At 33.3% G+C, this 64,464-nt stretch overlaps 1 protein-coding gene and 1 pseudogene across 1 annotated transcript; one reads left to right on the top strand and one right to left on the bottom strand.

Annotated features, from left to right (window-relative positions):
• The first annotated feature begins 15,770 nt into the window (after positions 1-15,770).
• LOC132254622 (mannosyltransferase APTG1-like) lies at positions 15,771-41,892 on the top strand (annotated as a pseudogene).
• Positions 41,893-58,467: 16,575 nt separating this feature from the next.
• On the bottom strand, positions 58,468-61,162 carry LOC100265570 (VAN3-binding protein). The gene is given in 9 exon segments (XM_059740562.1): positions 58,468-58,685; positions 58,830-58,887; positions 58,963-59,012; positions 59,419-59,586; positions 59,870-60,230; positions 60,351-60,419; positions 60,521-60,592; positions 60,662-60,868; positions 61,118-61,162. Coding segments are annotated over 9 exon segments (1,248 nt in total).
• Positions 61,163-64,464: the final 3,302 nt, after the last annotated feature.

The following is a 64,464-nucleotide window of genomic DNA, read 5'->3' as shown; positions in this document are numbered from 1 at the left end:
TCTCTATTTACTAAACCTATGTGAAAGTAAAAAAAGGCTATTGGTGAGGCAAGGTATTAAGGTTTGATATTCATTGATAGTCCGTTATCTAAAAGGTGAAGTTTTTGGGTCAAATGGATAGTTTAACACTTGCTAGAAATTAAAAACAACTCTCTTTTATGGTTCAAAGTATCAACCAATTCTAGTACTTCTTGGTTGAGTTGTATATACCTTGGCCCTTTCCCAAGCTGAGTCCAATATTTGCTAGAAATAAAAAACAACTCTCTTTTATGGTTCAAAGTATCAACCAATTCTAGTACTTCTTGGTTGAGTTGTATATACCTTGGCCCTTTCCCAAGCTGAGTCCAATATCCAATACCATTTCAAGCCATGTTTCAAAGTTGAAATGTCAATAATTGATTTGAAGGGTCCCAAGGCCCATCGATCTCGATGTGTTGACTCAATTTTGGATGATACGTAAAATAAGATAGTTAAAAAGTTCAAAAAAAATTATAAAAGCATTATGAAAATTAATAGAAAAATAAGTACCATTAAATAAGCTTAAAAATAATTAAACAAAATTGTCTTACATTTTACATTGTTTAAATATTTATAAAAGTATGCATAGAAAGTAGTTTATTATAATCTTAAGAATTCAAAATCATTTTATTTTAAATACAATTACATCATCATTAATTTCATCTTTTATTTATTTATTAAATGATTACAATGTTTTATAAATAAACATAATATAAAAATTTTATCAAACAAAACATAATATATTGTTAACTAAATAATTTAACTATGTTAATACAATAATAAATTAAATGGTTTTAATAATAATGTTAATATATAAAATAATGCATATACGCTAGCATTACCATATAAAATAATATATTACCTAAACTAGTGTAATTTATACCACACTATTAATATTTTAAATAATAAATTATTACCATATAAAATAACACGATATCAAATATGGTAATGCATTACCTTAAAAACTAATAAAAAATTGGGACATAAAATTAGGATTGTAACTTAGTTGAGTTGGTTCATACAACAACTAACCCTAGTTTAACCTTAATTAAGAAATAATTAATCTGAGTCCAACCCAATTCAACCTCTAACTTGACTCAACCTATGCCTAATCTAATTGTATTTTTCTAGACTTGAAATGATTTTGGATTAGTTGATTTGATTGAGTTAAATTCAGGTTGATTGGGTTATATAATTCTAAATCCATCCACAATTTTTTTAAAAAACTTTTTTCTATATATTTATACTAAAATTTAAATAGCAAATGAGACAAAATTTTAAGATAGTAAAAAAAATAAAAAAATAAATTTATATACCTTTCTAAAAAATGAAAAAGTATACAATATAATTATAGTTTGATATTTTTTAAATCTAAAAAAATCAATATTATTGTATAGGGTAATATACTTATATATTATACAAATATTAAATCGAGTTTGAGTTAGACTTGGATTATCTAAATCTTGTCCAATCCTAATTGAGCTCGGGTTTAAGTTGATTGAGTCAACTAAGTTTAACCTATTCCTAACTGAGTCTGTGTTTTGATTATTTTTTTGATAGATATCTCTCTTTGTCTCTCTCCCTTGAATTTTGGAAATCAATGATACTAGTCCTAATAACTCCCATGACCTTTGTTTGAAGAGACTGCAATTGCTTGGGATTGGTGAATGAAATCAAATCCTCTTTATGTTCTAGGCAATGTTGAATGGAGCTAACTCTTAAGGATGGGAAAAGAGAAAAAAATGAAGATCAAATCAAGTTCACCTATGTTTCATGGATATTTCATAATATTTGAAATACATGTCTTAGGCATAATCATAGTTGTTAACTCATAAAATGCATCATGTATTGTTTTTCTATTTTTTCATATTTGTGTATCCCATTGGATATTAGAAATTTTTACATAGTGAAAAACTAAATTAAAAAATATGCCTACTCATTTACATTATAATATTAATTATTAAGTATAAAATAGTATATAACCAATTTCATGAAAAATAGTAGGACTAAAAATTTAAAACTATTGCATACCATATAGAAATATTGAATACCAAGGTTTTAAAAAGTTCAATTTAACAAAATATGAGTTTAATGTATAGGTTCATCACATATTAAATTCACAATATATATTTAAATTTTAGATATAATTTTTTGGTTCCAAATTTTCCTAGGCATATGTACTTTTTTTACATGTTGGTGATATATGTCTTTTATGTGTCATCTTTAGAGTTTCAATTTTTATATTTTTAAAACTAACATATTAAGTAAAAGTTTTTATTCATCAATCCTTATCATTTTCAATGTCAACATTCGAATGGAAATTGTCCAATACTGATGGTAAGCATAAATTAACTTAATTTTCGATATGACCTTTGACAATATGAATACATGGTTTCATATAAGATTATTTTTGTCCTCTCTCTTTTTATGATCAATTCCTAACTTTACCCTTACATCTTAAATAATGAATATAGTAATTCTTTTCAAAGAAAACAAAATTTGAATTTGATTTTTCTTAAAAATTATGAAAATTACTTAAAGGTGTATGTATTGTTGTATCGTTATATTGCGTATCATATCATGTATCATATATATATTGTAAGATATGCTTAAGAGATGATACAAATTGCAAAATGTATCCATTTCCATAAAAAAATATGTATCATATCCATGTATCATAAGTTTTTAGTAGTTATGGGTATCATAGTTTTTAGACATTGGTACTTGTTTTGACGACCTTAGTACAATACAACTAGGATTAACAAGCACTAATTTTACCATGAAAACATAAATATCACCTACCATGATGCCAATAAATCCAATGTTAAAGGAAGCCTTTGAAAAAAAGTAAGGGAAGTTAAAATTTGAAATTTTTATCTTAAAAGAAGAAAAATAACTTTTTTTTTTTTTTTTTTTTTTTTTAAGGTAAGGAAAAAGAAGAACTTCAAAGTGTAAAATAAGTAAAATGAATTTAATTTTTTTAGTTATAACCAATAAATGATAAAATGGTGAATTTGTTATGACCTTTAAGGTGAATTTATTATGATTGTAGTCAAAGACTAAATGTGTGGAATGAGGGAAAGTAAGTGATATAATATGAGTACTTTGGGAAGGAAAAATCTTCTTGAATTTTTATATATAGTGTGAATATATATATAGATATTGATAGATAGTAATTCAAAGATTTTAAATGTGAAAGCATAGGACGAAGGGTTTTTATTCCCGTGAGGTCAGAAAGCTTTTTGAGAACTTAATTTTTGTAATTAATAAATATCATAAAATTATATAAAAAGTAAAATCTTTCCATGAAAAAAATCTTTTCTTAAAAATTTAAAATAATTGAATTACATAAGGAATTTTAAATAAATTACATAATTATTTTATAACATAAAGGAATAAAATTTCAATTCTAAAATTTTCAAGATTAAATATTAGTATATTTAATTATAGATAATTTAATATAAATATAAATACTTAATCATTTATACAATTTTACAATTTAATAAAATTAAAGGACCTATTTGGAAAGTGTTTTTGAAAACAGTTCTAGAATATAATTTTTTAGAATAGTTTTTTTTATTTTCAAAAATAAAATTGTGTTTGGGAACTGAATTCCAAAAATCAATTTTTTTTTTCTAAAAAAAAAAATATTTGGTTGAGTTAATAAAAACTAATTTTTTAAAACAAGGAACTTATTTGAAAGTTATTTATTTATTTTTTAAATTGAATGTTGTAGACCCTTCTTTTGGACTAGGGGACATTTGTTCTTTTAATTACTTTTATTTATTACATTTTATGGGATTTTATTTTTTGCTTTCTCCATCACCATTTGTTAGCCACCCGAGAGTGAGTTGGGTTTTTATTTTTATTTTTTATTTATTTAAGAATGGGGGACGACCTTTGCAGGGGAGCAAGCTACAAGAGGCATGCAGAAAATGACATTGCTATCTTTGTATGGTGGTGGTTAGGATGGAGACGTCTCAGAACGAGGAATAGTAGAGCTGGTGGAGGCTTGGACGGGAAACAAGAATAGGGGGGGGGGGGGGGGGGGTGAGTTGGATGATATAACGGGAGGTAGAATATGAGAGATCCGACGAATTCATGAAAAAAAAAAAGTAAAGCTGGAAGCCATGCAAGTCTTTGCTTGAGGGGAGCATTCCAGGTATGACTTTTGTGAACTTCTTGTACCTCATTTGCACACTATTTTAGTCTCATTTTCATTTGCTTTTCTGAGCATTGATTTATTGATTGGTGTGGACAGACATCAAAGGCCACTCGTTTGCTTTGTTGGATCTAACTCTCTACATGCATGCTCTGTTTTGGTTTTATTTTGGTATCTTTGATTTCTCTTATAAATTTCTGATGTATTGCTCCTTCCTTGAACTTGATCTATAAAATTCATGCTATTGTTTCTTGTAAATTCCACTTGATCCTAGCTCTTTGTCAATCCATGAAATAGAGCTAAGTTCATACTCTATTTTTTGTGTTTTTGCCCTGTTTCTTGTTGATGGTGGGATGATATCATCAATGGTCAAGTTGTTGGGACTAGAGGAGTGAGATTTTGAGAATTTGGGATTGCCATTTTGGTCAATGCGCTATTAATTTTGGTGGAGAAGTTGGTTGTAGGATTAGTGAAGGTTCATGGTTGTTTGTGAGTATAAACCTTCCATTTGCTAGTGCTGGGAGAATGAATATGGGTTTAAGAATATGAGTGAGGAGTCATTGCCAAAGCATGTACAACAATAGCTATGGGTCAACACCTAATCAAGCCATGGATGATGCAAAACCAAAGCGTGCTAGGTTGGATTATTTTCCGTATGTGGTTGTTAAAATTCATGGCTCATGGGTAGAATTTCAAAAATATCTTAAACAATAAGAAGGTGAGTAGTAGAGAGGAACCTTCCTTATAGTGGATAGAAGCTCTAGAAATGGGTCTATCTGCTAGGACCCATTCCCAAATTACTCTGCCACCTGCCCTTAAGCCCCGAGCCCCACTTTCAGACTGCTTGCGTGGCCATCTTCTTAGGCCTAAGAAGAGGAGCAAAAAACTTCAACTTCAACCTGCTTGGTCAGAATGGCTAATTCATTTACCACCCAATGCATTACCATGTCTTTCAATCGTATCCCATGCAAAACGTACTTCACTATCAAAACTACCCAAGAGTAGCTCATTTGTTCAGCAGCCATATCTACCATTAGAAGATTCTAGATTTAGCACTGGTTATGGAATGGGCCTCGGGTAGCTCTACTACAAATTGCATGTACTACATTGTCCTCTTTCTTGGCTCTTACACGTGGCAAATTGTTGTTTTAAAATTGGATACAATGGAGAAAAGAAACACTCTCAAACACTCTCTTGATACAATAAAACTCTCAAAGTTACAAAATAAGAACAAGAAGAAGAAGAACACAAGAAAGGCTCAAACAAGTTCTTGGAACTTTGTCCAAAGACTCTATTTCCTCCCACCACTAGAAATCTTTAGGGAACTAATGGAAATAGTCTTGGGATTGATCAAGCCTTTTCACTTTTCTGCATAAGATTTCAAAAAGAAGAAAAGTCATATATAGCACTCTTAGGGTTGAAAAATGGTTACAAGGATGAGAAAAAACCCATTGTCTTCCTCAATCTCTTCATCTTTGTAACATTAAAAAATTAAATCATATGTTTAATTCACACATTAAACATGATTTAATCTCAAATGTGTAACTCTCTTACACTTAACCTCTTAAGTTTTATAAAGTTACAAAGATGAGAAGACTCATTGTCTTCCTTAACCTTACAAGTTTTGTAACATTTCAAAACTTAATCATGTGTTTAATTCACACATTAAAAGTGTAACCCTTCTTACACTTTATTTTCAAAAGTGTAACTCTTCTTACACTTTATTTTTAACCAACAATATATATATTTATATAAATATAACAGCAAATATCATTATTGGTTTGGACAGGGAATAAGCTACACCCAAATCTTGTTCATGCAGTGGTGTAGCTTTGGCTATCAATGGAATGTCTCAATTCTGGTGATGGCAGCGAGTTGAAAGCTAAAGGTGTAGAAGCTTGTAGATCAAAGACACTTGTGTTCTATTCCGGCAACCACTGTACCTAATATTTTCACTTTGCAATCTCGGGTGGTCATTTACCTTATCTAAAATTCTGTTCATGGAGAAGAATAAGCTAGGTTAATAACATTGAAAGAGCTTATGGGGATGGAGGGAAAACTTGTCAAAAACAAGTGTGTTTTGCTTGAATTAAAACTGGATGTGTTTTGGGAATGGAGTTAAATCGTGGTGACAATCCTCATGCAGTGGGAAAGGGGTTGCAACTTGCCTCCATGTTCTCACTGAAAATAGCTCTCAATGCCCACAAGGCCATGGCCCTACAATCCTGTCACCCTAGATGGTTTCTTTCTTATCAACACCAGCAAGGATTCTACTCCCATGCTCAGAAATTGAGAGATTAGAGATTATATTAGAAAATTTGAAAGATATAAGGATGCAGTATGGGGCAATTGCTTGGATAACCCATTCTTGTCGCTCCTTATTTCAAGACTAATCGAGACCACTTCTTAATTGCCACTATACCAGCCTACGTCCATGAAAATGAAGATGCATAACGTCATTCCCATATGTGGCAACTATCAGCTTGGAGAAAATGCACATCTAACTCATTCAACAAACTCCATTTTTTTTCCGCCCAATATGAGCCCTCAAATACCACCCGACTTCAGTCTTAGTTGCACCTCAAGCCCTACTCCTACATGCCCATGCATGGCCACCCTCCAGTGCACCACCTAAAGGCCACGTGTCATCTTCTTTGATCCTTCATCCTCACATGTCAAAATTTAATTTTCACAATTCCAATTTTCAAATAATTTTTAAAACTTCAATTTTCAAGTTTAATTTTCAAAACTTTAATTCTCAAATAATTTTCAAAATTCCAATTTCTAAATAATTTTCAAAATTCCTATTTCTAAATAATTTTCAAAATTCCAATTTTCAAAACTCCAATTTCCAAATATTTTTAAAACTCTAGTTTTTTTTTTTTTTCCAAATTTAATCTTCAAAACTCCAATATTCAAATAATTTTCAAAACTTCAATTTTCCAATAATTTTCAAAACTCCAATTTTCAAATACTTTTCAAAACTCCAATTTTCAAATAATTTTCAAAACTCCATATTTTCAAATAATTTTAATTCCACTTCGGTTCAAATAATTTTAAGTAATTTCTTTTCTTCTTCATTCCTTTGGGGTTAGAGTCACAAAAATCTCGTTTTTAATAAACTTGCTACCTTTCCTTTCAGGTAAGCATTTTCACAAATTTTCTTTGATTTTAAAATAATTTTCCATTTTTCTCGATTTTTTTTAATAAATATGAATGAATTTTCATAACTCAAAAATAATGGAATTTATGATATTAATTCATGCAAAATTAGTTGGATTTTGGTGGGGACCCTACATTTGATTTTTCTCTACTGATTATCAATTGCTATGCTTAATGAATATTGTTTGATCTTTGTCTTACTCTTTGATGTGCATGTAATAATTTTATACTTGAGCTAACCTTGTTTCCATGATAATACATTATTATTCGCTGCTAAGGTACGCTTTCGCTTCTACTTTGTTTATTTGTTTTTCATGCATGATTGGCTTCCGGTGTATGATTATTCCTTGGTATTCATTGATTTCCTTGTCAATTGTCACACTTGCCTCACTTTATTTAGTAGAGACTCACTTTTAGGGACTTAGAGGGGTGCTATAGTCTTTTACCGTACCTTCCCAATAGGTAACTTGACCATCATATCCAAACTCGGTTTTTCACAGACATGTTTTTCTTTCAAGAGTCATACTCAGGGTTTTTCTTTCTTATTTTGCTTTTTTCCCTTTAAAAATAAAACAAAAATAAGTGGCACTCCAAATCTTTTCTAAAAACCATATTTTTCACCAAATAAATAAAAAGGGAGTCTCACCGTCGAGTGGGGACGCATCGTGAAAAATGTGGGGTCCACAAATGTTTTCTTCAATTAATTTGATATTGTAAATATAAAAATAATTTTTAGATTCACACTTGATTAAAATTTAAAAAATTATTCCATTTTGAAAATTATTTGCATCAATTTTAATTTTTTTAAGTAAAGGATTACTTTATAAACATGTCTAACTATATTTAATTTCAATAATATTTTTATTTGTATATATGGTGAATTCCTTAACCATTTTGAAAACCTTTTTTTTTTTTAATCATAAATGCATCATACTAATACATGTTTTCATTAAAAAAAAAAACATCCAAATTACATGTATACTAATGAAATCAATATTAATACAAATGAATACTGTAAGTATTATGACATCAACATCATGTTTTAATATAATACATTAAAGTTCTAAAGTTTATAGATGATAATTTTTGAGATGATATATACATTCACTTAGCAATAATTAACATAAAAAAAAAATTAAAGATGATAAACAATAAAGAACAAATGAAGATGATACACCCACAACAACCAATAAGTAGAAGACAATTTTGAGGATTCATTATAGGCATTGGGTATCGTAAGTTGGTAACTAGTTGTTGAGGTTCTTGTGGATCATACTCGTCAACCCATATAAAACAATACAGATGTTCACAAAAATTGTTGGAAATAATGAAATATGATGTGTATATTTCATTAATATCAATTTATTTTCATTAAATATACTTACATGATATAATGAACAATGATAAAGCCATCGACTATTGTTTTTCTATGTTCTCAACATGAGAATGTGCATACGTCCATACCCATAGTAACACATGGGTTCTTTTGTCCATCTTACTTTTAGAATTATAAATCAAACTTACAAGTGATATGCAACCATTTAAAATTACAACATATATCACATAGTAGTAATGACAACTAGTTAATACATATATATAAATTTTAACATATAATTTAGGTATTAACAAATATTTAGAATTAAAAATAGTAGAAGTGATAGATTAGCATAGATATAATTTGCCCACATCACTTGAACAATTTGATTTCTACAGACTGTAATAGTTGATGCACTCTCATATGATAAATCAATTGAGTGGCTTGTGTCACTTGTGGTCTCTTTTTCACCTTTGACTGAAAGGTCTTCTACCTCATATTCCATAAACAATTAATCATTTTGTGTCAATAGACAATTCCAATTTGAAGGGTACAACATGCAACAACAATTGATGGTTGTTTACTTGGCTTATAACAAGGCATCATCCTTAATATTAGAAATCATGTCTTCAATACACTAACACACCTTTCAATAGTATTCCAAAGGGATGAATATCTATAATAAAAAATTTCTTTATACCTGGGAGGTTAACTACGTCTATCTCGCTATTCTTGTAAATGATATCACTTATATTAATATGGTGGTAGAAATCCGGATGTACAAGGATAACCATAATCAACTAAATAATATTTTCCTCCACTTGACCAAGGAAAATGGACTTTTGGTTTAGTAAGTGCATCCAAAAGGACACGTGCATCATTCATTGTTCAGTCCCAACCAACATAAACAAATGTGAACACTATGTCAAAATCACATGCACACATAACATTTTATGTTATAACTGTTTTTCTACCCCTAAATTTAGTTTGTCTATTAATTGGGCCCCATGCTCTAATATGGGTGCCATCAATTGCACTGATGTAGTCCTACAAATATATATATATAAAACAATGACCATGAAATTTCTTACGTACATGAGGTTCAAATTTATAAATATTATTTATAAAATCTTACCTTAAATTATGAAAAATATTTAGGATTACTAGCAAAATATGAAGACACCTCATTAGCCATATTATTAGGACTATGAGAATTTTACCTAGCTGATATAATGTCCATCTAGTTTCTTTAAAAGTGTTGAGTGATAGTCTCTATGGAGTCTTGAAAACGGTCTCCTACAAACCTCATTCTCACATTATGCCCTATTATTTGTAATAACACAACAACTAACTCTTTAACTATCATTGATTGTGCATCCTTTAAGTTTTCATGTCTTTTAAGATGATCACAAAAGGATAAAAAATGTTTCTTTATCCATTGAAATAGTTCATAGCATGTTTAAGGATGACCATTTATCATATCTCTTACAAATTATGCATCACTTAACATTGATGACTTTTGAGATGTCTTGCATAGAATTATTTCCTTATACTCATATTATGTGAGCAATAAAAAATTCATCTACATCATCGTCCCTTTCAGAAGATGAAGTTGACTCATATAGTGAACCATTACTTGTGCTATTACTATCCATTAGTTACTACACAAAATAAATTAACTCACAATATAAAATCACATCAAATGAACATTAAAATATACATAATATAAGTTTCATAACCATAAATAAAATTTAGAATGATGAAAAGGTAAATAACATGAGAAAATAGTCTAAACAGAAGAGAATTAGTACATATTACAATGTTATCATAATATTAATTCATCCTAATGTACTCCTATTTAAATCCTATCAAGCCATGCCATTTTCCTCTCATTAGGCATATTCATAAAAATCTCTCTCTAAAATGGAGATGTGAACTTCTAGAAAACCTTTAAATATTTGTCATTATCTAGCATTGATAGTTTGTAAGACTGTCATTTACTTTGTTGTGCTAAAATCATTAGTATCTGTACTACTAACTTTACTACTAGTTCCACTCTTATATCTTTTAGCTCTAGTCAATAATGCTTCAATTTTAGCTTTAAATGTCTCATTTCTAGCCTTAGCAATCTCAACCCAAGCTTTCAAAGCATGACCCATTTAACTTAAACTCGACTCTTTCTTGACTATAGATCTAATAGAGAATCAATTGTATGTTTCCCAGAATGGGTGGTCACTTGTCCCACAATTTCTAGTAATTGAGGATCGTTAGGAAACTTACAATCTATATCCACATGCACTCTACCATGATCAAGATTGTGATCTATTTCATCCTCATCATTAATGTTTGGTGGATCTTGGGTGGAATAGTAGTGGAGGACATTGATTGTTGTTAATGAATTACATATCAATCCTAGCAACTTGTAGAGTGGACATCCTTTTAAGTGATTTTTTTATTTTTTTGATTTTTGATATTTTACATTTAGGTGTGCCTAATAGAGAAAAAAAAACCCTCACCCTTAGCGTATAATAATATTTGAAATAAAAAAAATGATGAATTTGGAAGTTGTTCTCACCTAAATGTAATTTTGTTAGGTTTCCTCTAAAGCATGCATCGTGTTAGTTTCAACATTCCAATGAAATCTAGTATACTTAAAAAAATTAGAAAACTCTCGGTGCATTGCACGTAGTCTATTAAACTTTTGTTTAAGCTATTTCAAATTAATTTTTTTTTCCTTGACTATTTACCTTAAGTTCCATCTTTCTTCATGTGTTGGTACTAAATGTACCACTATCCATGTTACCTTTACTAACTTCATTTACCATTATGTCAATAAATCTCTTCTTTATATCACCTTTCTATGTTCTTACATCCTCAACATTTGTTATTTCGGTTTCCATCTATACATTCCCAACTAAAATTTGGACATTTTTAATTTATTCAAATATTTTAAAAAATGGATGCCAGAATTTTGATGAAAAAGTAGGTGAATCACAATATTATGTGAAGAAATGAATCAAAATCCTAACAAAAGTGCGTCTTGGTTTTTATGATAATCAATTTTTTTATTTATATTTGATTTCTAAAAGCAAGCCAAACAAGCAAATGTAACATAATGTGCCTATGCTGTGTTTAGGTTATATATATAAAAATAACTTTTTTGTTTTATGTTTTGAGTGGTTTTCATGCTTCCACATGGAGAGATTTGCTCAAATTAAATCTCTTTGCATCTGGTTTGAATCTAAATAATATACAACAAAAACAACAGAATCGAGAATACAAAGTGAAAAAAAAAAAGGGTCTTTTGTTTTTTGGTGGACTGTTTTAACTCCTCTATTCCCAAGTCTGTTCCCGGGTGTTACTCTTCCATTTTTTTTTTCTATAACCATTCTCCATTTCATGTTGAAACTACAATCAACAGAATTGGTATCAGAGCAACCCATTTCACGAATCTACTTCTCAATCTAATCTTCGATCCACCTTGTTGTTTCCAATCTAATCTAATCCACTTCTTCTTTTCAAGCCCTTTTATCTCTTACAACATGCCTTTTGTGTATGGAATTTTAAGAAATTTCCTCTGTTTTGGAAAGGGAGGATACTAGGGTTTCTTTTAATTTGAAGACCCAAATCCAACCTAAAATATAGTTGAATTCGTGATCATTGAAGCAGCAAAATCTGACGGCAAACAAGGAAAGAGAAACGAAGAACAATTGGTGTTGTTGCTGTTCAATCAGATTGTGTAGCAAGAAACCCTTAATCTTGAAGCAGATAGACCAAGGACTTGAAAAGTAAATCAATGGCTAGCACAAGTGTTACAAGTATGAGTTCTCAACCTTCTTTTATTCCATTATTTGAAGGAGAAAGTTATGAATTTTGGTGCATAAAACTGAAAACATTATTTCTGTCTCAAGATGTTTGGGATTTGGTTGAAAATGGTTTTGATCACTAACTCTGATTGAAAAAGATCAGTTGAAAGAATTGAAAAAAATGGATGCAAAAGCTCTCTTATTTATTCAACAAGGTGTTGGTAACAACACCTTTCCAAGAATTATGAGAGCTTCAAAAGCTAAAGAAGCATGAGACATCCTTCAACAGGAATTCCAAGAAGATAAAAGAACCCGGTCAATAAAACTTCAAGCTTTAAGAAGAGAATTGAAAAATATGAAAATGAAGGAGAATGAAACTCTAAATGAGTTTTCTTCCAGATTTATGGAGTTAGTAAATCAGATGAAGTCATATGGTGAAGAAATTAGCGATAAAAGAATTGTTGAGAAACTTTTGATCAATCTACCTGAAAAATTTGACCCAATTGTGGCTGTGATTGAAGAAACAAAAGATCTCTCACTACTTAGTGTACAAGAGCTATTTGGGTCTTTAAAAACTTATGAACAAAGATTGTTGAGGCATTTTGAAAAATCAGTAGAAAGTGCATTCCAATCTAAAATAAGCCTTAACTCTAGAAATGTTGAAAGGAAACCTATAAGCAATGAAAACAGAAGTGATTCATCTAGAGGTGGTAGAATTGGATGAGGAAGAGCAAGAGGAAGGATGGAAGAGGTATAGGAAGATTCAACTATGGAAGAAAGTTCACTAACGAAGAAGGCTCATCATTCTCAAAGTGTAATATTTGTAAAAGAAGTAGCCATGTTGAAAAATATTGTTGGTTCAAAGGGAAGCCTCAATGCTTCAATTGTAAAAAATTTGGGCATGTTAAAAAAAAATTGCTGATTTAAGAACAATCAACAAGCAAGCTGTGTTGAGGAGAAAGAGGCTGATGAAAACATGTTTTATGCTTGTCAAAGTGTTGTTGAGCAAAAAAATAATGTGTGGTTCCTTGATAGTGGTTGCACAAACCACATGACTAGTAACAAAAATATTTTCCTTGACATGGATACAACCATCAACTCACAAGTCAAAATGGGTAATGGTGATTTAGTGAATGTTAGAGGGAAATGCACAGTTGGCATCCAAACTAAAGTGGGAACCAAGTACATTAGAGATGTTCTTCTTGTACCAGCCTTGGAGCAAAATTTTTTGAGAGTGGAACAACTAGTAGAGCATGGGTACAAACTTCACTTTGAAGATAATGAGTGCACTATTTATGATAAGGAGTAGAGAAGAAATTTAGTGAAGAAGATAACGATAGAGAAAAATAGAAGCTTTCCAATTGTCTTCAAATATACTAAAAATATGGCTTTGAGAATGGAAGATGTTGAAGAAGCTTGGTTGTGGCATTGAATATGTGGGCACTTGAACTTCAATAGCTTGAAGATGCTTTGTCAAAGGAAAATGGTACAAGGATTGCCTAACACCATTGAAGAAAAGAATGAAGTATGTGATGGTAGTGCTCTTGGGAAGCATCATAGACAGTCATTTCCAAAGGGAGTTACTTGGAGAGCAAAGAAGGTATTGGAGTTAATGCACACTGATATATGTGGGCCTATGTCTACACCTTCTTAAGGCAACAACAAGTACTTTGTATTGTTTGTTGATGATTTTACAAGAATGACTTGGGTGTTCTTCATGAAACAAAAATCAGAAGTGTTCTCTATCTTCAAAAAATTCAAAAGTTTTGTTGAAAGGCAAAGTGGTTGCTATATTAAGACCTTGAGAAGTGACAGAGGAATGGAATATACTTCAAGCCAATTTGGTAATTTTTGTGAAGATGAAGGGGTTGAGAAACAACTCACTGTTGCATATACTCCTCAACAAAATGGAGTAGTTGAAAGGAAGAATCAAATAGTTATGGAAATGGCTAAAGCTATGTTATATGAGAAGGGCTTGCTTAAAATTTTTTGGGCTGAAGCAATTAACACTGCTGTGTATCTTTTGAATAGATGCCCAACAAAAGCATTATTGAACAATACTCCGATTGAAGCATGGAGTGGAAGAAAGCCATCTATTAGACACTTCAAAGTGTTTGGGTGCTTATGTTATTCACAACTACCAAAGGAAAGAAGGAGTAAGCTAGATGAAGTAAGTGAAAAGTGCATCTTCATGGGTTATAGTTCACAGTCAAAGGGTTATAAGCTATATAATTTGAAAACCAACAAGCTAATCATAAGTAGAGATGTTATTTCTGATGAAAAAACTGCTTGGAATTGGGAAGAAGGTAAAATTCAGAAGAAAACAATTCTTGTTGATGAACTTAAAAAAAAAACACCTGTTGAAACTGGAAATGACAGCACTTCAACTTCATCACCTCAAGATTCCCCAAGATCAATTCCATTATCTCCCTCAACTGAGTCTCCAACTTCAAGCTCGTCATCACCATCCTCAACTCCAAGAAAAATGAAGAGTGATGTTTATGAGAGATGCAATTTGTGCATTGTTGAACCTCAAAGTTTCGAAGAGGCAATAGAAGATGAAGATTGGAGGAAAGCAATGGAAAAAGAAATTGATGTCATTGAGAAAAATGAAACATGGCAGTTGGTTGAAAAGCCAAAAGACAAAGAAATCATTGGGGTGAAATGGATTTATAGGTTGAAATACCATTCTGATGGTAGAGTTCAAAGGCTTAAAGCTAGGTTGGTTGCAAAAGGCTGTTCACAACAGCCGGGTGTTAATTTCCATGAGACCTTTGCTCTAGTTGCTCGCCTTGATACTACTAGAACTATTATTGCAGTGGCTGCTCAAAAAGGTTGGTTGTTGTACCAACTTGACATAAAATCTGCATTTTTGAATGGAAAGCTGGAAGAAGAGATCTATGTTGAACAACCTCAAGGCTTTGTTGTTGATAGGGAAGAAAACAAAGTTTACAAGTTGAAGAAAGCCTTATATGGTTTGAAACAAGCTCCTTGTGCCTGGTACACTCAAATTGACAACTACTTCATTGAAAATGGTTTCATTAGAAGCAAATGTGAGCCTACCCTCTAGGTGAAGAGCAAAGGTAATTCCCAAATCCTTATTGTTGCTCTTTATGTTGATGATTTGATTTTTACTGGAAATGATGAGAAGATGGTTGAAAAATTAGAAATGAAATGATGAAAAAAATATGAAATGAGTGATATGGGATTGTTGCATTATTTTTTGGGAATTGAAGTCTATCAAGAAGAAGATGGTGTGTTTATTTGCCAAAAGAGGTATGTTGAACATATCCTCAAAAAGTTTGGCATGGCTAGTTGTAATCCTGTATCTACTCCTTTAGTTGTGAATGAAAAGTTGAAGAAAGAAGATGGAGGGAAGATGGTTGATGAAACTCACTTTAGAAGTCTTGTTGGAAATCTATTGTATCTCACTGCAACTATATCTGACATCATGTTTGTAGCAAACTTACTTTCAAGATTAATGCACTATCCTAGTCATTTACATCTTGGAGGAGCAAAAAGAGTTTTGAGATATTTGCAAGACACAGTTAAACTTGGAATAAAATATTTAAGGAATATTGAAGTGAAGCTAATTGGCCATTGTGATAGTGATTGGGGTGGCTGTATTGATGATATGAAAAGCACATCAGACTATGCATTCTCCCTTGGTTTAGGTGTTATATCTTGGGTCTCAAAAAAACAGGGTTCAATGGCTCAATCCTTTGCTGAAGTAGAGTACATTTCAGCTTCATTGGCAACTTCTCAAGCCATATGGTTGAGAAGAATTTTAGAAGACATCAAAGAGAAGCAAAATGAAGCAACATGTCTACTTTGTGACAACAAATCTGCTATAACCATTGCAAAAAACTATGTTTTTCATAGTAGGACTAGGCATATTGCAGTGAAGTATCATTTTATTAAAGAAGCAATTTCAGATGATGAGGTTCAATTGATGTATTGTAAATCAGAGGAGCAAGTTGCTGATATCTTCACTAAAGCATTGCCTTTGGAGAAGCTTGTTCACTTCCCAAAGCTTTTGAGTGTAGAGGAACATCACATTAGGGGGGAGAATGTAACATAATGTGCCTATGTTGTATTTAGGTTATATATGTAAAAATAACTTTTTTGTTTTATGTTTTGAGTGGTTGTCATGCTTCCACGTGGAGAGATTTGCTCAAGTTAAATCTCTTTGCATCTGGTTTGAAATCTAGATACTGTACAGCAAAAAACAGCAGAACCGAGAATACAAAGTGAAAAAAAGAAAAAGGGTCATCTGTTTTTTGGTGGACTGTTTTAACTCCTCTGTTCCCAGGTGTTACTCTTCCATTTTTTCTTTCTATAACCCTTCTCAGTTTCATGCTGAAACTACAGCTAACAGCAAATATAAATTAATGGAAAATGCTTCCATTTTTGGTGGAATTTTAGGTACTTTAGGGAAGTGTATTCCATAGTGCAGTAACAATAGTTGATCGGTTCTGCCCCAGTGCCTGCCTTTTAGAAGGCCATGAAATTCATGCAGCTCTTTATTTCCAAAAGTAGTGAAGTTCTTGTAGGAACATGAATGTAGACTTCATGAACATTTTCAGTTCCTCCTAAACCATTTGGAAGTTGGAAACATCCCTTTCAGTTTAGTTCTATACTTTTGCATCCTTGATTGCTTATATTATTGTGTCACTGATAGCTTGACTGATGGTATCAGGGTCTAGGTGCTCGCACTTACGTGTTTGGTGGATCATTTGATGTATGGCTCATGGATCTTAGGATCTCTTAATTTTCTGAAGTTCAATTTTCTTTCCTCTGGTGGAGACTATTATGGCTCTCATAAGTGGCACTAGTACTTCACTCAGGGATTTCCGGTCATGCTGTTCACTTTTTTACCATTTGCCAGAGTCGGCATTGTCCTGTCTAAACAATGGAAGCCTTCTGGCCTTATTGCATGGGTTTTAGGGCTTTACAGTGTTCTAGGTCACAAAGAATTTAGGTAAGTTCATTTGAATTTCAATAGTTTTGTGCTTTTATTCTTGGAAGACCTCTTTTTGCATTTGGTTTTGCTTCATGGATTCAATCATCTTCTAATTAGAACTAGAGTTACAGGTTTGTCCTGCCTGTGCTTCCAATAGCTTTGGTGTTCTCTGGATAATCAATAGCTACAATGACAACAGTTGGTTCTTCAAATAGTAAAAGGAAAGGATCTTCCAACAGTCGTGTTAAATGCCCTTCAAAAGTGTGATTGGCCATTTTTTTCTTGCTTTCTACAAACATTCTAATGGCTTGGTATATGAGTTTGTTTCATCAAGTATATTTTCCTCATCATTGAATTCAAAGCTGTCTACCTTTTTGCCTTTCTTTTAGGGCTTAATAGATTTAAAATGCCTGAAATTGCACCCTTGTCGATCATTTTCTTTAAATCCGTTTCTTTTGAAATAGATGAAGAGATTACATTTTCTTATATCTCACACTGCAAGAAAACAGCGATATCGTCACATGGTTTTAGTGGGGGTAAAAATAATCCATGACTAAAATACAATATATGGGGGGCCCCAAAATCAGCTTGTGTCTACACCTGCGGGTATATAGTGGGAAAATTTCATGGAAAGACGAATAGTTATAGGACTTTACTAGCCACTGCCATTAAGATCTTTTATAAACACTCTCTTTTGGGCCGCTACCATAGAAAGTCTATTAAGGCCAACTTTTTTGAGCTGCGGATATAGGATTTTAGATCCATATAAAAAGCTGACCGAAACCTATTTGATACTTCAAGAGTTTCTCAAAACATTTTCTTTCATCTTCTATGAAATTTTCAGCATCAAAACTTCCATTCACCTTCAAGAGTTGCTTGGGATCTGGAGATTGCTGTTGAGTTGCTCGACATTGGGATTTCCATTTACTTCAGGTCAGAGCTTCGACTGTTGTTAACTTTTACCACTTACACGGTTTCAATTGTGTTTTTGTTTTTGTATATTTGAGTGATACTCTTTCCTTTGTGAATTTAGGGCTTCTAATTTCTAGAAATTTTGATCTTGATGGAGATTTTTTTTTTCAATTGTGTTTTTTGTTTCTGTTTTGTATTTAATAAATTGATTGCTTGAATAATAGAACTTTCCTTTGTGAATCTAGAGCTTCTAATTTCTATGAATTTTTATTTTGATAGAGATCTAATTTTTTTTATATTTGTGGCTCAGTCTAGTAGTTTGACTTAAATAATGTTTGTGTTGTTTCATCATGTAAAATGTAAAATTTAGGCTTTATAAAAGCGAATGAACATGATTTGTTGATAGTGTTCAGTAGACAAATTTGTGGTTTCTATTTTTTGCTTTAAATTTAATTCTAATAGCTGGGAATATTTTGATTGATTCTAATAGCAGACTTTGGGGTGTTAGCGTGCCTGTTTGATACTAGAGACAGGCAATGTTCGAGAAATATTTTTGTTGGAACTCCATGCTTGTACCTTTTCCCTTGGTTGTTCAATTTGATTTTCTATTATTATTTTTTATTCATTTAATTAAGTAAAGTGCATTTCTTTTCTTTTCAATTCCTTTTTAATATGAAGCTCTTATTTGTCTATTTTAACCATATATATATATATATATATCTCAAAATGGCTCCTGAAGTTGTGCATAATAGTTGCATGGATATGATTTTAAGTGAGTAGCTTACTCCTACCTTGTGTTTATTTCATGTTTTTATTTTTATTTGTCTGTTTAATTCATGTTTTGCTTTAATTATGTAATGAGAATTGAGGTTGTTTTAAGATTAGTTTTCTGTAAACAGAGCAGCCATCTGGTCATTTGGAATAACAACACTTGAACTTGCTCATGGCCATGCTATATTTTCTAAGCACCCACTAATGAAGGTAAACTTATTGACTTATCAACCATCTGCGTACTAGAAATATTCCCCACAAAAAAATCAAGGAATTGTCACAGAAGGCAATTTATTCTTCTTTTGCCACAGAAGGCAATCTTGGTGACTTATTTGCAAAAATGGAAACTATTTCAACTCTCTTTAATGTTGTTGGTATAGGAGTAGGGTTTCAATTAGCATCTAATATTTGTTCAATGATTTTAAGCATTCCCATAAGGATTACAACCTTTGAATTACCAGAGTTTCAGAGTTGACAGAACCACTACCCTGAAACTTCAATCACCTAAACGATCCCCATGATTTTAACTAGGGAAGAGGGACTAAATTTCTTATTTGGCTATTTGGCTTAAATCTCTCTCCTTCTTGTTGATTGATTAAAAATTTTTGAATGCTTATCATGAAAATCGTTACAAAAAATAATGCATTTTGAATTAAGAATTATTCTGCCACTCTTGAAATATTGTTACTAAGAACTTCTCAATAGTTGATCCATGATAGACCTAAGGCAAGAGGTATACAACTAGAAACGTTTTGCATAAACAAAAGATCTAAACCGTTATACAAAATAACTTGTTCCAATCATGCTGATTATTGTTGCTAATGCCCCAACTAAATTTGAAATTCCTGTTCAGTCATGGATAATGTCATTTTAGTAAACCAGATTTCCTCCTAATTGAGTCAGGAATAAGATATAGAGATGATTCCAGAACATGCCATGTATAAATCCAGCATATTGAGGAGCTATATACTGATAAAATCAACCATGAAAGCTGAATCATAATTGGACCACCCACCTAGTCTTGAAAAGCTATGATTTATAACCAAAGAAAAGCATTACATTTGTTCTGAACCTTACCTGCATATTTAGGAGAAATCCTGCTTAGATGAAAGAGCTTAAACTTAAACATGTGTAGGCTATTGCAATTAGAGTTAGCAAAACCATCTTAACTCAAGAATCTATTCCCACAATTTCTAACTCGACTAGATAAGTTCAAAGCAACCTGTTTGATTAGGTATACTTTCACATTGTTTACATTGGAAAGGCCCACTCAAATTTGACTTTTGTGTTGCAAGGTGGTTTATATGAAAGAGCTCCTAGAGAAAATCAACAAGTTGTAAGAAGAAGAAATGGAAGTGGGCTCGGGTCAAACCAACTTAATAGGCATCTTTAAGGAGCTAAAGCCAAATGTATTACTAGTGAGAAATTCTCCCAAGGTATAGTTTCTGCATTGCTGAATATTTGCTTAGTAAGAGTGCTAAATCAATGTACATATCTGAATAACCTAGAGTCCTCAGTCAAATTTCCAGCCTGGTGCTTTGGCAGTTTATTGTGGAAAGGAGAAACATAGATACCTGGATCGAGATTAGATGTGCAGCAAAGCCAGGATCGACAGTGAACACACTAGAACTTCTAGGTCTTGAAATTCAATATTGCGTTATAAGTTGCTTCAATGATTTTTCAATGCAAGCTTTTTTTCTATTTTTTTTAAATTTTTATACGTATGTATGCTGATCAAATTTGTGGACTTTATATTTACTTTACATGCTTTAAATCATCTGATTCTTTTGATTTCTCTATATGTTTTTCATGTTATCTAGCTAGGTAGTGGAGCAGCAAGAAATGACAAGTTCTGAAACAAACATTGTTAAGAAATGCAGGTTATGGAGGAAGATGTTTGTAGAAGAAAAAGGATAAAAAAGGGTAAATACAATAGCTTTTACAAGCTTGAAGAAATGGATCTCTAAGTTGTTTTTGATGGAATTAGTTTCCAACCTAGAGATCATTTACTAATGCAGTCTTTCTAAATAACACCAGAGCTACCTCACAAGTACACATGATTTATTATTTGCTCCCATTGAGGTTGCTAATTTAATATAAGGATCATTTATTCGTCCTCTAAGAATAAATGTTTTGTCATTATATTTTAATGATTTGTCTCAATATTTGAATTTATAGAATCACCATCATAATAAATCAACTTGAGAATTCCAATAGAAAATTATATATTAAAAAAATTTCATAACATGATCTATAGCTGTAGCCAAAAAATGCATGCAGCTATATCACCCCTTTTGATAGTGGCCAAGAGATGACCCCAACTAAAAGGTCTTTCAATTTATAAGGTTTTTTAGTTGCGGTCATTCACCCATCGTCATCAATTAAATTCCTTTAGTCACGGAAGATATATGGCTGCAGCTATAACATTTATAATCAAATGTCACCGTGTTTTATATGGTTGTAACTATAGGATTTATCTCCACCACCTATGGTCACGTTTCATCATGGTCAATTATATCCACTCTCATATCCTATAGTCACAATTGTTTGACTTTTAGTGCGGTCTTTGGCTGTGGCTATAAACTTATTATCTTGTAGTGTCATATTCTTATCTCCTTTGAATTGTACTAAGCGAAGATTGCAAAAAGACCTAGCTTCAGCAGGAGTAATGGAATTGTTAGTTTGTTTGCCTTTTCCATCTTGTGTTTTTGGTTGATTCTTACTTGCAAAGGTGTTGGGCAGAGAGGAATTGAGGATGTAATGCATTATCTATCAAAAGAAGCTTCCAATGATAAAGTGAAAAGTATCCTGTCATGCCCCAAAGCCTACTCCAAGGGCATGACGATCATTTCACACCTCAAGCAGTTAAAGTGGAAACAACACAAACATTCATCTTGTAACTGGAAATTACCAATTACCAAGTGTTATTGTCCAAGTAACTCTAAACTCAAATAATTGAAACGGAAATTAAATTTTAACATCTAAACAATGTCTAAAATAAAGTTTGAACCAAAATCCTAACAAAGAAAAATTCCCTAACCTAGCCATCACTCCTCATTCGAACTGAAAGTACCTGAAAAATTATCAACAAAGGGGCATGAACTTAAAGCTCAATAAGAAACATCAATATAGTTTTATGGATCAAACATTTTCAATTTTAATTACAAATTAGAGATATAACATACAATCATTTTTATAAAAACTTTTGAGTTAAACATGCTAATACATTAAAAACTTTTCAACAAAACTTTTTCATATCTATTTCAAAATAGTTTCACATAAAAACCAAATCAAATACATTCAAAATATATTTACTCTGATTATCAAATAACAAATGGTTCCATTTAGGTGGAACTTTACAAATGAGTGACTAGTTTTAAATTTGTTCCATTTAAGGTGAGCAAAACCAAAAGTCAACAATTATAACCCATTGACTAGGGCCATAAGGTCAACTATTGTAACCCGTTGACTAGGGCCACATAATATCAACTATTATAAACCAATGACTAGGGCAAAAAATGTCAATAATTATAACCCATTGACCAGGGCTATATAAATTAGAGTCAAATACTTAATTTCATTAATTCAAACTTACAAAACAAAACATCATATCTCCACAATTTTTCATTTTTCATAAACAAAGAAAATGTTCAAATATATTTTCCATACAAAACATATATTTGATCCATGCATAAAGATAAAAATAATATTTTTACACATTTCAAAATACAATATAAAAAGAAAATTATTTTCTTTTACAAAATTTGCATTAATTTCCCTTACCTTGATGAAATATTCAAAAACCTTGAAGTATTTAATCCTGAAGAATTTTGCCTCAAAGAACCTATTTCAAACCTAACCAAAAAAGACACAACTATTACTATTAACTATATATTTAAATTTATAGGTTTGAAAACCCTAATAATTTTCTATATTATGTCACCTATTATTTTTAACTTCTTAATCAATAATAATTTAACACATGAGTTTTTAAATTCTTCTAAAAAATTGGGTTCTTTCCAAAATTTACTCCCCAAATTCCATTAATTTATTGTTATTATTTTTAAACTAAATTTCTCAAAAATATATTGTTTTTCTATTTATTGCATTAAACTATTATTATTACTAATATTCCATTTGTTAACTTAAAACTAAATATTATTATTTTTATTAATTTTCAAATTCAATACATAACCAACCCATTACTCTCCTATCTTCATTACACGCACAAAGCCCTAAGAATAAAATAGTAAGCCTCATGTTTCTTCTCATTATTTATTATTATAGTAATATATTTACATATACAATCTTTTCCAATGCCTAAGTCAACACCTTGGCAACACAAGCATCCTTCAATTTTTTCTTTTTTCTTTTTTCTTTTAATCCCACAACATTGTACATAGCCACTTACACGCCTCTTATTAGATTTATTTTTCACACAGGACATATATCTACACGTTTTTTCCCCAATCTAAAGCCTCCACAAACGATTTATTTATTTATTTTCTAAATCTAAAATTTATTTTCTTCCATTGATTTTTCATTGATTTTTTTTCTATTTCATTGAAATTTTTTAAATTTTCCTATTTTCATCATAAATTAATCCACATTCATAAATTTCCATTCTTTTGATCTAAAAATTAATTTAACAAACCCTAATCTAGATTGAGATCTTCTAAAGAATATGTAAAGTGTTTAAAACTAATTAATGAATATAAAATATTAATTTAAGGATTAAAATCTTACCTAGAAAATTGATCTTCAACCCTAAATCTCCAATTCTTCAATCCTACGCTCTTTAGTATTTCTGATCTTCTTGTAAAAGAGTTTTCTAAGTAGAAAAGATAAGAAAGATTTAATTTATACCTAGGGATTTTAAATACGAAAAGACATTTTTACCCTTATTAAAGTAATTAATTAATTAATTAATTATTTTTAATTACAATTTTACCCTTAAATTGGGTTTGGGGCATTACATCCTCTTCTCCTTAGCAAAAGTTTAGTTCTCTAAACTTAACTATAGACAAAATAATAATAATAATAATAATTAGTGGATTAAATTACCATTAATTTGGTTTTCAAAATGAATAAATTAATATATATATATATATATCCTATTATGGATAAGTTTCCCTAATCTCCGACTATAAAAAGGATAATAATAATAATAAGAAAATTATTATTATTATTATCTTGTTGGTAAAACCTCCTGGGAGAAGAACATTTGCTAAAATCAAGGAACTAAATCCCTTGAATTAAGCAACTAAAATTCGGGAATTTGAAATTCAAATTCTCTATTTTCACCTATAAATAGAGGTGTCTTCTATCAAGAAGATGAGAGAGAAATCAGAAAAATCCAGAAAGGAAAATCCTAAGGAGAAAAATTCATAAAGGAAAATCCTAAGGAGAAAATCCAAAGGTAACTTCGTACGGGAAAAAGGGCTTCACAACAAAAGAAAGAACTTCATCAAATCTTTCTGCAAGTTCGGTAAATGGCAAAAGAACTACTACACGCTTTCTTTTGCCATTCAACAAGGTTATTCGGGAATAAGCCACTTGTGGCCCTCGATCGATCTACGAAATCAAGAAAACGTCATCGTCATCTTCCAAAGTGTGATCAAGACAAAAAAATCAGAGGAAAAATATTCTTTTGGAAAGAATATTATTTTTTTTTGAGATTGTACCTACAATATTTTAATTTCAATAAATATTTTGTTCGCATTATTTTCCTATTTGTTTAGCTAATTTTGTAGGACCAAAATTTACGAAATTTGTGCATACAAATTCGGTTAAACCTCTCTGCCTCTCATCTCTTTTGTTAGAAGATTGATCTCTACTACGTCGATGACACCCAAAAAAACTCAAGTTGTGCATGTCAACAAGGCCAATGACAAAATCGTCATTGCACAATCGACACGTGATGTCGTTACAGGCCCCATGACACGTAGAAAAGCAAAAACAATATCTTCACTCTCAACAAAACAAACAAGTGAGTCTGTTTGTTAGCTAAAATCGGTGAGAACGCGTGATGAGTACCAACCACTCATCACTTTGGTCTCTTTGGGAGCAAAGAGCTATAGTCCTCGTCGCAAGGGAAAACTCCCTTCAACACTATGGGACTTTGGGGATAAATCTTCTTGCTTTATTACCAATGCCAACTCTAGCACCAACTCACGCTCTAGATCGCCAACTGAAATGTCAAATGAGGAAAACTACTCCAATCATTCCGAATCTTTTATTTTTCCTTTCTTAATGACTATGCCGGTAATGGCAACCGACACTACATCCGTAGAGGAACAATTAGTAGAGATGGCCCGCACCATTGCCAAACTTACCAAGACAGTTGAGGAGAAGGATATGCAAATAGCCTCCCTCATAAACAAGGTTGAGGCACAAGTACAAAATATGGGTGAGTCAAGTTAAGGACTCAACCACCTTCTAAATGTTGCATCTCCTATCGATGATGCACCACATGCGTATAAGACAATGCAAGTTGAGAGACATATGGTGGAATCTGCCTTAGTGGTATCATTATCTATCCAACAACTTCAGGACATGATAACTAACACCATTAGAGCGTAGTATGGTGGGCCCTCATAGAGTATGCTCATGTACTCTAAACCTTACACTAAGAAGATTGATAACCTACATATGCATGTGGGTTATTAACCTCCAAAATTTCAATCATTTGTCGGGAAAAGGAATCCAAAACAACATGTTGCACATTTCGTTGAAACTTATAACAATGCAGGTACAAATGGTGACTTATTAGTTAAACAATTCATCCATTCTCTCCGAGGGAATGCTTTTGATTGGTACATAGACCTTGCACCTGAGTGTATCGATAGTTAGGACCAAATGGAACGTGAATTCCTCAATCGTTTCTATAACACTAGACGAACTGTGAGCATGATGGAGCTTACTAACACTAAGCAATGGAAAGACGAGCCGGTTGTAGACTATATCAACCATTGGTGTTCCTTCAGCCTTGACTGCAAAGATAGATTATATGAGGTATTAGCCATGGAGATGTACATACAAAGAATGCATTAGGGTCTCTTATACATCCTCCAAGGGATACGACCCTGTACCTTTGAAGAATTAGCTACTCGAGCATATGACATGGAGCTCAGCATAGCCAAGCATGGTGCTAAAAAGGACCTTATCGTCGACCAGCAAAGAGAAAGGCACAATGTGAAAGCAAGTGATAAGAATTCAATAAAACCCATCCAGAAGTCAATGACGGTAAATATGACTCTAATCAAAATCTCAGCGCAAGATAAAAAGAAAGAAGTAAAAGAGACTAGACCAATCCAGGAAAATGAGAGGTGTCGGTTCACTTTGAAGGAATTAGAGGAGAAGAAGTATCCTTTTCCTGACTCTGATGTGCCTAGCATGTTGGGAGACCTGCTCCAAAAAAATGTTATTGAGCTACCTGAGTGCAAGTGTCTAGAAGAAATGGGTCGTGTTAATGATCCGAACTATTGTCATTACCATAGAATTATCAGTCACCCGATAGAGAAATGTTTCATCTTAAAAAATCTCATAATGAAACTTTCAAAACAAGGAAGAATTCATTTAGATTTGGATGAAGTAGTAGAGTCAAATCATGCTACAGTCACATTTGGGTTCCTCAATCCTGTTTCTTTTCATGTTCCACCTAAGACACTAGGGGCATGCGCTGGTATTATCCAATGCAAGTCATCGAAACCAAAGCAAACATAAGTGTCATGTCAAGACATCCTTCTTCACTTATATTTTGATAATGAATCATTGTTGTATAACGAAGGAGGTTGGACATTAATGACACGAAGAAGACCTTGTAAGAAGCAAGAATCTCATCCATACCTAAATCCCCCTAGGAAGGAACAACATAAGCAAAATATTCATCAACATGCAAAGAAGAAAGAAGAAAATGAGCCTAAAAGAAAACAAACGATTGTATAGGTTGACGACCTTTTGGTATAAAAGCTCATCACCCTTACTACCTTAAAAGAATACTTCCTTTCGGAGTTCTTCAATAGAGAGATGGTGACATCAACTCATATGGTCTCTTGTCATGAGACTTCGGAAGAAGACGAGTCAGGTATAGATGAAGAAAACACTTTTGGTGCAGAGCCAAGCAAAACCAAGGAAGATGATGAGGTATTAGCAAACCTATAGTGCTTACCATCGCTCTTCGGTATCTATGAAATGCTGTAACTTTTTGAGGAAACACAAATTGCATTGACCCAGATACATAAGAATCCATCACTCTATGCTACAAAAATAAAGGGAGCAAAACAATTTGAGAACAAATGTCACAATTGCGCAACATGTTGTGCAACCATCACTTTCACCAGTGATAATGAAGAGAACATGACATCAAGTTTTACCACAATTGTTTTCAAACCTCAGCATTCCAATTATACTCCTTAAAGCATGAGCCTAGACTGCATATTACTCATATCCTACAAGAGCTTAAACTGTAGTAAAAAAAAAAAAAAAAAATCATTCTTGGCAAACTTTTTAAACTAAGGAACAAACTTTTTGTATTAAAGAAGTCAAATTTGGAGATTCCAAACTAAAGTCTCCAACTTCTCCACATACAAGTGTTATTTTCTTTCAGCATAACGTGTTCTCAAAAAGGCGATGCAACCCAGAAGCTAAATCCAAAAATGAAGCTTCAAAAGTCAAAATCAAACTCCAAACATTCTTCAACAAGCTCGTGGAAGAATATCAAACACAAACAAAAGTGTTATTCATCCACCTTCAAAGCTCAAGAAGACAAGGTTAGGTTTTTCAAAACACTTGAGGAAATTGTTGATAAGTTTACTTGAGATCAAGTCATCATTCACCCTCAATTAAATTTTGCTCCAAGAACATGTGTTTACCACCCTTGGATTAAAATCAAGTCCAAGCTTGACGCATTCTTCAACTAGCTAGTGGAAGAATATCAAACACAATACAAAAGTGTCATTCATCCACTTCTAAGGGTGAAGAAAATCGAGATGAATTCAAAGGACTTCTTTTGTTATCCAAAATGCTTAAGAAAGGTCTTCACAAGTTTGGTTGAGAATAGGTCATCTTTAACCCTCAATTAAACTTTGTTCCAAGGACGTGAATTTATGATCCTTCGATCAAACTCAAGAAAAGTGACGCTCCTGGCCTACATGAGCATAAACTGCGTACGACGCACCAAAAAAAAAAAGTCCGTTAAGTTAAAAACCTAAAAATGTGACTTAGGCAAAAGTTAGGACATATGCTCACAAGATTAAATCTTTCTTTTAGTCTTGGTAAAATTTAGATCGTAAAAAAAAATAAAAAAAATAAAACAATAAAAATAAAATAAAAATGGAACTACGTTTGACTTGATCCCCTTTCTTTGAAGGGTATGTAAGCAACTCGAGGAAACCACTTGAGGTCAGTCACTACCAAAAAAAGAAAAGTCTTATTTTTTATTAATAAATAAATCTAGCTAACAAATGCTAGAATTTATTACATCTTAATAAAAATAAAAAAAATGAATGAAAGAAAAGAATGAGAGTTAAAGCTAAGTAAAAAGTACAATGGTCACATCCACACCAAGCATGCAAGCTTGTCACGTTGAGTCTTTAAGGCTTCTTGAAGTGTATCTAAAGTCTTGACATCGACATTGACATAGGTAAGCATGGGGGTTTGGGCGATAATGACGTGTTCTTTTCTCAAGCGAGAAACATCATTCTATTTATTGGCTATAATCTCATCGATCTCCAAGATTGAGTTGTGATGGCGCTCTTTTTGTATACCTAGTTGCTCCAATTTCTTCTTAAGTGCTTCCTGCTTAGCATCGAGAGTAGCTAAGTCAACCTTTAATGATTGACAACGGTTTGCCTGTACACCCTTAGAGTTTAAAGCATCCATAACCTGAGACGCAACAATAACTAAGTGTTCGCTTTGTACTTCTGGAGGTATCTTCATAGAATGGGTGTGTTGCACTACATCGAGGTGATCTACACTTTCCATGTACTTCTCAATCTGAGACTTCAATGGTGAAAGGCCCACTTCAATCTTTGTGATAGCATTGAAAAGCTCATCAATTTTTTCTCTCAATAATGGGATACACTCATTGGAAGTTTTGATAATCATCTCCTTAATGTCTTTTCCTATCATAAGTGCTGCTTGGAATTAGGCATTAAGGATGATCTATTCGACATCGAATGTGTGAATGGAAGTAAAATGAGCAACCACAGTAGGACACGAAGATTGTTGTTCAACAATTAAACCTGCAATTGCTAAAAGTGTCAATTCATCATATGTTGTATCTCTAATTGTGGTATTTTGACCTTGAGATTCAATCAAAACATCACTTAAGATGTTAGTAATACCTTCATCACCCAAACGAGAATGAGGCGAAGGTAATGGGATGATAGAGTGATTATCTCGTTGCATAGTCAAGGTAAACGACTCCCTAGTAGCAGCAACATTTTTGAACCGATCCTTAGGAAATGACTCATCTCCTTCATCGACAAATTGGTTGTCACCTGCCACCTAGGGCAAATATTTATTTTTGTTAGTATCAATGCAAAAAAAAAAAAAAATACCTCTTCACCATCAAGTTCTATCAGTTGAGTAGAAGTTGGGACGTTAGCAAAGAAGGCATCTGCATTAAGAGGATGAGAGTTAGTCTCATCGTTGTACACAAGGTTAGGTCTAATCTTTCGGCGTTTGAAGTGACATTCACTTGTATTTTTAGAGTCGTTGTCTGATACATAAAGACCCTGTGCATTGTTATGTTGCTTAAAAGTCTTATGATAGTGAGTACTACCACCATTGAAAATAGTTTCCTTATGCTCTAAGTGTGTAGAGGTATTAGTTTGATGTCCACCCATTGAGCACTTAGAAGAAGCTCTTGAATCATCAAGTAAATCATTAAAATCATTCTTAACATTGTATTTAACATTCTCCTTAGTAGAAACACTTGAGTCATCCTTGCGCGTTCTACTCTCTAAAGATTTTGAGGGTATTTGCTGAGAAGAATTAGGAGGGGGCTCTATACAAGTAGCAGAAAGAATTTCCTTATCAGGATTACACATTCTGATCCACCAATCCGCATAAGCCTTAGTGACTGAAAACTCTTCAAGACTATGATAATCTGGTATAGTAACTTTGGAGTAGGTACCAAGCCTAGTGCATGACTCCCAATGTTGATACACTGCTTCTAAAGTTCTAGTGCATAAAATCTCCTGCAAACCCCCCAGAAGGTCTTGAGGATACCCAAATTTCTTGGAAAACTAATGAGGATAATATGGTTGGATCACCTGATGGTTACCTTGTGGCAAAAATAAATAGCTAGAGTGAAGACTTATTAGATAAGAAGCTTTAGTAACACTAATAGATTCATTATCAGTCTAGTGCATATGCTCCTTGTGGCACAATACCAAGTGGTCCAACTTTACACCTTTGTAAGACATTATCAAAGCCTGAGCTTGAAAATCATCAAAACACTTAGCAGAAAACTTGCCGGCATAATAAGTCATCCGTGGGGGATGGTTCCAAGAAGGAGAAATGAAATGGGTGTCAAAATATTCACCTAATCATCCATATAAGTAATGAATAGGGAAAATAGATGCATTAGTCCCAGTTTTGAAGAACAAGCAATTTCATTTAAGCCATTGTAAATGCTTGCTAACGTTGGAATAGTAAGGCTAAATGTCTCACCTTGAGCCATTCTACTGGCTACCTTGAAGACTCTAGGACGAATCAAGTTGACACCTCCCCAAGGAAGAAGGAACTTGCGTAACCAACATGCCAAGAAAGGGGCCAAGTAAGTCTCTTTAACGTCTGTCTTAGCTACGCCAAGGTTGTCAAAAACTTCCATTTCTAAATAAGTACAAGATTTAACAAGATCAATTTCCCCGGAGGGGTTATGAGTCTCCTTAGGCCTCTCCGCCTTATTCTTTGTACTTTTCTTTAGAGGTTTTGCATACTTCATAGAGCCTTTGTACCAAAATGACACCAAGAGGCTAACTTGACTGAATACTTCCTTTTCGCCTCAGAGAAAATTCAATGATATGCAAGGAATAAGTTTCAACAACTTGGTGGGAGTGAGGACTTTATTGCATCATTAGATAACTCTTCCACGCTCGGTACCATCTCATCATAAAAATATCCACTGATGGGTGACTCCAACAATACGATACAAGTCCTAAAGAGAGATGGAAACCTTTCCAATGGAAGTATGCAAGGTGTTAGTGGTAGGACACCAACGTTCACAAAAGGCCCTAATCATAGAGGCATGACAATCATAGTTGAATAAGGATGCAAAAATAGTTTCATAAAACTTACATCCTTTAAGAAATGGTCTATGCCAACCCAATACCTCCTCAACCCATTCCCAATATCCTTCGGTAAAGAAAGATTCCCCAAGTACTTTGAATGAGCTTCCCCATTTGGCTTCTCCATCACGAACACGAGAACCCAACAAACCCAACAATCCAAATTCATCATGAACTTTAGTAGTAGTTGGGTGAGAGGAATTCAACAGTAGAACATCAGAAATAGGTTTCACCTTATTAAGTTTTGAATTGCCGATATTCGTAAGCTTGCAAGATACAACTCGAGACCAGGAAGAAATGTGTAATAGGTCCTCTGTCACTGACACTAACAAAGATTGAAGGTCGGTAAGTGACTTATGCACTAATAAGGTAGTCACTTCCTCAAAATCTTCACTATCATCCTCAAGAATGGTTACAGTGTTCTTCTTGAAACATTTGAAGGGTGCCATCCTACACAAAAAAAATAAGGTAGAAAGAGAGATGAATAAAATATGGGTCTAAGTTTTTAGATGCCACTATGCATTTAAGTCAGGCCAATTCGCATGAGTGAAGACCTTAGCACTCAAGTCGTATTAAGTGTTGAAAGTACAACACCATATAGCATCAGGGTCATAACTTGTTTGCATAGATACCAATTATTATTCTAGTTTTAATTAAATGTTAAAACTTGAATATCACTATGCATTCAAGTCAAGCCAATTTGCATGAGTGAAGACTTTAGCACATAAGTGCCGAAAATACAACACCATGTAGCATCAGGGCTATAACTTGTTTGCATAGATACCAAGTATTATTCCAGTTTTAATTAAATGTTAAAACTTGAAACACCACTATGCATTCAAGTCAAGCCAATTTGCATAGGTGAAGACTTTAGCACATAAGTGCCGAAAATACAACACCGCGTAGTATCAGAGCTATAACTTGTTTGCATAAATACTAAGTATTATTCTGGTTTTAATTAAATATTAGAACTTGAACACCACTATGCGTTCAAGTCAAACCAATTTGCATGGGTGAAGACTTTAGCACATAAGTGCCGAAAATACGACATCGTTTCGTGTCAGGGCTACAACTTGATTACACAAGGGTCAAATTTTAAATATTCATATTTTTTTATGGATATTTAATTTTATTAAAAATTTCCCTCAAATATTAAGGTAACTAAAAAATTAATTAATTAAATTAAATTAAATTACTTGAAATTAAATTTGTCTTTAAAAATGATGAAGGCCGACATGTGTTCGAAAAAGATAAGTCTTTCTCTTCCTTGAAAAAAAAAGGGTTAGCAAAAAAAAAAAAAAAAAGTCACGTGTCATTCATACATATCCATCGACTTTGATTCACATGTCATTCATTTATATATATATTTGAAAAAAAAAAAAAACACTTACAAGTTTGAAGAGGTGAAGATTTCTCGTGGTGAATTCAAGTCAGGTTTCTCAAGTTGGGTTGATAAACACCCAAAGATCAAAAGAGCTTTCTGAAAAATTTCAAGTCCAGTTTCTCAACTATTGTCCTCTTTATATATAAAAAAATGTATATAAGGATGACAAATTGGAAGAGGACTGAAAGTGTAAAGCAAGAATGAAAACGAATTAGAAGATGATTCAAAGTGTAAAGCAACTAAGAAAAAGAAGTGGAGTTTGAAAAAAAGTGGGAAAGAAATATTTTTTTGGAAAAAATAGGAAACTTCCTATTAAAATATTTCTTTGAAAAAAAAATACTTCAAGACTCACCCCATCCACATGACAATGCATGTAAGTGATGCATCTTGTAGTGGGGGCATTTATAGACATAAAAAAATATTAGTGGATTAAATTACCACTAATTTGGTTTTCAAAATGAATAAATTAATATATATATATATATATATATATATATATATATATATATATATATATATATATATATCCTATTATGGATAAGTTTCCCTAATCTCCAACTATAAAAAAGGATAATAATAATAATAAGAAAATTATTATTATTATTATCTTGTTGGTAAAACCTCATGGGAGAAGAACATTTGCTAAAATCAAGGAACTAAATCCCTTGAATTAAGCAACTAAAATTCGGGAATTTGAAATTCAAATTCTCTATTTTCACCTATAAATAGAGGTGTCTTCTATCAAGAAGAGGAGGAAGAAATCAGAAAAATCTAGAAAGGAAAATCCTAAGGAGACAATCTAAAGGTAACTTCGTACGGGAAAATGAGCTTCACAACAAAAGAAAGAGTTTCATCAAATCTCCCTGCAAGTTTGGTAAACGGCCAAAGAACTACTACACGTGTTCTTCGCCATTCAACAAGGTCATTCAGGAATAAGCCACTTATGGCCCTCGATAAATCTTCGAAATCAAGAAAATGTCATTGTTGTCTTCCAAAGTGTGATCAAGGCAAAAGAAATTAGAGGGAAAATATTCTTTTGGAAAAAATATTATTTTTTTTAAGATTGTACCAACAATATTTTAATTTCAATAAATATTTTGTTCCCATTATTTTCCTATTTGTTTTGCTGATTTTGTAGGACCAAAATTTACGAAATTTGTGCGTACATTAACATACACGAGTCTTGAAATAAAAGAGGATTCTTTTCTCTTATCTCTTCATCTAATTGCTAAGTGACCTCTTAATTACTAAGATTGCTTCACTAGACCTTTATTAACCTGACAATAATGGGACGTAGTATCTTTTCCATCACACACCTCATAGGCTAAAAACTCTTGATAATATTTCTTGAGTAAGGAACTAACTTGCAAGGTTGAGATCGTATACTGATTACTACTCAAAACATGCTATTTTGTAGCTTGTTATTAGCTCTTTTAAGCACCCTTGAGTAGTAATTATTACCTTTTAACTCAATTAACATGTTAGGGACCCTTGCAATCGTTTCTAATCAATTTGTGTTAAGTTTTGGTGCTTTTTGATAGCTTTATGCTCACCAAAGCAATTTAAGAATGAGGGAGAGCTATATATAATTCATGGCAAAGCTTTTGGAAGCTCAAATTTAAGAAGAAACCAAGCTTTGGAGCCTCATAATCCTTTGCCTTAGTCGTTCAAAGTATGCAAGGAAAGAACAATGGAGAAGAGGAAAACAGGGGACACAGCTATAGTCTTTCATCGCACTTTTGGAGCACTTCCCGAAGTCTATTTTCTACATTCTATATACCATTTCAAAGCTTAGAAAGTCAAGAATCCAACGATTCAAACCATGTACGATTTGGAGCTGAAATGAGGAAGATATGGCCTCCGGAAGACAACTGCATCAAGCTGAGGGACAATTTCGCACGATGGAAATCAAGGTGCGAATTCCTCAGTCCAAAGTGTGGGAATTTCGCACACCTGAAACCAAAGTGCGAAATTGGAACTGCAACGTGCGAAAATTGGATATTTTTGCCGACTCTTTTTCTTCTGATATTTTTGTGTCTAAATTTCCATTTTCTCCTTGTATTCAGCCACTCATGTAATTCCTTAGCTAGGAAGTATCCAAGGAAGGGTAAAATTACCTTCCTATATAAATTCTCTTGTAAACACTGAAGAGGACTCTCGGGAAGCTTTCTCCAGGAGACCAACTGATGTAAATTCTACACTTAGAATATATACAGAGCGCTTTTGCTTTCTTTTTCTCTCTACTATTTTCTATTTTCTTGGAAGCCAAACAGCCTCTGAGGATGTTTTCCCAGAGGATGAGAGGCTAAACTTATAGTTTCTTGGAGTAAAGGAAGCTAGGTGAAAAGTCCAGATTAAGAGGTGGAGCGTTTCCGTGCATTAAATTCAGGTGGTTGGAGTCCATAAATGGTTTCTAAATTCAAAGTTTTGCTTTAAATCCCTTAGAATCACTTTGACTAGCCAATACATGGTAAGCTTCAGGTCTCTGTGGATGCTTATTGCTAGATCCATATCAGTCCATTAGTTATCATGTACGAGCTAGTGGAAAGTGATTCAAGGTGATAACCCATAGTGTCTTAAGCCATTAATGGATCTCGACTACCATCTCTATTGACTTTTTATGGATTAAATCTTCATTGTCAAACCTATACCGGTTCGGGAAATAACTATAGGTTAAATCCCCAATGCGAGGAGAAAAATCCGGAATTTTCCACTTTGCATCCTGAACTTGAACCTAGCAACCTTTAGCTCCGGGAGACTTTCTTTCTTCTATTTTTACTTAGTTTTATGTGAGTTTAGTTTCAATCACCACTTTCAAAACAATTTTATTTTCTTTTAAATTTCAAGTTTGTGCTAAAGGAAATCATCAGAATCAATTTCTAATTTAGAGTCTGTCACTGATAGAGTGAAAACCCATCCCTGAGTTCGACCCTAGAACTGCTATACTATAGTAGCTTTGCTACGCCAGTATAAGGTCATAGGATTTATAAATGTTTTTGATTAAAAGACCCGGCTGGAACTAAACGAATCATATACAATAGTCTATCTACATGTTTTCTCTCAAACTAAACTCAAGTTGACCAAAAATGTGGAAAGTCACACTTTTCCTAAAGCAATCAACATAGACATAGCAAGAAACTAACAAATCTATCACCAAAATCTTGAAGGTTAGTCAATTGACATCTCTCTGTAACCAATCATCACAAGACAACCTCCAAACATTATATTGTCCACAATTGAATGTCCCACATGAGTAGTATCAATCAAATCAAAGTCCAAGCTACCAACAAGCATACCTAACAAACCAACAAAAGATATTGAAACAAAGAGTGTATTGAGTTTGGGTCAATTAGGGTTCTAGCATTTAAAGTGTAAATTTGAATAATACCTATCACCATATTAGAAGTGGCTTGAGCATCTTGATGAGTCATAGAAAACACTCGCTCTTGAACTCTAGGTTTCTATTTATACTCCTTATTCTCCTCCTTAAGCTTCCCAATTATAAACTTCTTATTCTTTGGACAATCCCGAATCATATGTCCATGCTTCCCACAACCAAAGCAAGCTCCAGACTCTTTATAACAAGGCTTACCCCCCCCCCCCCCCCCCCTCCAGTGTTTCTTACCACAAATAGAACAAGTCACATCTAAATTTTGCATTAATTCCTCTTTATTCTGACTCTCAGTTGAAACAAACCTTTTGGGTGCTTGGTTATCATGGGCACCATCACTCCTACTCCTCTTCTTTTGTTTCTCTGTGTACTACTGAAGCTCCTTATTATTCTTCTCCGCTATAAGGGCTTTATTTACGACCTCTAAATAGACACTAAGCTTCAAAATAGATATTTTGTTCTTTAGATAGGGTTTCAATCCATCCTAAAATTTTAATGCCTTTTTCTCCTTTGTAGCAATCAACTGTAGAGAAAAATGTGATGACTCTGTAAATTTGGCCTCATACTGGGCCACCATCATATCTCCCTGTTCCAAATGAACAAACACTCCCACTTTTTGTCGTTTAACACTGTTATGGAAGTACTTTTTGTAAAATGCCTCCTTAAACTATCTTCAAACTATAAGTTCCTGATCCTTTAAAAGCCTTTTGGTTATACGCCACCAATGATCTACCTCTTTATCTAACATAAATGCTGCATAAGAGGCTTTTTGCTCCTCAGAGCAATCTATAACATCAAAGAATTTCTCTATCTTAAGAATCCAAACTTCTGCTTCTGTTAAGTTTGAAGTACTAGAAAACTAGGGAGGACCCAACTTCTAAAGAAGCTACCCCTAGAAGATGAGGATTGTCCAAGAGCTTGAGTCTCAACAGTTGTAGCCTAACGCTCAACCAAACTAGCCAAAGTCTCAATATACCTATAAAGCCTTTCTACATTCATGGGAAGTAAACCCTCAAGTGGAGGAGGTACATCATTATTAGTCTTACTATTTTGGGAAGATGTTAGTTTTGTTAGTGGCATGTTGTCCTATAAAGCATTAGGTATGACTAAATTAGTTACTAGAAACCAATTAGACAATTTAGATTCATAAGGAAGAATAAGAATTTATAAAAGACAAAACTAAAACTTAAGCTAATGCGTCACTCATCTATCCCCAAAGTAAACTAAAACAAGTTCCCAACAAGATCATAAGTCAATGCTTTGATACCACTTTGTCATGCCCTAAAACCTACTCCAAGGGCATAACGGTCATTTCACACCTCAAGTCTAAAGGTTCAAAGTGGAAACAACACAAACATTCATCTTGTAATTGGAAATTACCAATTACCAAATTCTTGTTTAGAGTAGTAAAATAAATAAATTCTATAATCCCCAATTCTCAACTTTAAAAACTAACACATGAACTCAAGTGTTATTGTCCAAATAACTCCAAACTCAAATAATTCAAACGAAAATTAAATTTTAACATCTAAACAATGTCCAAAATAAAATTTGAATTAAAATCCTAACAAAGAAAAATTCTCTAGCCCAACCATTACTCCTCGCCTGAACTGAGAGTACTTGAAAAATTATCAATGAAGGGGCATGGACTTAAAGTTCAATAAGGAACACCAATATAGTTTCATGGATCAAACATTTTCAATTATAATTTCAAACTGGAGATATAACATATAATTATTTTCATAAAAACTTTTGAGTTAAACATGTTGGTACTTTCAAAACTTTTCAACAAAACTTTCTCATATCTATTTCAAAACAATTTTACATCAAAACCAAATTAAATACATTCAAAATATCTTTACTCTAGTTATCAAATAACAAATAGTGCCCAATTAGGCGGGACTTCACAAATGAGTGACTAGTTTCAAATTTTTTCTATTTAAGGTAAACAAAACCCAAGGGTCAATAATTATAACCTATTGACTAGAGTCATAAGGTCAACTATTATAACCTATTGACTAGGGTCATAAGGTCAACTATTATAACCTGTTGACTAGGGCTATAAGGTCAACTATTGTAACTGATTACTACTCAAAACATGCTATTTTGTAGCTTGTAATTAGCTCTTTTAAACACCCTTGAGTAGTAATTATTACCTTTTAACCCAATTAACATGTTAGGGACCCTTGCAATCGTTTCTAACAATTGTGTTAAGTTTTGGTGTTTTTTGATAGCTTTATGCTCACCAAAGCAATTTAAGAATGAGGGAGAGCTATTTATAGTTCATGGCAAAGCTTTTGAAAGCTTAAATTTATGAAGAAATCAAGCTATGGAGCCTCATAATCCTTTGCCTTAGTCGTTCAAAGTATACAAGGAAGAAACAATGGAGAAGAGGAAAACAGGGGATGAAAACAGGGGACACAGCTACAGTCTTTCATTGCACTTTTGGAGCACTTCCAGAAGTCCATTTTTTACATTCTATATATCATTTCAAAGCTCAGAAAGTCAAGAATCCAACAGTTCAAACCATGTACGATTTGGAGCTGAAATGAGAAAGATATGGCATTCGGAAGACAACTGCATCAAGCTGAGGGACAATTTCGCACGATGGAAATCAAGGTGCGAATTCCTCAGTCCACTGTGCGAAAATTTCGCACACCTCAAATCAAAGTGCGAAATTGGAACTCCAGCGTGCGAAAATTGGATATTTTTGCCGACTCTTTTTCTTCTGATATTTTTGTGTCTAAATTTCCATTTTCTCCTTGTATTCAACCACTCATGTAATTCCTTAGCTAGGAAGTATCCAAGGAAGGGTAAAATTACCTTCCTATATAAATTCTCTTGTAATCACTGAAAATCATCTTTCGGGGAGCTTTCTCCAGGAGACCAACTTATGTAAATTTGTTACTTAGTGAAATACAGAGATCTCTTTTGCTTTCTTTTTCTCTCTTCTATTTTCTATTTTCTTGCAAGCCAAACACCCTCTGAGGATGTTTTCCCAGAGGATGAGAGGCTAAACATTTAGTTTCTTGGAGTAAAGGAAGCTAGGTGAAAAGTCTAGATTAAAACATGGAAAGTTTCCGTGCATTAAATTCAGGTAGTTGGAGTCCATAAATGGTTTTTAAAGCCAAGGTTTTGCCTTAAATCCCTTCGAATCACTTTGACTGGCCAATACATGGTAAGCTTAAGGTCTCTGTGGATGCTTATTGCTAGATCCATATCAGTCTATTAGTTATCATGTACGAGCCATTGGAAAGTGATTCAAGGTGATAGCCCATAGAGTCTTAAGCCATTAATGGACCTTGACTACCATCTCTATTGACTTTTTATGGATTAAATCTTCATTGTCAAACCTATACCGGTTCGGGAAATAACTATAGGTTAAATCCCCAATGCGAGGAGAAAAATCCGGAATTTTCCACTTTGCATCCTGAACTTGAACCTAGCAACCTTTAGCTCCGAGAGACTTTCTTTCTTCCACTTTCACTTAGTTCTATGTGAGTTTAGTTTTAATCACCACTTTCAAAGCAATTTTATTTTCTTTTAAATTTCAAGTTTGTGCTAAAGGAAATCATCAGAATCAATTTCTAAATTAGAGTCTGTCACTGATAGAGTGAAAACCCATCCCTGAGTTCGATCCTAGAACTGCTATACTATAGTAGCTTTGCTACGCCAGTATAAGGTCATATGATTTATAAATATTTTTTATTAAAAGACCCGGCTGGGCATCGAATCAGTAACCCATTGACTAGGGCCATATAATATAAACTATTATAACCCGTTGACTAGGGCAATACAAATCAGAGTCAAACACTTAATTTCATTAATTCAAACTTATAAAACAAAACATCATATCTCCACAATTTTTCATTTTTCACAAACAAAGAAAATGTTCAAATATATTTTTCATACAAAACATATATTTGATCCATGCATAAAGATAAAAATAATATTTTTACACATTTCAAAATACAATATAAAAAGAAAATTATTTTCTTTTACAAAATCTGCATTAATTTCCCTTACTTTGAAGAAACACTAAAAAACCTTAAAGTATTTAATCCTAAAGAATTTCGTCTCAAAGAACCTATTTCAAACCTAACAAAGAAAGACAACTATTAACCATTTATCTAAATTTATAGGTTTGAGAACCCTAATAATTTTCTATATTATTTCACCTATTATTTTTAACTTCTTAATCAATAATAATTTAACATGTGAGTTTTTAAATTCTTCTAAAAAATTGGGTTCTTTCCAAAATTTACTCCCCAAATTCCATTAATTTATTGTTATTATTTTTAAACTAAATTCTAAAAAAAAAATTGTTTTTCTATTTATTCCATTAAACTATTATTATTACTAATATTCTATTTGTTAGCTGACAACTAAAGATAATTATTTTTATTAATTTTCAAATTCAATACATAACCAACCCATTACCTTCCTATCTTCATTACACGCACAAAGCCCTAAGAATAAAACAGTAAGCCTCATGTTTCTTCTCATTATTTATTATTATAATAATATATTCACATATACAATCTTTTCCAATTCCTAAGTCAACACCTTGGCAACACATGCATCATCCATTTTTTTTTTCTTTTTAATCCCACAACATTGTATAGAGCCACTTAACACGCCTCTCATTATATTTATTTATTTTTCACATAGTACATATATCTACACTTTTTTTTTTTTCCAATCTAAAGCCTCCACAAACAATTTATTTATTTATTTTCTAAATCTAAAATTTCTTTTCTTCCATTGATTTTTTTCTATTCAATTGAAAATTTCTAAATTTCGTCATAACTTAATCCACATTCATAAATTTCTAGTCTTTTGATCTAAAAATTAATTTAACAAATCCTAATCTAGATTGAGATCTTCCAATGAATATCTAAAGTGTTTAAAACTAATTAACGAATATAAAATATTAATTTAAGGATTAAAACCTTACTTGGAAAATTGATATTCTACCCTAAATCTCCAATTCTTCAACCCTACACTCTTTGATATTTTTGATCTTTGTGTAAAAGGGTTTTTTATGTAGAGAAAATAAGAAAGATCTAATTTATACCTAGGGATTTTAAATGCGAAAAGACATTTTTACTCTTATTAAATTAATTAATTAATTAATTTTTTAATTATGATTTTACACGTAAATTGGGTTTGGGGCATTACATATCCTTTTTCTAATGCCCTACCATTCCACACCTTACTACTCCACCTTGCATCATGTCCTACCCATGCGTTTCTTAGATTGCTCACTAAGGTTTTAACTTCATCTATTTTGTTGGAAAACCTTATCTTATTTTGCTATCAGTTTACTAAAGATTTATTTGATGCAACATTCTAATTTTGGTTTTGGGGGGGTTGGTTACAAGTGAAGAGAAAGGAACCCTGGATGAGTCAGATCGTTTCATGATGGATCCAGCTAGTTTTGCATCAGAATTCTCAATAAATTGGTCTCTACCTAGTCACATTGTAATGTTTGATTCAAAAGAAAGATCTCTAAGAGAATTTCTAGTTTCACATTCTTTCAAAGATGCACATTCTGGTTTGTTTCATTAGTTTTTTATGTGAGCAACTTTTCTTTTTCTTTTGTGGCGAAATCTTGTTGTAAATTGCAGATAAGAAGGTTTTTTCATGCTCACTTAAAAGGTGGACCGTGATCTTCAAGCATCAGTTGTTGTATATGTTTTTATGGGCTAGAGACACATGTTTTAATTACTAACAAATGCTATTTTTGTAATCTAACTATTCAATTGTATTTTGACAAATTTTATTTTCCTTCAGAGACTTATTAATTTATTGTTCATAAATTAATTCTTCATAGTTTGATATATATATATTTGAAGGAATTATTTAATTGATAGCAATATAACACTTACAGCAAGATTGTAGCATGTAATAATAAATTGCTTCTTTGTTACTCTGAGATGAATCTTGATTCTCATTAGTTTACTCCTCTTTAAGTCTAACTTATTAACACTACAATAGTTCACTATAGTCTTTAGCCTGCTGTTATAATGTCCAGTAAGAATTTGAAACATCTCAAGCACATTTTGCTCTTTGTAAAGGTTCTGGTTCCCATGCTGCTTCTGTTTTAGAATAATCAATAAATAGATTTTTATAATTTTGTTTTGTTGAGGTTTACTTACTATTATTATTATGTTATGTCATGTTGGAGAAAGTTAGCACTAGCTCTGACTACTTACGCTTTAAAGGGTGGCACTGGAAATGAAGTTCTTGTATTGCCTTTCTTTGCTTATATGGAAAATAAAATTAAGAAAAATAACTACAATGTGTAAAGCCTAAGCACCCCCAACCCTATAAAGATAAGTAAGTAGGTAAAAAATGTTAGAATTTCTATATTCTCCATTAACACCAAACACATAGATACAGGATATATATATATATATATCAAGCATCCAACAACATGCCTTATTCACTAGATAGGGAACCAACCTGAATCCATTATGCGCTTGATGAAAAGGTATGGATCTTCTTAGGCTGTAGAGGGCACCACCTTTATCTATATTCTCTCAGGCAATGGGAGTGGGAGAGAGCGGTTATGTTCTATTCAAAAGATGTAATCCAAATAACAGACACTTAGTCTTATATTTATACCCTCTATGCCTTAGGGACCATACCCTTTGGACTATTGGGCCTCACGAGTCTTAGGCCCATCATCTAAGACCCGTTATGGCTCTGGGCTCTACACATGAGGTGGCCCATACTCTAGATCATATAGAAATCATATATATATATATATATGGATAACTAAATCCTGAACAATGGTTAATATGATGTGGGTCCACATTTATTCTAACAATCTCCCACTTGGACCACATATATTAGCCAACAACATTCATGATAATACTTCATTGAGCTCATCTTTGCTATCCTATTCAAATATCCTTAAACAATCCGGTCTACTAATTATGCTAACATAGGATCAAAGCGGTTTTCGTTAATCATAATTATAACTAGACCCATCAATGATCACAACATTAACAAAATTAGTAACATGGATCAAGTATGGATGTGTAGCATGGAAATTACATAGAATGCGATCTTTAATATGTCTATTTCCAACTGGTCCTACTTTATGACTAAAAATAGTCAAATTCCACTTTCAACACTTGATGCTAACCTGCTTATGAAAGTCATCATTTCAATTCAGAGTATTCAAACAGAACAATTTTTTAAAATCAAGGTCTGTACAGATAACACAACATAATATCACATCAAGAAAACAAACACAAAATCTAAATACAAACTCCCACTATACTAGCACATCATCAATGTGTACAACACCCATATGTGTGACATGCTCATGATATACTTTGGGTGGAAAACGCTTAGTGAGAGGATCCGTAATCATGGAGTTTGTGCTTATGTGTTCAATTGATACTTGAAGATTTTGAACTCTTTCTTTCACAATCAAGAACTTGATGTCAATGTGTTTGGACTTTGACGAACTTCGATTGTTCTTAGAATACAATTCTGTGGCTTTATTATCACAGTTGATTCTCAATGGTTTCTCAATCCCATCAACAATTCGCAACTGAGTGATAAAATTATGCAACCATATCCTATGGTTTGATGCCTCGTAGCAAGCTATGAATTCTGCCTCCATGGTGGAAGAAGCAATAAGTGTTTGTTTAAAACTTTTCCATGAAATTGCTCCTCCAGCCAACATGAAGATGTAGCCTGAAGTGGATCTCCTGCTGTCAAGACATCCCGCGAAATCGGAGTCTGAATATCCAACGATCTCTAAATGACTGGATCTACGGTATGTGAGCATATAATCTTTAGTTCTTTGTAAATATCGCATAACCCGTTTTGCCTTTTTCTAGTGATCCATACCTAGGTTACTCAAATATCTGCCTAACATTCCAACAATGTACGTAATATCCGGACGCGTACAAACTTGTGCATACATGAGACTTCCTATTGCCGAGGCATAGGGAAACCTCTCCATATCCTTCTTCTCAAGTTCATTTTTTGGACGTTGGTGCAAACTAAATTTATCGCCTTTTGCCACAGGCGTGTCTCCTGGTGCACAATTGCTCATGCCAAATCTACTCAAAACTTTATCGATGTAAGCCTTTTGTGATAGCCCAAGTATACCTCTTGAACGATCCCTATAGATCTGTATACCCAGCACAAAAGATGCATCACCAAGATCCTTCATATCAAATTTACTAGACAGAAATCGCTTGGTTTCATGCAAAAGTCCCACATCACTACTTGCAAGTAGAATATCATCAACATATAGCACCAAGATCATGAATTTGCTCCCACTGAACTTGAGGTAGATGCATTAATCAACGGTGTTCTCCTTAAAACCAAATGAAGTGATCACCTAATCAAACTTCCAGTACCATTGTCGGGATGCTTGTTTTAAACCATATATGGACCTTTTTAATCTGCATACAAGTTGCTTTGAATCATTAGACTCAAAGTTCTCCGGTTGCACCATGTATATAGTTTCATCAATGTTACCATTAAGAAACGCAGTTTTAACGTCCATTTGATGTAGCTCTAAATCATAATGAGCTACAAGTGCCATGATGATTCTAAAGGAGTCTTTTGATGAAACCGGGGAAAAGGTCTCCTTATAATCAATGTCTTCCTTTTGAGTGAAACCTTTTGCGACTAGGCGTGCCTTATACCTAACAATCTTGCCTTTTGAATCCCGCTTGGTCTTAAAAATTCATTTATAACCAATCGGTTTTACACCTTCAGGCAACTCTACTAGGTCCCAAACACCATTGTCTTTCATTGATTTCATTTCATCCTTCATGGCTTCTATCCACTTTTCAGAGTCAGAACTTTGTTTGACTTGACTAACTGAAATTGGATCATCTTCCAGACCAATGTCAAAATCATGTTCTTGGAGATATACAACATAATCATCTGAAATTGTGTTTTTCCTTTCTTTAGTGGATTTTCTCAATGGCACTTGTACTTGAGGTTCTTGAGGTTGTTGAGTTCCCTCTTCATGAACTTGAATCGGTTCCATAACTTGAGCAAGAGGAATCTCAAGTGTGTCTTGAATTCCTGTTATCGACTGTACATTATGAATAGTGTCATCAAACATAATATAACCATGTCCAGTCGTAATAATAGGAATACTAACAAATTCCTTTTCAAAGACCACCTTTCTTAACGGTTCTCTCCCACTTAACTCAACATCCTCAATGAACTTAGCATTGCCCGTTTCAAAGAAGGATCTAGTTGAGGGGTCATAAAATTTGAAGCCTCTTGACCTTTCAGAATACCCTACAAAGTAGCAGCTCACTGTTCTGGAGTCCAATTTTGTTTCATTTGGCTTGTAAGGCCTAGCTTCAGCTGGACAACCCCAGACATGCAAGTGCCTAATACTAGGTTTCTTGCTAGTCCATAACTCATATAGGGTTTTGGCTACTGCTTTGCTTGGTACTTTATTCAAAATATAAACTGCAGTTTTGATGGCTTCGCCCCAAAGTGATTCCGGTAAGGTGGAATGACTGATCATTCTTCTTACCATATCCTTAAGAGTACGGTTTCGCCTTTAAGCTACACCATTTTGGCTTAGAGTCCTCGACATGGTGTATTGAGGAATGATACCACACTCCATCAAATATTTGGCGAATGACCCTGTACGTTGTTCACCGGATCCGTCATATCTACCATAATATTCACCTCCACGGTCAGATCTGACGACTTTTATTTTCTTGTTTAGTTGGTTCTCAACTTCAGCTTTAAAATTCTTGAACACATCCAATGACTTAGACTTTTCATGAATTAAATAAAGATAGCCATAACGTGAGTAATCGTCAATGAAAGTGATAAAATATTGTTGTCCATTCTAAGAAGGAGTAGGAAATGGACCACAAATGTCCGTATGTATCAATTCCAAGACATCACTGCACCTATTAGCATCCTTTTTCCTCATATTTGTTTGTTTACCCTTAATGCACTCTATACAGACTTGAAAGTATGAGAAATCAAGTGTATTAAGAATTCCTTCTGACACAAGCCTTTGAATATGTTGATTTGAAATATGACCCAAACGCCTATGCCATAACATTGATGAAATCTCATTTATTAATTTTCGCTTAATGCCATAATTACTTGAATGCAAGGTTTCATTTCCATTAGTGGCCTTTATGTTCAATTTGTATAATTTGTTTGTTAGACTACCTGTACCAATAACATTTGAATTTAGATAAAGACTAACCATTCCATTTCTAAATGAACAACAATATCCAAATTTGTCTAGACATGAAACATAAATTAAATTCCGTCTAAATGACGGTACTACAAAAGTCTCTTCCAAATCCAAAGTACATCCAGAGTCTAACTGTAATCTAAAAAGACCAATAGCCTTGACTGCAACCTTGTTGCCATTTCCCACATAGATGTATCTTTCACCATCAGTTGGCATTTAGCTCCTTAGGCAACCCTGCATAGTGACACTTATGTGAGTAGTTGCACCTGTATCTATCCACCACCAAGTGTCAGTAGGCACTACAACTAAATTAATTTCTGAACAAACAAAGTTGAGAAGTGTACCTTTCTTTTCACGCCAAGCAGCGTATTTGGTACATGTCTTCTTCATATGACCAGCCTTTTTGCAAAAGAAACAAGTGATCTCCTTATCTTGTTTCTTCTGCACCTTCTACTTTGATGTCCCAGAAACTGCAGTTTGTTTTCCTTTATTATCCCTCTTTCTTTTCTTGCTGGTACCAAATCCGTGAGATGTGGAAGCTAAGTGAGCACTTTCTATCTTCTCTTATTTCAATCTCTCTTCCTCTTGTACACATTGAGCAATAAGCTCATTCAAAATCCATTTTTCCTTTTGTGTATTGTAACTGATTTTGAATGGATTGAATTGTGTAGGCAGAGAGATCAAGACCAAGTGCACGAGTATGTCTTTCGACAACTCTAACTTTAGTGCCTTGAGTCTAGTCACAAGATTAGCCATTTCCATAATGTACTCCCTTATATTCTCTTTCCCTTTGTACCGTATGGAGACAAGCTTACTAAGAATAGTGCTTGTCTCAACCTTTTCGTTTGCAGCGAATTGGTTTGCTATTTGGTCCAAGAATGCCTTGGCTTAGGTTTCCTTAGGTATTGCACCCTTTATAGCTTTTGGAATTGAGTGTTTCATTATCATTAAATTCATGCGATTGGATCGCTCCCATTTTTCCATAGTAGACCTTTGCTCAGCAATGCTGGCATTAGTAAGATCTGGAGGGCGATCATCTCTTAATACATAGTCTAAATCCATGCACCCGAGCACGATTATTACATGCTCTTTCCATTTCTTGAAGTTTGTGCCATTAAGCACAGGAATGTTATTGACATTTGCAGATATAGAAGATGCTAAGTCCATTTTGCTTTTCGTTTTGAACAAGGTATGGATCTTCTTAGGCTGTAAAGGGCACCACCTTTATATGTATTCTCTCAGGCAATGGGAGCGGGGGAGAGCGGTTCTGTTCTATTCAAAAGATGTAATCCAAAGAATAGACACTTAGTCTTATATTTATACCCTCTATGCCTTAGGGACCATACCCTTTGGACTATTGGGCCTCGCGAGTCTTAGGCCCATCATCTAAGACCCATTATGGCTCTGGGCTCTACACATGAGGTGGCCCATACTCTAGATCAAATAGAAATTATATATATATATATATATGGATAGCTAAATCCTGAACAATGGTTAATATGATGTGGGTCCAAATTTATTTTAACAAAAAAAAAAGGTAGCGTTCATTATTGTACAATGAAATGTTCCTAGTAAAGTGATGAAAAACATGGGACTTTGTTGTTTTACCCATTTTTCTTTTGGTGGCCTCTACTGGATTTAAACTATTACAACCATCCTAGGCTGTAAAGTTTCGGACCCACAACTAGGTGCTAATGGTTCATTTAGTTGCCGCTTGTAATTGAACTTGTGATATGCCCTTATTTTCGGTATTGATTTCTAGTTTAAATGTTGAACATTTGGTTATTATAGATCATTAGGAAAGAGGCATTTTGGTAAGCTAATTTCCAAATAGGGGTCTTTAGCTTTTGATCACTACAAGGAAGAAGATATATGGTGACATTTATAACGAGTCACCATAAACATAGGGTGTCACTACAACATAGCGTCACCTTCTCCACTGACACCATAGAGGGTACCAATTGGTGACGTATTTGGAAGTGACATCAAAGTAGATAAATGGTGACCCATTCGGAAGTAACACCATATTAAATGCATCACCTTTGAGTAATGGTGTCACATCATTGTAAATTATTGTGGAAGATATGATTGCTTTTAGTTATAGATTTTTGTAATGCTTATGAATTAATAAGTAAGATTAACCTGTTTATATTTTGTCCATAAATATAACAATCATATTATATTTAACTCATTTTTCTGTAATGTTTCTGGAATAACTCATAATACATTTATCATCTAATAATATTTGTATATCAAATGTTCACAAAAAGATAGTACATCCAACATATCAAACCCATCAAAACTAAAAAAGGAAGAGTGAATACATACCAAAACATGATTTAGAAATGTTAAAGATCCCAAGATTCATGTATACCTCCATTCATAAGCATAAAACCGGCTAACTATAAAATGACATAAAAGTCCCATCTAAAAATCTAAATTTCTCAGTACTAATTAAAGTAACATTTATGTCCTACAACGTATGACATAAGAGTTGCATTTAAAAACCCAAAATCTTGTTGCCTTCTTCTTTCTTTTTATTCTCCATTCCACCATCCCAAAAGTGTATACCTGCATTTCATAGTTTAATGAGTTTTATAGATTTTTATTGAAGAAAATAAACATGGATCGATGTTATCATAAATGAACAAATCTAAGAACTATTTTTTTTCTTTTTTTTTTTCAAATAGAAACATTATTCAAAGAACCTATGGAAAGATTCAAGTAGTAGCTAAAGGACTCTCCATGCATGGTGATCATGATGCATCAACATGATTCATGGTTAGTTGTAGCATAAAAGTAGCCCATTCTCCTCTAATTTCATCGAATTCTACTTGAGAATATGATTCATATATTTTAAACAATGTTTGCTTAAAGATGAAGTGGTCATACAAGGAAAAGGTTGAACTGATTTAATAGAAAATCATCACTATCCTAAGATGTGAGTCTTGCTTATTTGGACACAAGTTTAAACAATGTTTTAAAAATTATTTACATAAAGATGACATAACATAATTTTATTTTTAATTTTTTTAAAACAAACATTTGTGGATAGTTGTTGTATACTCTTTAACATTTCCTTTACTACAAATTAACCTTAGAAGCTAGGTAGTTAATTTTTTTATAAGGTTTATGAGTTTCGTTATAAAAATTATTGCTAATAAGAATGGATTTGTTGGAGCCCTTAATTTTTATTGGGCATATATATGTGATATTGTGGTTCTAATACCAATTCATTGGATTGAAATGATTGAATTACATAAAAGATAACCAAAAGAAATAAAATAGGAGAAAATTATTGACTTTTATCAATTTTCTTGAGTATTACACAACCTTTTATTTAATTCATATTTATAAAAAATTATTTATATATATTTCACTCAAACTAAAAATATTCTATTTTTAAAAAAATCAAAATTAAATAAAAATGTTGATTTCATTAGGCGTACCAGAAGTTAAGCTGAAAACTGGTTGGGAGATACAGGTGATCAAAGTAAAAAACTTGCAATCTCTGAGTGATGCGGTAGTACAGTGTAGAAGTCAACCAAGAATGATGCCACCATTGCTCCTACACCCAACTTGGTGAGCCAATAGGTGGACCTTAGCAATGCTACGACCATGGAGTAAAACAAAAGCACATGTACTTTCAGGTTAATCACATTTTCTTATCAGATCAAGTAATTTGAAGGAGAAAGATTGTACCTGTGGTTTTCTTGCAAGTTCTGTAGTTGTTGCCTTAAAATTGCTGCTTCTCTCTGCCAAAACTAGCAGAAGTGCAATGGCACGTATTAAGGTATGGAAATATATAAGATACTTGCTACCACTATGACTAAATAGAAAAATAAATACTTTTTAAGTTCCAACCTCCATGAATTTGACATTATAGAAATAAGATAAATTCTGAATCTACATTTTTTTTATGTAATTCTGTTATCCCTTTTGATCAATAGAAAAAAAAAGGGAAAAGGATAAGCTTACAAAACTTAATTAATGTGAGGACAACCTGATATGATAAAGTTAGTATATTGAAACCACTTAAAGAAATGAGCCAAGCTACTAAAGTATTTGTTTTGCAATCCAGGGCTTTTGTACTAATAACAATATATATGTTTTTTTTTTTATGTGAATTTTTTGGTAATTACATTTCAAATTCCTTTTGTCAATATTCTTTAAAGGTGTTTGTTGATTATAAAATTTTAATATGATCAATCAGTAGTGCAAGTTTTTGGATTTTATTTATGCATAATGGAAACTTGGCATAACAAAAACCATGTTGTGTTATAAACTGATCAGTAGGCGGCTCATGTTTTTGCCAGGATTCACAGGTGAAGGAACATGCATCATGCATATAAAGTCATTTCATGTCAATATGTAAATGTGGAAGACAATGTGGTTGGGTTTGGTTTTCATATGCAACATCCAATTCCCATATTGTTATATCATAGTGTTCACAAGCATCTTGCAATCTGCATAAACAACATAATACAAACTTTTGATGGTTTACCAGTGACTTTTCTCTTATTTCATTGTTATGACTAACACATCCTAAAATAATGGTTATACTTGGGCATCTCTTTGTTTTCCAAGTTTTAGTCTTTTGCAGTTCCCTTAATATATTAGAATTTTATGTTTATAATGGTTATAATATGTCTTGTTGGATGGTCCTATAGAGCAGGTTTTTAGAGTGTGCGGCGGTGCTAATTTACATTTTCTATGCATGAAACTGGATATTAAGATGATTTTTCCTGGACATTGGAAGAGTCTCAACTTCATAATCTGTTATGCTTTCACACAGTTTCAACTTTCTATTATGTGATGCTTAAGCATAGTCATTAGGAGAAACTTATCTTTTCTCTCGGTGCTCTTCTTTATTTTAAACTTTGAAAGTTCATTTTCTTGACTTTTTCTTTTTTATTTTTGATAGGCTAAATAAATGCTACGACCTGCTTCTAGTTGTTAGTCAGTGCAGTATAAAAATGACACAATACAACAGCTAGAGAGAGCACCACAACCATGGAATCTGACACAACAAATGCTTAAAAATCTGGCATGTCGCTTAAAATGGCCATGCCGTCACTATCACTATACCCTCCGGGCAGTATAAAACTTGCAGCGAAGGATACAGTGGCGATTAATAGTAACAAATTTCCTCAAAATCATCACGCAGATTAATCCAAATAATGGATTTGAAGATTCTGTGACAACCCCAAACGGCCTCTTAAATATAATGGAACAGAAAAATCATTCCAAACAGAAAAATCATTCCTTTTTTTTTTTTCTCTCTCGTTTTTTAGAATGGATGAAGATTATGTGGTAGTATATCTTAAATAAAATCTGTACCTATCGTTCTCACACAAATACATATTAAAAATCATTCATTTTTTCTTGTTTTCCACTTGTTTTTATGGAGTTGATCGTGTGTTTGGTTCAGATTAAAAAATCAATTAATCTACAGATTTTTTCTTCTATGCTAGAACTTTAAACCTAAGTTTTTGTTCCCTACAACTCAAAAAAACGCAGTTCATAAAAACCATAATACATAAATGTTAAAACAATCAATAAAATGACATTAATAAAAGAAAAAAGATGATAGATCTAAGAGATTTTGGCTTACCTAGGAGTCCACAAAGAGAAGAATGTCGGTTGTGAGCGTGTTGACAATGGGTGAGAGAAAAGGTAGAAGAAGATTATGATTTTAATTATATATAGGGTTTGTATACTGAGATTTTTTGGATTGTGGGTGTCATGTGGAAACAATGGGCTTTTTATATATTGGCCCTCATTATTAATTCTAAAAGTGGGCTCAAGTAGGCTCATTAAGTTATAATACTTAAAAAAAATTATTTTATATAATATCACTTTCCGAAAAATGACACTATTAATATAAAACTAACACCATCTAACTACATCAATCGAAGATTTTTAATATGATGTGTCACCTTTATTAATTATAAACCTTATGGTGTCATTATTTTAAAAGTGACACCATAAATAGTGACACCATAAATTATTTTTGTAGTAGTGGATACTGCTCTAATTAAACTCCAGGCACTTTAGACATTATACGGTAGGAATTATGGGTTTATGGCCAACTATTTTTTGGGATACAATTTCCTACTCGAAACATGGTGCTGCATTTTCCTTTATTTGAGAGGATTTCTTTTCATTAGTTTTCTCAAGGACTCGGATTTTTCTTGAATTATCTCTCTGGTTAGTATCAAGAGCTGAAGATGGTCGTGGTAGGAAATAACCGGTAGAGTTTGAAGCTTAGCTACTTTTTATTTGATTAGGTTATGTTTTAGAGATTCTGGATAATTTCCTCTTCTGTAGTTTGTTGCTTAATTAATCTCAAATTAGATGGTAACACCTCAAAACAACCTGGCCTCTTTTACAGTTTGATCTCCAGTGTGGTTCTAAAAGCACTAGGTGCATAGAAGTACTAGGTGGCTATTAGTATTGGTGGGTCCAAATGATCCAGCTGGAGATATTGCTCCTGACGTAGAATGTGCTCTTCAATATTGCTTTGAAAGTCCATACATTTGCTTCCCACCTTAAGATTTTTAGGATAAGAGTTGCACAAAGGGGTTCAGGATGGCACAACTTTCTTTTAGGAATGGAGAGAGGTTTTGCTCGAGAAGATATAGGTGGAAAGTTTTGGCCCTACTTGGTATAGATTTCTTTATGTTATATTTCCTTCCATATCATTTTAATGAGATTTTAATTATTATTATTTTTTTTCAAATGAGTCAAAAAAATTGAAAAAAAAAAGTAAAGAAAACTTATGACATGAATAAATTTGTGATTCATGGGATACGCATATCCCATATCTTAACATAGGATTATTACATTCAATATAGAGGGATAAAAAAAGAGATTTAATAGGTCATCTTATAATTTATCTTATTCTATGTTTGGTTAAACAAAAACATAATATATGATCCTATCCCATCATCAATTAAATATATAATAGGATATGTTATTCTTTTTTTTTTATCTTATTTCATGTTATACGCAATCAATCAAACATAGTCATAATTCATCTACATTTTTAGTCAAGACAGCTTTGCCGAGTCACAAAGAAAATGTTGCAGGATATTAGTAGAATTACTGCTGCTACTACTACTACTACTACTGTTACAACCATCATCATTGAAGTATACCTTTCTTGATTTAGTATACATGGACAGAGCCCTAGAACTTACCAGTATTTAAAACTCTATTTTTGAGTTGGTTTCCAGATTATTAGTTGGTACTGAAGGCTGTCAGCTACCAACCATTGGAAGGAAAAAGTTAGCAGGCTGTTGGGACCACTACTGGTTAAGGCACCTAGCTTGGTAACTTGATCAAACCGACAAGCTATGTGAATGTAACATCCATTAAAAAAATTTCTTGCAATTTTTTTTTTCCTTTTTCCTTAAAATGAAAATTCAAAATGTTCACAGGATCAGCACTCTATAACCCTTTAAATGTGGTACTGGATCTATTTTACAACCAACTGGTAGGAAGTTTTTCATGGAACCATATGGTTAACATTTACAATTCTAGGTGTCTGTATTTTGTGCAGGATTATATGACAATTGGGGGAGGGTTAGGGTGGCATTTAAGACCATGCGTCTGGATGTTACGGACTGAGATACTGGGTCTGCAACCCTATGTGCCAATTCCTCAACTGTCTTATTCCATAAAAGGAACTCTACCTGCAAGGGAACCAAGTGCAGTTGCAAGTTGGTGTCGTTGGCTCGACCACATTCTTTGAACTCACGCTGGAATCTACAGTGTTCGGCTCCACTTTACACATACTTTAAAGAAATATAAATTATCTTTTCAACTGAAATGCCAGCTCATGGAAAAAATTTGCTGCTGTGACAGGGCTTCATATTAGATATGGCAGTGTGGTGGGTGTAGTTAAAGAGACCACTTGCTGCCACCTTTGGTGCCTGAAGAGGAGAAAAGAAATGTAAGGACCACATCTTGTAAACAAAAGATTCATGCATGTAACTAGACACAGGCTCCCACCACTACGGATTCTAAAATGTAAGATTATGATGGAATAGACAGGTTGATCAGTCATTGTTTGATGCGGCCAATTGCTACCAAGGAGCTATAAAACTTTTTCTTTGATGGTTTCCAAATGATCTTTGGCTAAGATGTTAGTACTCGGGCATCTCAGCTGCGGCCAATTGCTACCAAGGAGCTATAAAACTTTTTCTTTGATGGTTTCCAAATGAACTTTGGCTAAGATGTTAGTACTCGGGCATCTCAGCTTAAGAGGTAGGTCAACCAAGCTAAATGAAATAGATTAAAAGTGTGTTTGACAGTGATTCTAGAAAATGTTTCTAACATTTCAAACACTTGTAAATTTTTATCTTTTAAATATTAGAAGAGCTAAAAACACTTCCTAAAATCACTATTAATCGTACTCTAAGTATAGAATAGTGTTTCTCAAATCTAGTCTCCTAAAGCAAATGGATATTTAAAACAACAAAAGAGATTCTAAAAAATAATCTCTTGAAACTCAGCTTGGATTGACTAGATTTTTAGGGTAGCCAATTTTGAAACAGGGGAAAAGGATTATAAAAGTTAATTTGTACAAATGCATGCAAGGAAGTACAGCAAAGTTAGCATTGATAAGGATATGCATTAGGCACATATTGTAGCTTTTTTTAATTAAAAGGTTATGAGAAAATAAATAATTGTTGAGGATTGAAAGGAGGATATGACTTTTTAGATGGAGCAGAGTGGCAAAATAATTTATATAGTTGACTTCAAGCGGTTGATTGAGATTAAGTTGTGATGGGTTGAGTGCTTGTTGCATTCTGTACTTGTTAAATGACATCGGAACTAATCCAATTGACATGGGATTTTGTCTACCTTTTTTCTCCCCATAACTTCTCTGTGCTCCCTATGGAAGAAAGAGACCCAAAGTGTCAAGATGCAGCCTCCTTGAAAGTGAATAGTATGGGGAATAGATGAGGCAACTTGCAAAAGAACAAAGCTAGGTTGGTCGGTTGGTTGGTGTTATATTAGAAAGTGAGGGCAACCCAGTCTTCTTTCAAGAAAAAGGAATGGAACATGGCAGAGAACAAGAAACAGGGGGAAGGAGACAAGAATTAAGCTCACCAACCAACCAAACACTAGGCAGTCTTGTCCGGCTGCATTCACATTGATGCTTCAAAAATATTTTTCACCCTAGGTTCCTCACAGCCTTAGTGCCTAATTTCTTCTATTTTATTCCTAGAAACCAAACATTTCTAGCCATTACTATGCAGATTTCAACACTAAACATGTTCTTGCTCTAGGGCCAATTAAGAGATGTCTAAGGATAAGCTATGATTACATTTCTATGTGTAATAAATTAACCACGCAATTAAAAGGAACAAAGGTGGCCTCCAAAAAAAATGCCTCAAAAGACTTGAAGTAGAAAGAGAAATAAAGAAAAGGGAAGACGATGACTTCGTAAAAATTACATTTGTAGGTATCATTTTTCAATTGTTATAAGCAAGGATGAAAATATCGGTAATTACAGATATATCGGAGATATATCAATGGATATTTTGGAAAAAAATATCGATAAACCTAAAATTAATCAAAATTTATAAAAATATAAGAAAAACTTTATAAAAATGTAATTAGAAATATAATGATATTTTTAAGTTGTTTTATTAAATAATTTGATATATGTATAATATGATTTATCATATTTGATAATAATATCGTATGCATCGATAAAAATATGAATTTTATAAGTGTACATTTATTATTAAATTACATCAAATATTATTTCATAATAATATTATGATATTTGATTATAATATGTCTAATTTTAAAATATATATTAATATTAAAATTATAATTCATTTAGTTCAATTGTATTAAATAATATAAAATAAATTGTGATATATGTACACTTTTTTAATAATTAATTAATTATTAATGATATTAAAAACACTATGAAAAAAATTATTATGATAATTTTTATATTTTTGGTAATCAATTAAAAGAATTTTTTGCATTTAATTATAAAATAATTATAATTAATTTACTTTTTAAAATATTCTTGTAATATTTTTTTATATAATGACTTTAAATATATGTATGTTTAGTGCATAATATTTACGAAGGGGTCGGCTTGACCTAATGGTAAGTGAGTTGAACCTCAAACCTTTTGGTTTGGAATTCAAATCCCCTCAATAGCAAAAGGGCATTTTTTGAGGCACTATAGCGCATTTGACCTGACCATATGATATATTGGGAAAACGCCATATCGCATCGCCCATTTTTGGGGATTTCGGGACCCGTGTTGACCATATGATATATCGGCGGGAAAACATCATATCGCATCGCCGATTTTTGGGTATTTCTCTCGAAATTTCACCGGATTGATATTTCTCCATGAACATGATATATCGCCGACATATCATAAAATTTTCTTCCATAGTTATTAGTGTTTTTCTCTTGACCATCATCAATTAATCTCAAAAGCTTTTTGTTACACTAGTATGTGAGCTTTCCGTACAAGTTGGTAGAAGAAGTGTTTTCCTAGTTCTTTTTTGTTGGAATTCTTTCTGTTTATCATTCAGAAGATACATTGGAACAAAATTTCCTTCACTGTTTAATGAGGATGACTAAACAGTCCAATTGTTTTCAGGTTTTCTGTATTGGCTATTTTCTAGATTTTCCATGAAAAAAATTGTGCCCATGCTCTTAGTCCTTATAATTCTTATTCTCTCTGTCGATGTTGGTTTTATTCCTTAGTTTAGTAGAAAAATAGAAGTTTATTCTAAACCCATAAGTGAACTGTAACTATCACAAACTGACAAGGGAAAGGACCATGCCAACCATCCACTTCTCCCTTGAGCATGTGAATTCCTGACCTTGTCCCAAGTGACAGAAACTCGTCTATATAATCCCGGCCCGGACCAGAATGAAACCAATGTCGTCAAGTTTCTCTTGATACCTAATATTCCCTTTTCATGAATATGGAGAGCGCGCGGGAAGATGATTCATTCAACAGTAAAAAAGAAGCAGAAACTCATTAGATCTTCAAAACAAAGAAAGATTGATAAGCTACGCAAGATCATTCCTGGATGTGAGGAGGTTGATATTGAGCTCGAAATGCAAGTAGCTATCCTCAAGACACTCTCAAAACTCCATGGGGTTTGATCAAAACTCCTCATTAACCCCTTAACCACTTCAAACATCTACTTTGACCTCTTGTAATGCCAGGCAAATGAGCATTTTCTTGATGTTGTCTCTTTTATTTTGTAGGGAAAAGAAGCATCCTCTGATTCGCATTGTAATTCATAGTTGCTTCCAGTTGTGATGTATCTCCTGCAAATTACTAATTTTCAGCTATCTACTGCTGATATGAAGTCTGCTATAAAAACTGTGCCCCCACTTTGTATATGATTATAATTTTCTTTCCTTCCCATCTTACGTTTCTTCTTTCTCCCTCAAAATACTCCATCGCTATTACTTGCTTGTCTATTGGTTTATTTTTTGTCCTTGTACAGCTTTAAATTCTTGTCCTCCATCAGCCCTTTGAGATTAATTTAATTTTCATTTTGCATTTTCGGTCACATTTTAGTTCCATGTTCAATCATTTTAGTGATCTGTTTTTCACCAAAAACTGTTTTTTCCATGATCCATCAGTTAATGCAATTGGGCTTCAAACTTAGGATTCGGTGAGTGGCCTATTATCTCTTTGCTTTTGGGCATGTGGCCCAAGTCTGGCTTCTGTATACCCTTTTTATTCTACTTAATTCTTTAGATTCCCTAGTCTCATCAAATCTCAATTCTTTTATTAATCCATTCTCTATTTGTTGTGGAATTTACCTTATTTCAAGTTTTTCTTGCAAAATGAAATTTGATTAGCATATCTCATATGAAGTTCTTGTTTCCATATAATAATAATACAATATAAGGTACCAACCTCTACCATCAAATGATTCATATGTTGAATGAGAGTGAGTGAATATAATTAAGCATATAGTTACACAATTAAAGTACAAATATAGAAAATTAAGATGGCGGCAACACATGGTGAATGAAGATTAACCTTTGTTTTAGGATTTATAAAATTGAAGTTCATATCTTGTGAAAGAAGTAGAGAAGGTCAACATATGATTAACTGTCGTAGCCCATATCTTGTAAAGATGATAATCGTCCCCCATGTCTAGCTTAATTGTCCCACAATTTGTCGTTAACACGATTAGATAACATGTATTCCTTTCATCAGCTTCAGAGTCATCATAAAGCTCCGCATGTAGGTCCTGTATAATACCTAAAACCAAATCAAGATTGATTAGTACAGTGAAGTTTCCTTCATCACTAATTCACATTATGTGAAGTTACTGGCCCACACAATTGAAGGAGTAGAATTGGTTTTAATGAGAGATGGGGAATTAAAGAGAAATAAAAGACTCACTTTCCTTCTTTCTTGAAAAAGTATTCATCAGATTCAGCTTCCTTATCTTGAGAATAACCTGCAATCATATATGAATTTTTAAGAATATTTTAACCGAAAGATAAAAGAAAAAGGCAAAAGGAAAAGATTAGACCTTGGCTTGGCTGTTTAGGATGATGGACACTGACCTCAGCAAGCACCTCCCTGCTCAATAAACAAAACAGAATTAGTAACAAAAAGAAAAAAGACACTCAAAAGATGAACTTGTGATCACAAGAGTCTTGAGGGCTTAATCATGTTGTCCCAAGTGGGTGAGAGACACTTCTAAAACAAAAAATTTCTTAGAAGTCAGTAAGATTATCCTCGCTTAGTGCTGATGTGAATTGTTTGGCTTTATTTTCTAAGTTGAAAATCAATCCATTGTTAATAGAGCTAAATAATCCATCTAAAATTTGATGTTATTTCTAGTGGTTTCATATTCTTTAAATTATAACCCTTATATGCTTGAAAGTCAATCCCAAATATTAGTTTCAATAAATAAAATTAATTTTTAAAACCCTCGTCGTTTAGCTCTGCCTACTTTGAGATGATCCATGTAAAATTAATGTACCGTCTGATGTATGGAATGTGAGTTGAGCGCCCTTAGCAAGCATCGATCTATGCTTTTCCAAATCAGAGTCCAATTCGTTGCTTTCCTCTATAGGCAACACTGGTGCACTTCCATTCAATCTGTTCTTGTACCCTGCTCTTCCTTTGAGGGTTGCTGCTCCTTTCAATGCTACAACAACAAAAAGTCAAGCAAAACATATATTAATTAAGCTTAAAACGGGAAAGGAAAATTGCAACATGTTGATAGCTTTCATTTTCTGTGGCAATGGATCATGGACCAATACGAATAGCTTTTGGTCCATGGTCCATGTACCCTTTGGGTTTGTCTTCTAGAGTCAGGTTTAATCCCACGGCATTAAATCTTCACTCTGAATCGGGGTTAACAGGATCATTCCGCAAGTTTAATTATCTAATACTTTACGGTATGGGAAGTGAGAGGAAAGGTTGATTACATGTTGCAGCAGCAGCTGTGAGTGTTAAGATGTCACTTGCACTTGTGCCACTCATGGCTGAACACATCACAGTGCTGAGCTGCTCCCGCTTCGCTCCCATGGCTTCCGCCACTTGTGCACACTGGGCTGCCACCAAAGCAGCTGCAGATGCCACTGCAGATTCCTTGGTGGCGTTGGAATGATCTTGTTTCGGGTTTTCTGCTGCAATGGCTGCTAGTGCTGCTGCAACGCCCGCCACTGATATTGCTGCGTATACTTCAGCTCTTTGCAGCCTGTCCTCTTCTTTTCTCTTTAGCTTTATGTCTTTGAACCATTTTTTGATTGAAATATTGCTCCCAAGTGGCATTATTTTCCATGAAATCTGCATGAAAAAGTTTTATAATATTTCTGGGCAAAGTATGACCAAATGAACCATACATCTAGAAGTATAAAATTATGTACCAAAGAAAAAACATAAGGACTCCAATGGAAAATTATGTACCCATTTCTTTCGGAAATAGCTGTTGTAGTTCAATTCTGGATGCATTGCCTGCTGCATCCATATCCACGACTGAAGGAAAAAAAAAGGACCAAAAAAAAAAAGAAGGTAAATTTATTATGAATTTTGGGTGTCTTAATTTGAATATGTGATTGTTAGTAGGCAGTCATTACCTTCACGTCATTGGTTTTCCATGGGGGTGGAGACTTGATACCTGCATCATCCATCTTAACACTGTTGTCCATCTTCTGCAATTTCATAAATTTAATTTCAGTTCATAAAATAAAATACATAAAATATCTATCAAGATCTACAGTAATTCAACTCACAGGGAAAGGAGCTTTGGTATCATTTCCAAATTTCTTAATTGGATTATCCAGGATAACCACTGATTGGTCTTGTAGCTCTGGTTGGATAGCTTGAACTGCAAAGTTGCACCAAGCACGTGATAGAAAATCCATGGTCTCTGGATGCGCTTCAGAGATTGTTGGCTTGAAATCCGGATCCATGCAATTTGAAAGCTAAAAATTAATTGAGACTTGAGCTTAACAGGATGAAAAAAGGGCTCTCAGTTTCAGATATAAATAACCCTCAACATACAGGTGCCCTTAAATCACCATCCTATCCTTCAAAGTGGGCTCTCAATATATAGATATATATATATATACGGTCCATATCCCTCTAGAAAGTGGTTAGTATATGAGGAGTTGGGATAATCTGATCGATTAGGACAGGAGGAGAGGAACAAAACATCGTCCCTACATCATTACCATCGTGCCACCGAAGGGATCATCTTCAATGAAGTGATCATACATGTGTAGAAATGAAGCCATAAAGGGAAGTGACTAGTGAGTACAGCTTCTCTTTGTGCTCTCATCAAGACCCAGGAGTCCCTTAAAAAAGAAATCAGAAAAAGATGAGATGCTACAGTTGGAAAGGGTAATCAGTACCACCTTTGGATATTTATATATTATACACTTGGAGTTAGAAACAAGAGGACCCTCTAGATGTCAAAAGTGTTATAGATAAACAGATTTTGATTGGAGGGAGCCCCCAAGATTCAATGAGAGAGAACACATGCTAACCACTATAGAAGCATGCATAGTTATAGGATAAAATCATAGAGAGAATTGGAGGCCCCTTCCTTTAGCATCTTTAAATTCAAACCAGAAATTTAAGCTAAGCATGAAGAACTTCAAGATTATCAAATGAAAAATTACTTGTGAGAGCTTCCCAGCAGGACCACCATGCACCTTAACAACCCTAAACACTAGACAGATGGAGAGAGGGAGATGTATAGATGCGTGAACTGTGAGATCATATTATAGCCAAGCATGCACTTGTGGGGTCGACATTGATAATAGACATGTATCATTGTAGTTAAGCTTTGTTTCATAATTAGAATAAAACATTTCTTGATTAAGAAATTGTTTAATTAATAATCACGATTAGCTTCAGCTTTTTCTATTAAATAGTGCTATGGAAATTAGTTGAACACCTTTTACATGGTTGCTTATCTTTCAAAAGTGATTATGGGGTCCCTTCACTTTATTTTGGTTGATGAAGTCGTAAACTTTTGGAGATTTGATTAAAAGAGCATTCATTACACTCATGTGCCAGCAATTTTTTAATTCTTGTGGATGCTTATTCATGCTCCCCAATGGTGGGTGTGATTAAAAGGAACCACCCAAGAAGGAGGGCGGCAAATCTATATGTCCATGCCATGAGTCTGATCCGGTGGAATCACTGGTTTTTGCATTATTTTAAAGTTTGGCAGAGATTTAAAGGGGAAAAAAAAGAAGGAAAAGATAGGGTCGGATTCAAAAACCCAATTAATTAATACCCCAGTTAGTAGATTCGAAGCTAATTTTACAGTTACTTTCTTGCTCAAGAGTTTAATCCAAAAGAGGCAGTTTACAATTGATCAGGCACATACCTTCCTGATTTTCTACTTTTGATTTTAGTTTGTGACTCCATAAGGAATTCCATCTCAAATTGGAGTGGTAAATTGATCAGCCAAAGGAGTGGCAAGTTCTTCCAGTCCGTCCAATGAAAGCTCGAATTCTTTGCTGTCAATTTTCACCTTAAAACATCTATTCAAAATTGTCATCAAACATGCTTTTAAGGATGATAAAAGATTTAGTTTCACTTTAAGGAAAATAAAAATGGTTTCTGTTATTCTTAAAAATAGTCCTCCCTCATTTTGGTTCAATCAATTGAAGCAGTAAATCAAATTTCTTTTCATCAAACTCCAAATATTGTCATCCACGTATGTGAGTTGAACCGTCCAATGAAATGCTACGTCCCTTCCTTCCAGGTCCGCTTGCTTTCTCCTTGTGCAGGTATAAATACTACATAAATGTTTGTAGGTTTACGATATGGGATAGGTGTTGAGATATTAGGAATGCTTTCCTTATATCATTTAGTGTTGAGATATTAGGAATGTTTAGATATTAGGAAAGTTGAGATATTATGAATATTGAGATATTAGGAATATTGAGATACTAGGAATATTGAGATATTAGGAATATTGAGATATTAGGAAAGTTGAGATATTAGGATATTAGTTGTTATTTCCTTATATCATTCTTTCCTTGTATCATTCTTTCCCATTCTTAGAATGGTGATTACCCTCTCTATATATACTCTGTACATGAACTAATGAAAGTATGAATGAAAAAAACTACCATTTATCAATTTGAAGATGGTATCAGAGCCATGGAACTGAAATCCTGGATATTTTGTCGCTATGGTAGTCCGACAGTGATCAACCATCCTAAGACAAGCCCTAATATTGATAAGTCAACCTTCAAATGCACTCACTTCAATAAGACTGGTCCCACCAGTCTGGATATCCCACAATTTCAAAGCAACGACTCTTGGTATGACCAGGAAAACAATAAGGAACCGAGGGTTTGAACCATGGACCTTTAGATCATGTTTAGGCTATCAACACTTTGTTATTAATTATAATAATCGTGATCAACGGAAGAAGGATCCCAAGAAAACCTCGACTGCAACTGTTGCCGAAATAAAAATAGAGGCTAATGTTGCTGAGAAAGCCTCTGCATTGGTAGCCGCTACTGATCATAGTGGTAAGTTTTTAAATACTTTTACACCTGTTATTAATAGTGCATGGATAATTGATTCTGGTGCTACAGATCATATGACTTTTGATTCTAGACAGGTTTCACCCCTTAGACCTTCCTCACAAAAAATTGTTTCCACAGCCAATGGTAACACAACCCCAATCATTGGGGAAGGATCCTTAACTCTTACTGATACTTTGAATTTGGATTTTGTTTTAGTTGTTCCATCTTTAGATTACAATCTTTTGTCAGTTTCTCAAATCACTACAGCCTTATCTTGTATTGTCATTTTTTGGCCTGAATTTTGTGTGATTAAGGACATCCAAACAAGACAGACGATTGGTTGTGGTATTAAACGGGGAAAACTCTATTACTTGGACTTGCAATCAAAGGATTCAAATAAGTTGAAACAAGCCTTGATGGCAGATGGATCTGAGGGGGAGAAGAAACAGTCTGAAATTTGGTTGTGGCATCGACGTCTGGGACATGCTTCCTTTGGTTATTTAAAAAAATTGTTTCCTAGTTTGTTTGCAAAGAGTGATATTTCTGGTTTCCGTTGTGATATTTGTGAATTGGCTAAAAGCCATCGTGCTTCGTTTCCATTAATTTTGAATAAAAGTCCGTTTCCTTTTATGGTTATACATTCTGATGTTTGGGGCCCATCCAAAGTCCTAACTTTGAGTGGCTCACGTTGGTTTGTTACTTTTATTGATGATTGTACCAGAATGACATGGTTATGCTTGATGAAGACCAAAGATGAAGTGAACTTGTTGTTTTAAAAATTTCATAAAATGATTGAAACTCAGTACAATGCAAAGGTTCGGGTTCTGCGTAGTGATAATGGTGGAGAATATCAAAGTTCTGATCTTCAAAAGTATTTGGAAGGACATGACATCATTCATCAGACTACTTGTTCCAATACACCCCAGCAAAATGGAGTCGCTGAACGAAAAAATTGACACTTGTTAGAGGTTGTTCGTGCTTCCTTGATAGCAGCAAAAATACCGATATCTTATTGGGGAGAAGCA

This window comes from Vitis vinifera, chromosome 11, assembly GCF_030704535.1.
Source record: "Vitis vinifera cultivar Pinot Noir 40024 chromosome 11, ASM3070453v1".
In the NCBI taxonomy this organism is placed as follows: Eukaryota; Viridiplantae; Streptophyta; class Magnoliopsida; order Vitales; family Vitaceae; genus Vitis; species Vitis vinifera.
The sequence above is the reverse complement of the archived record's forward strand: the minus strand, read 5'-3'. Positions and strand labels throughout refer to the sequence as shown.